At 56.9% G+C, this 61,974-nt stretch overlaps 2 protein-coding genes across 2 annotated transcripts; one reads left to right on the top strand and one right to left on the bottom strand.

Moving 5' to 3' along the window:
* Positions 1-19,596: 19,596 nt before the first annotated feature.
* LOC122235467 (PI-PLC X domain-containing protein 1-like) lies at positions 19,597-44,337 on the top strand. Its single transcript, XM_042975073.1, has 7 exons — positions 19,597-19,636; positions 24,100-24,237; positions 28,453-28,589; positions 31,751-31,879; positions 33,146-33,301; positions 35,975-36,158; positions 42,628-44,337. Exons 2-7 carry the CDS (start codon positions 24,120-24,122, stop codon positions 42,864-42,866), a joined length of 963 nt encoding a protein of 320 aa, XP_042831007.1. The 5' UTR covers positions 19,597-19,636; positions 24,100-24,119; the 3' UTR covers positions 42,867-44,337.
* A 3,866-nt stretch (positions 44,338-48,203) lies between these two features.
* LOC122235313 (putative GTP-binding protein 6) lies at positions 48,204-61,691 on the bottom strand. Its single transcript, XM_042973993.1, is given in 12 exon segments — positions 48,204-48,537; positions 48,908-49,060; positions 49,597-49,733; positions 51,375-51,583; positions 53,796-53,954; positions 54,882-54,949; positions 55,291-55,421; positions 55,580-55,650; positions 56,216-56,280; positions 56,282-56,333; positions 61,110-61,452; positions 61,551-61,691. Coding segments are annotated over 12 exon segments (1,665 nt in total). The 3' UTR covers positions 48,204-48,401.
* Between the last annotated feature and the right edge of the window lie 283 nt (positions 61,692-61,974).

Here is a 61,974-nt window from a genome sequence, read left to right as displayed (position 1 = left end):
CAGCTGAGAGCCTGACGCTGGGCTTGAACCCACGAGCGGTGAGATCATAACCTCAGCCAAAGTCGGTAACCAACAGAGCCACCCAGATGCCCCAAGGGAAGGTGTTTGCAAAGTAAGTTCTAAGAGTCAGGTTTTGCAAAGGGGCAGTCAGAGGGGGTGGGGAGGGGTGCAGAGGGCCAGGCCCACTCCCGCCAGCCCCCAGCCCCCAGGTGCGAACGGAACCAAAACCCTGCTGTGTGCTGTGTACGTGTTAGTGTCTCCCAGCCTGGGCGTGGGGCCGTGATGGCGGGCATTGGCAACTGTCCCTTGCTGAGCACAGGGCCGAAACGACTGTTGAGCAGACTTTTCAGGAACCACAGCGGGCGTCTCCTGCAGACCTCACGGCTGCAGTGTGGGTGCCGGGTCTCGCACTGGGTGAGACTCCAGTGAGCAGTGGCAGATTTTACTGGCGTGAGTGTCCCGGACCTGGAACCCTCAGGATCTCACTGCCCGGCCCCCCTTGTGCGCTGTGTCTGGGCTCCTGGGAGCGGGGCGACCAGCCGGGCCTCCACCACGGGTAGGCCTCCTTCGCAGCCTATGGCGTCCCTGAAGCCTGGGGCGTGGCCAGGGCGAAGCACAGGATGGGGGGTGTCCTGTGTGGGAAGAGACGACGAGGAACCGTGTGTCCGTGAACAGCGACGCCAGGACACGGGCCATGGGGCCCATTGTGGCCAACGTGCTGCTTCCAAAGCCCCGTCTTTTCTCCCCGTTTTAGCTCTCGGGCTCCAGCTAGCAGCACGTATGGCAGGAGCTGTGGCTCAGTGTGTTCCTTTGTGAGGCCTCAGCCACCCCATGGGGGCGTTACGTGGACCAGCCCTGGAACCCAGTGCCCTCCAGCAGCTGGGCCTAGGGCCGGCAAGTGGGAAGGGCCGTCCACACGGGGCAGAGGGGGCCAGGAGAGCTCACAAGCATGTTTTCCATGGCAGACGTGACCGCGTGGGGATACCGGAGCTGACTGCTGAGACCTCTGCTGTGGAAACCCAGTTGTTTCCTTAGGACATGGGGAAGGAAAGGACACCAGGCCTGGGGACCAACGAGTTCTGGATGGTTTGCATGTTCTTGGTGGGGGGTGGGGGGTGGGGTCATCGAGACAGTGGCTCAGCCTTCAAACACTGGAAATGCTCCCCAGACGGCAAGGGGTAGTGATTCCTGCATCTAGCAGAGAGAGGGGAGGCGTGCGGGGGTGCCCGAGGTCACACAACACCCGCCCTTCCCCCCACCCCCACCCCCGGCGGAGCCGTGCTGGCAGGATCCCAGGACTCGGTAGAGGGTTGCATGCGTGAGTCCGTGCACACCGCGGATGCGTGGCCGGATCCTACTTTGGGACCGGGAGGAATCCGGGTGCTGGTGCCCTAATGCTCCCTCCTTCCCCGGGGGTCTCACAGAGCCTGCCCCTCCCCCCGCAAGGAAGGGTGAAAGCACGTGGGCTTCCCCCCCTCAGAGACGCGAAGCCTGGGCTGGGGGCTGGTCACGTGGGCACGCCACTTGGCGCCCCCGTCTCCCGGCGCCCAGGAGGAACGCGGATGTCTGGCTGGAACGACAGGGTTCGGTTGCAAACAGTGTCAGCACAGCTTCTCCGCCGCCGGTTACAAGAGTTTCTGACTCCGATCTGGGTAGGGAGCCATCCCGGCTGGGTTAGCTTCCTGGGGGGACAAAGACCACACCTGGAGCCTGGGGGCGGGGGCGGGGGGCAGGAGGGGGCAACGTTGGGGAGGTGGGGGCGGGATGAGGCTGAGCCAGCATGGGGTCAGGGACCAGGTGGGGGTGGGGACTGAATGGGGGTCAGGGGCAGGTGGGAGTGGGGACTGAGCAGGGGGTCAGGGGCAGGTGGGGTGAGGGGCAGGGGGTGGGGGCTGGTGGGAGAACACCAGCTCCTGAGGCCGCTCTGTGGCCCGTTCGCTCCCAGGCACCTGCTCCGCGATGAACACTGGAGTCGTCCAGGAGGCTCACCTCTGCGTCTCCTTTTCCAGGCGTACACATCCTCTCAGGTGACATGGGCCTTACTTTGGGGCTGCCAGTGACAAAAGATGGGACTTTCCTGGCTCTCTGTACAGACACGCGGCAGGTGTGAAGGCCAAGCTGTTAGCCTGTGCTCTGGATAACAGTACGGAAGGCTCAGGCTCTTTTCTTCCGTTTTTCGTCTTCCTTCTGCGGTCAGTGGAGCTTTATCCCAGCCTAGTCTCCTCAGGGTCCCTAAGTGGCTGCTGCAGCTCCAGGCATCACACACGGTGGACAACACTGATGGTTGTTCAGTCTGTTTCCTCCTGTGAACCTTTTTTTCTTTCACACGATACAATATTTCTAAACCAGTGTCTGTGTTGGCCAACGTATTAATACATTGATATTTATATGTATTTCTGTGATAATACATCCGTGTGATAATCTATATTAGCAGCCTCATGTTGTAGCATAGCAAAGTCCGAACCTTCTGTGAATCTTAATTTCTCCGTGGAAACCCTTCCCGTGGGGGTCCCCGCAGAATGTCTCCACGCCAAGATGGCGGCCAAACCCAATTCTGGCACAGGAGCTAGAATTCCTAGGATCACCTGAGGCCGTGCTTCTCTACCCACCAGATTCTCTTCTTGCAAACAGCTTTATTGAGATGCATTCACACACCATGCAGACCACCCAGGGTACAAGACAGTGGTTGTCAGTGTGGTCACAACATCGGTAGAGTCGCAACCACCATCCCCAGGGTCCGTTTTAGAACATCGCCTTCACCCCAGAAGGAGACCTGTGCCCATTAAACAGCATCTCCCCATACCTCCTTCCCCCGGCCCTCGGCACCCACTGGTTTCCACTGTCGCTCTAGATTTTCCTGATCTGGACATTTTGTGTAAATGAATCATGTGACTTCCTCCATGGGAAGGGTCTCCATCTGGTGTCCTCATCTGGCTTGTCTCATCGAGCGCACTTTCAAGGTCCATCCACGTGGCACCAGGTGTCAACGCTTCACTCCCGTTTATGGCTGAGTGATATCCCAGTGTGCACACACCACATTCTGTTTGTTATCCATTCATCCGTTGATGGTCATGTGGGTGGTTTTCACTTTTTTGGTGCTTGTGAACCGTGATGCCGTGAACAAGCGGGCACGTATGAAGACTGGAATCGCTGGTCCACGGGGTGGCTCCCTGGTTGGTGTCTTGAGGGACTTCCAGACTGTTTTCCAAAATGGCTATACCATTTTGCATTCCCACCAGCCTTGTTTGAAGGTTCCATTTCGCACCTGGTTATTGCCTGTGTTTCCGATTCCTCGGTGGGCATGAAGCGGTGTCTCATTATGGGTCTGTCAACAGATTCGCACCCCCTTTATATCAAATATTTTGTAACCCTCCCCTCCCTTTCTGAAATCAAATGTAGAGGTAACATAGTGTCTCTGCATGTGTAATTCACTTATAATATGTGTCTATTATGTAGCTATAATTATACTATAAAGGAGAATGAAAGGTAAATACATTTTAATAAAATAACATGTAATTTAATATGTCAGAGCTTGCCCTCCACTACACTAAAGACATAACCAGTAATCAATCGCATGCTTAAATTTAAGAAAAGAGATAGGATTCAACTGGATTCAACATTTTTTTATGTTTATTTATCTGAGAGAGAGTGAGCCTACGAGCTGGGAAGGGGCAGAGAGAGAGAGAACCCCAAGCAGGCTCTATGCTGTCAGTGCAGAGCCCAAGTCAGGACTTGATCCCATGAACTGAGAGACCCTGACCTGAGCCGAAATCAAGAGTCAGACGCTCAACCAACTGAGCCACCCAGGTGCCCCATCAACCTTTATGATACTTTTAAACAAGGACAAATGGGCATGTCTGTATACAATCTAAATCACCATGGTTACAGCAATCCTGGTGCATTCACTGGCAATTCAAAACCTCTGAGCCACATAATCACTGGAGACATGATTTTCCAAAATGTTCTCAATAAGGTTCTGAATAAAAATGAGAACAACCGTTCCTAGAATCACACCGTAGTTACATACCTGCAAAATTAAGCGCATCTTAAAGCCGTTCAGAAATCATGTGTGTTCATCAGTAGATCAAAGTTAGATTGTTGCCCAGAATTGTGTGCTGGTCCTTCCCCAGGAAAGGTGAGCTTGACAGGGCTCTCGAGCACAGGGCTCTACCCCAGGATGCCTGGCAGCTCAGGGCACCAGCATGGTTCACGAGCAGAACACCCAACTTTGGTGTGGACCCAGAATCTACAATTCCATGTAGAGAACGCAGCTGGGACCAGAGGTCTCCAAACTGGGACTCACATGTCCTCTGTCCAAGGCGCAGGAGAGGGTAGTGGTTTGGAGGGAATCCCTGCGCAGACCCTCCAATTCTTGGGTGCTCCTGAAAGTGGCCTGCCTGGCAGCTGATTTGCAGAGCAAACCCCCCATGCAGCCCTCTTCCCTACAGACTTGAAGTCCTCAAGATGCCATAAATGCAAGATGTCTCTGCTTGGGCTGCACTATAACAAAGCCCCACACGCCGAGTGGCCAAGGAGACCCCGTCTTCTCCCTGTGTCCTCATGTGGCTGGCCCTCTGCGCATGTTTGTGTCCTGATCTGCTTATAAGGATGCTCTGTGTAGAACTTGTTCGTGTGACCCGTTATGCATTTCTGCCCAGAGCCGCCCACACACCCTCACGGGGGCTTAGTTGGCTTGTGCTCCATCTCTGGCCTCACAATCAGAACGGCCCTTCTGTTCCTGACACCAAGAGGCATTAAGTGACTCACGTTCCTCCTTGAGCCAGACCAGGCTGGCCCCCTGGGATGGATCAGGGAGGGGAGAGGACTGTGCAGACGCCCATCCCTAAGATCGTGAGTACCATTCGAGAGACAGAAAAACCAGCTCGCTAGGGACTGCACCGAGGCCGACTTAATGACTAACTGTGGATCACACAAGCTGGGTGTATGTGTTGCCCTGGCGGGAAGAGGTAGTGGGAGGCCTCATCCGAGGGGGGACAGTCTGCCAGGACGCCGAATCGGGACTCCAGCTGGCTGTTCACTGTGGGGCTTCCCCAGCCGAGAGGTTGGATGTCGTGAGCACCCGATTTGGTGGATTAACCCTTCTCTGTTCTTCTCGATACTCTCTCTCTTTACGTTTACTGTAATTGTTTCCTTCCGTGTGTTCCCGCTCCCTTATAATTAGTAAGAGAAATAATTCATCTTTTCTCCATGAGGCAGAAAGTGTGGTCATTGTGAATTATTCAGAACGAAGCACCCAAGTCATGTTGGGTTGGGGACCCCCTACTGACTATTTAAGCTAAGTTATCTCTTTCAAGGACCTTCTGGGGTCCTGGGGCTGAGGACTTGAACATACGGACATTCAGGGGACACAGTTCAGTCCATAAGAAAAGGTTTCCTGCCTTACCCAGCCTGGGCCAGTTTCTGTTAAGGTCTAGAGCAGAGAGACGTGTGGGGGGCTCAGCGATTTCGTGGTTTGTGAGTTTGAGCCCCACGTCAGGCTCTCGGCTGTCAGCGCAGAGCCTGCTTGGGACCCTGCGTCCCCTTTTCGCTCTTGCCCTGCCCCCTCGGGCACACTGTCTGTCTCTCTCTCTCTCAAAAATAAATAAACATTAAAACAAAAACGAGAGCAGGTGGTGTTCACGGTTCATCATGAACTCAGCTGTACGTGGGACCCAAGACGGCGTCCACCCTCCAGCAATGCCGGGAATCACTGCGTCCAGGCGAGACCCCACGTGAGCAGCACATCTGAAATGTGTCTTAGCCGTGCAGCATTTCACAGCCTTAAACACAGCGATTCTGTTCGGCTTCCCACACCACTCATCTTCGTGTGCTTCCTGAGCTGGAAGGAAGGAGCCTCGAGAGGGTCGGGACAGAAACGGGCTGTCAACGGTCACACCCACGGGGCTGCAGGTGGTGACAGAGTGACGGTGAGCTTGCTGTGCCCCTGGCCGACAGACCGGCTTTGTTAGGGCAGAGCTTCTCGGACCTACTCCTGCCCTAAAATGCCGATCCGGGTGTAGCTGTCCCTCACAGAATCTTGCAAAGTGTTCGTGCTTTTCCTATTAACACGGTGTAGGCACGTTTCCCGGTAAATACAGAATATTCTGTCTGCTGCTCCAGGCGGTCCCCGCCCTCACCCCCAGGGCACAGCTTCTGTTGCGTTAAAGGCTATGATAAACCCGGTGAAACCGTTTGTAATTGTTACGTGTTCTTATCACTTATCCTGGACTCTGAAAACCCAAGCTCCAGACACACTGGTAAGTGATATGCATTTACCAGATGCGCAGGCATGTGTGTGGGAGAAAGCAGTTGTCTGCAGATGAGCGAGGGCAGGGGCCGGAGGCTTGTCTTCGGATGAGGGGTAGGTCCTTATCTCGATGGCAGGAACCGTAACCCCGTGTGCGCACATTTCAACACGTATCAAGCCGCGGGCTTGAAGTGCGCTCGGAAGTTGCCGTTAAAGGAGTTTCAGTTAGTGAGGCAGCATTGCACATGCAGAGAGTTATTCTGATACTCGTTTTCTCCCCTTTGGATTCGCCGGCGGGCTTCTAGAAACTGCCCTGAAGGTCGCCTCTCTTGGTGCCGTGAGCTTGCCTTTGCCACAATAGCACACACTTTTCTTGCAGCGAAAACTGAAACGGGCCTGTGGCTGTCAGGGGGCCTGACCGGGCTGGTTGCAGGGGCTGGGAGGGAGGGGCGAATACACCGATTTTCCAGAAGCAGAATGACCCAGACACGTGGATCTCAGATCTCACCGGTAGGAGCCTTCATTAAAGTACCACAGGAGCAAAGGCAGAATAACCGTACCCCAATCTCCCGAGTCTTTTGAACACATCAGGAAACAAGCATTTCTAGGGGCTCCTGGCTGGTGACTCGATCTCAGGGTTGGGAGCTTGAGCCCCACCGTGGATGTAGAGATTATTTTTAAAGATCACACACACAAAAGAATGTCTAGGTCCTAGACTGGCTGGCAAAATCCAGCTTCTCAGTTGCTAAGCACTGAGGAAGCCCGCTGGCCGGCTTCCCAGACCCTCGGAAAGGGGACCCTTCTGGTGAGTGAATCCCACATCCTTTTGAAGGTTTGCCATTGTTTACTTTCAACACAACTGGCAGAGAAGCAGATCCCTCAGCGGACTGATTACCCAACCTTTTGTGTAACACTTGGGCTTGTCAGTAGGGCGGACTTGAAAGAGTGATACTTTTATAACAAAACTTCTACTCTCATGTAAACACAGCGGCTCAATGCTAATGGCTAAAAGTAGAAACTAGGGAGGCACCTGCGGCTCCGTGGACTTGCTTTCAGCTCAGGTCATGGTCCCACGGTTCCGTTCGTGAGATCCAGCCTGGCGTCGGGGTCCATGCTGGCATCGCATGGTCTGCTTGGGATTCTCTCTCCTTCCGTCTCTGCCCCTCCCCTGCGCGCTCTGTGTATGTCTGTCTCTCTCTCTCAAAATAAATAAAGTTTAAATAAATAAAAAGTATGAATATATCTATTATTGAATCTTTTCTGTTTTTTTCAAGTTTTTTTTTTTTTTTTTGAAAAGAGAGAGCGAGGGAGGGACAGAGGGAAAGAGAGAATCCCAAGCAGGCTGCATGCACACTGAGCATGGAACCCGGTGCGGGACTCGATCCCACAACCCCGGGATCGTGACCTGACCTGAAATCAAGAGTCAGATACTCAAGCGACTAAGCCACCTAGGCGCCCCGTGTTTTGTTTTGTTTTGTTTTTTTTTAAGTTTTATTTATTCATTGAAGAAATCTATACCCCCACGTGGGGCTTGAACTCACATACTTGACATCAGGAGTCACATGCTCCTGTGACTGAGCTAGCCAGGTGCCCCCACACCTTTTCTATTTCTAGCAATAAATTGTGGTCGTCCTTCATATACATGTGGGAAGAAAGGGCGCGTTTCATTCGTTCTATACAAAGATGCAGTTCAGATACATTTTATCTACTGGCATAAACAGTATATGACATACCAAAACATATTTACTACTATGTTAACATGTTGCAACTACTCATAATTATGATGCTAATTCAGGGGAAAAGGTAGCTCTTAGAGATTTATGGTTGTAATACATACAAGAAATGTTTAACCATTTGTAAGCATGGGGATGCTGGCGTGACCAATAAAAGACTTTTAGGCATAAAAGTCTGCAGGAAAAAGAGAGTATCTAACATTCTCTGAGCGGTGAGGAATGAAAATATAATTTCAAGTGGAAACAGAATAGGAGGAAACCACTCTGGAAGGCTGCCCCCCCCCCTTGTGGCCCCGGCAACATGACCCACTGTCAAATGCACAAATGACCATGGAAGGGACAGAGCTGTCATGGTGGGGCCAGGGTGGGAGGCAGAGAGCAGGCAGAACCGAGACCCTGCTCTGCTCTGTCCTGTGGTGGCAGAGTCCCGTCCTTGTAAATGTGTGTAAACCCACCAGGATGATCCCGCCTACACTGGGTGGAGTCCAGTTAATAACATTGTAGCAACATCACCTTATAGGGTGTAACAAAGGCTCTGCCCGATTGTGATGTTTGGGATCCTGGGACTGAGAAGGGGGCGGTTGGGAGGTCACTGGGACGGTTGGGGACCTCACAGGAACTCTGTGGGCTTCCTGTCCAATTTTTCTTCAAACCTAAAACTGCTATAAACAATAAAGGTGTTAATTGTATAACAGGGGGAGGGAGAGGCAGCATATTATTCATAAAAAGGAGGATCAAAGTGGACTTTTCCAGCTTCCTCTACGGAGAAATCAGCTCCACAGGAATTAAGTGCCGACAAGGTAGAGATTGGGTATACACACATACAATACAGAAATATATATGTATATATATATATATATATGTGTGTGTGTGTGTGTACATGCATTGTATATTGTATATACACACACGTACAATACAGAAATATATATATACATGCATTGTATATTGTATATACACACACATATAATTCAGAAATATATATATGTATACATACATTGTATATTGTATATACACACATGTACAATACAGAAATATATATACATGCATTGTATATTGTATATACACACATACAATGCAGAAATATATATATAGTATACACATACATTGTATATTGTATATTCACACACGTACAATACAGAAATATATATATATAATATAAAAATGAAGAAAATACAGGTCTCTATATTTTATACGTTGAGTGGAGAATTTTTTTTTAATCAGTTGTGTTTTAAGTTTATTTATGTATTTTGGGGGGGGGTGCGTGCACAAGCGGGGAAAGGGCAGAGAGACAATCCCAAGCAGGTTCCATGCTGCCAGTGCAGAGCCTGATGTGGGGCTCAACCTCACGAACCATGACATCATGACCTGAGCCGAAATCAAGAGTCAGTCACTTGACAGACTTAGCTACCCAAGAGCCCAGGAATTTTGTTTTGTTTTGTTTTGTTTTGTTTTTTGTAACATGGAGACCTGGCAGGCGGGTCGCATGGCGAGTGTGCCCCAGCCAGAGCGAATGCCCTGCTGATGCCTCACAATAAGGATGAATCTGAGGGGGCACCTGGGGGGCTCGGCTGGTTAAGCATCTGACTCTCGATTTTGAGTCAGGTCATGATCCCACAGTTCATGCAATCAAGCCCTTGGTCGAGCTCTGTGATGACAGTGTGGAGTCTGCTTGGGATTCTCTGCCTCCTTCTCTCTCTGCCCCTCCCCTCCTTGCTCTCTCTCTCTCTCAAAATAAATAAATAAACTTAAAAAAAAAAAAAGGATGAATCTTAGGAAGGCAACTTCAAGGGAAAAGTAAGTTCCAAAAGATTACATAAACCGTAAATCCTTTCACAAGTCACAGGAAGTAAAATACGCACCTTTTTAGGTGTTGAAGTGTCTTGAACAGTGACCCCACACCCCGAAATATGTGTGCACCTACTAATTCTGGAAGCTGTGGTTCAGGACCTTATTTGGAAAAGGGTCTTTGCAGATGGGATTAAGTTCCAGGTGAGTGACCATGATCCAGGTGGGTGACGTGATCAAGGCGAGGGACGTGATCCAGGCAGGTGACGTGACCCAGGCGGGTGACCATCTGACTGTGCACCCGGCGGTCCCTCAGAACGAGCCACAGAGCCTCGCTGTGATTTCCTGGGTGTTTGAATGGATGACACAGGGATGAGATCAGTGCGGTGAGGTTTGACGTGTGAAGGTCCATCCAGTACACGCAGAACGGCGGGACAGGCAGCACACTGGGGCCACTGGTCTGCAGGCGTCTCCAGCGTTAGGAGCAAAAGGGCTGGACCGCCTGGGTGGGGAGAGTGTGCTGTGCGCCCGACAGCTGGCCAGGGAACGTCTGTCCTTACCTATAGCCGGCTCTCCAGATGGGCCCACAGGAGGGCCGTCTGGGGGCTCAGGTGAATGCAGGCAAAGTCCAGAGGCCCAATGACAGGAGGCAAGCTGACAAGCACTTATCCTGAAGGATCACTGGGGACGGACACTTCAGCGGGCCACCGATGGGACGGAGGAGAGAAGCGGAGGGCCCAGCAGCGTTGTCTGAGGAAACAGCGTCTTCAGGGGTCTCATCTGAGTCTTTGAGGACAGTGGTGTGACTTCACTGAGGCTGCCAAAATTAATAAACACAAACAGGTAGCTGAAACATCAGAAATGTGTCTGTCGTCCCTCAGTTCCAGGGGCCAGGAGTCCCACATCAAGTCGTCGGCAGGGCCTGACTCCCTCTCAACGCTTTGTGGACATATTGGAGAGGAAAGACTTTCCTTCTGCCCTGTTATGTTCTGTCATGGAGGCCTGTGAATTAAAGTAAAAAAAAAAATAGATTAAGAGGAAAAAAATAACGCAATTTGTATGAATACTGACATGCAGAGAGGTCTCCACAGACGAGAACTGATACTCAAAGAAGTAGTTACACTCAGGGGTTTATGTATCCTTTTAACAAAGAAAACAGGGTTTGGGCTTTAAGGAGAGATAGATTGTGGGGACGTGACTAGGAAATGGGGAACTCAATGGCAGGTACAGGTTATTCTAGTGAGGTCCCTTCATGCAGTGTCCTCTCGGTGTCAGTGGCCCCTCTGTGTGATAAGGGTCTCTCTCCTCGTCCCAGCACAGGACAGGGTGCGGACGTCCACACCAACCTCACAAAGGGAAATGTGTACCCTGCTTTTAGGCAGATTAGGAGGACGGAGAACTGATGCCCAAGTGGTGGCCTGTTCTGGGGTTGCAAGTCTGGGTCCCCTTTGAACGGTTGGCTCCAGGCGTCTGTCCCAGCTTTTGGAACTTGGCTTGTGGCCATTCCAGTCACGGGTGTCCTCCCTTCGGGGAGACAACTGCACTGCTGTGGGTTCAGTCAAATCTTCACACGACGTTCTATGTGTGTCTGAGTGTGTGTGTGCGTGCGAATTCCCTTTCTATAGGGACACCAGTGCTGTTGAATTATGGTCCAACCTAATGACCTCACTTCACGTGATTGCCTCTGTGCAGACCCTGTCTCCATGTAAGGTCACAGTGCAAAGTCCTGGGTTTTCAGACTCCAGCGTCCTTTCCACCCACAGTAAAGATGTTTTCTGGAGATTTCTTTTTTTTTCTTTTATGAATATAATTTATTGTCAAATTGGTTTCCATACAACACCCAGGGCTCATCCCAGCAGGTGCCCTCTTCCATGCCCATCACCTACCCTCTCCTCTAACCCTCCATCAACCCTCAGTTTATTCTCAGTCTTTAAGAATCTCTTATGGTTTGGCTCCCTCCCTCTCTAACCTTTTTTTTTCTTCCCCTCCCCCATGGTCTTCTGTTAAGTTTCTCAGGATCCACATAAGAGTGAAAACATTGGTATTTGTCTTTCTCTGTATGACTTATTTCACTTAGCATAACACTGTCCAGTTCCATCCACGTTGCTACAAAAGGCCGTATTTCATTCTTTCTCATTGCCAAGTAGTATTCCATTGTGTATATAAACCACAATTTCTTTATCCATTCGTCAGTTAATGGACATTTAGGCTCTTTCCACAGTTTGGCTATTGTTGAAAGTGCTTCTATAAACATTGGGGTACAAGTGCCCCTATGCATCAGCACTCCTGTATCCCTTGGGTGAATTCATAGCAGTGCTACTGCTGGGTCATAGGGTAAATCTATTTTTAATTTTTTGAGGAACCTCCACACTGTTTTCCAGAGTGGCTGCACCAGTTTGCACTCCCACCAACAGTGCAGGAGGGTTCCCGTTTCTCCACATCCTCTCCAGCTTCTATAGTCTCCTGATTTGTTCATTTTAGCCACTCTGACTGGCATGAGGTGGTATCTCAGTGTGGTTTTGATTTGCATTTCCCTGATGAGGAGCGATGTTGAGCATCTTTTCATGTGCCTGATGGCCATCTGGATGTCTTCTTTAGAGAAGTGTCTATTCATGTCTTCTGCCCATTTCGTCACTGGATTATTTGTTTTTCGGGTGTGGAGTTTGGTGAGCTCTTTATAGATTTTGGATACTAGCCCTTTGTCCGATATATCATTAGCAAATATCTTTTCCCATTCCGTTGGTTGCCTTTGAGTTTTGTTGATTGTTTCCTTTGCAGTGCAGAAGCTTTTTCTCTTCATGAGGTCCCAATAGTTCATTTTTGCTTTTAATTCCCTTGCCTTTGGGGATGTGTCGAGTAAGAAATTGCTGCAGCTGAGGTCAAAGAGGTTTTTTCCTGCTTTCTCCTCTAGGGTTTGGATGGTTTCCTGTCTTCATTCAGGTCTTTCACCTGCAGATTTGTTTAATCACTGTGGTTTCCCAGGAGCACAGGCTGAGGTGACATCCCACACTGCTGGGGTGCTCGTGGCTTCTGCCCCAAGCCTGTTCCCTCTCTGCTCAACTCTTGCAGTCCCAGAGTTCTGGGTTTGGATCACAGGTGGTGCTGGAGGGCTGCCATCCCTGCAGACTGGGGTCCGTCTGGATCTGAAGACCCGGGATCATGACCCAGGAGTGGGGGATGGGGTGTGAGTCCTGTTCCTGGTTGTGCACCTGTAGGAGCATGTGCCAGAGACAGAGAGATACAGATGAGACAGAGACACACAGAAAGAAGAGAGACAGAGACAGACACCAACAGGGAGAGACCTGTGGGCACCCATCCATCCGGGCAGCGAGGAGACAGGATGAGGCAGGCTCTGCCCTCGGTGGGGAGGACAATTCCTGGGGCAGGTGGCTGGAGTTGGACCGGTCTCGAGCACAAGGAGAGACAAGGTTGTGCTGCAGAGTCTGAAATATGCATACCTTGAGCCCCCATATGCTCTGTGAGGAGGGGTTAAAGTAACTGGTCTCGGGGCGCCTAGGGACTCAGCCGCTGGAGTGTCCGACTTCGGTTCCAGTCACGATCTCAAGGTTCGTGGGGTCAACCCCTGCATCAGGCTCTGTGCTGACAGCTCAGAGCCTGGAGCCTGCTTTGGATTCTGTGTCTCCCTCGCTCTCTGCCCCTCCCCTGCTCACTCTCTGTCTCTCTCAAAAAGAAACAAACATTAAAAAATTTTTAAAATAAACTAATTGGTTTCTAAAAAAATAAAAAATACTGGTGCACCTGAATTGCTCAATGGGTTAAGTGTCTGACTCTTGATTTCAGCTCAAGTCATAATCTCAAGGTTCATGAGTGCAGGCTTTGAGCTCACTGTGGAGCCTGCTTGGAATTCTCTCTCTCTGTCCCTCCCCCACTCACGACCTCTATCTCTCTTAAAAAAAAATGATGAAAACAAACAAACAAACAAATTAAACGGGGCGCCTGGGTGGCTCAGTCTGTCAAACGTCTGACTTTGGCTCAGGGCATGATCTCGCGGTTCATGGGTTCGAGCCCCACGTGGGGCTCTGTGCTGACCGCTTGGAGCCTGGAGCCTGCTTGGGATTCTGCGTCTCCCTCTCTCTTTGCCCCTCCCCCACTCATTCTCTCTCCCTCCCTCTCTCTCTCTCCCTCTCTGTCTCTCTCAAAAGTAAACAATAAATATTAAAACAATAAATTAGTGATTGGATCTCAGATATTTTGCATGAGGCCATTTCGAAACCAAGCAAACTGATCTCACTGTTCTTTGTCCAGAATCTGGGAGCCCATCCGGGTGTGGGAACCACAGCAGCCTGGCCCCAGCAGGGCTGGTTGGGGGTCGCCGTGTGAGATCCACACATGGGAGAACAGCAACCACAGCGAGCCCCAGGATGGACAGTGATACACTCTGTCATCAGGCTCCTAGGGGACTCAGCTCTCGGTCTCGGTGCTCTGCTGAGCCCAAGACACAAACAGATGAGGACCCAGACCCGGGACAGGAGCACAAGCACGGGGTGACTGAAGTTCTCACTGCACAGGCAGATGAACGACATTGATGGCCGGAAGAAGTGACCTGAGCAGGAGGCTTTAATATGACAGACAGATGACACACTGAAAAGGTGTGGAGGAAAGGTAGCAATATGGGACAGTGACTAGGAGACACAGGAGGGCAAGGGGACGGATCCCAGAGAGCAGGGGGACAGAGCCCAAAGAGAGGGGTGCCAGGGGACAGACCCTGGAGACAGGGGGACAGGGACAGACCCCAGAGCGGGGAGGACAGGGCACAGACCCCATAGGGGGGAGGACAGGGGACAGACCCCAAAGAGATGGGGGCCAGGGGACAGACCCCAGAGAGAGGGGGACAGGGACAGACCCCAGAGAAAGGGGGAGAGGGACAGACCCTAGAGCGGGGAGGACAGGGGACAGACCCCATAGGGGGGAGGACAGGGGACAGACCCCAAAGAGAGGGGGCCAGGGGACAGACCCCAGAGAGAGGGGGACAGGGACAGACCCCAGAGAAAGGGGGAGAGGGACAGACCCCAGAGTGGGGAGGACAGGGCACAGACCCCATAGGGGGAAGGACAGGGGACAGAGCCTGGAGAGACGGGGACAGGGAACAGACCCCAGACAGAGGGGGACAGGGACAGACCCCAGAACAGGGAAGACAGGGGACAGACCCCAAAGAGAGGGGGACAGGGACAGACCCCAGAGAGAGGGGAACAGGGACAGACCCCAGAGCAGGGAGGACAGGGGACAGACCCCATAGGGGGGAGGACAGGGGACAGACCCCAAAGAGATGGGGGCCAGGGGACAGACCCCATAGGGGGGAGGACAGGGGACAGACCCCATAGGGGGGAGGACAGGGGACAGACCCCAAAGAGATGGGGGCCAGGGGACAGACCCCATAGGGGGGAGGACAGGGGATAGACCCCAGAGAGAGGGAGACAGGGACAGACCCCAGAGTGGGGAGGAGAGGGGACAGACCCCAAAGAGAGGGGCACAGGGACAGATCCCAGAGAAAGGGGAACAGGGACAGACCCCAGAGTGGGGAGGACAAGGGACAGACCCCATAGGGGGGAGGACAGGGGACAGACCCCATAGGGGGGAGGGCAGGGGACAGACCCCAAAGAGATGGGGGCCAGGGGAGAGACCCCACAGGGGGGAGCACAGGGGACAGACCCCATAGGGGGAAGGACAGGGGACAGAGCCTGGAGAGAGGGGGACAGGGGACAGACCCCAGAGAGAGGGAGACAGGGACAGACCCCAGAGTGGGAAGGAGAGGGGACACACCCCAAAGAGAGAGGGATAGGGACAGACCCCAGAGCAGGGAGGACAGAGCAGGGAGGACAAGGGACAGACCCCATAGGGGGGAGGACTGGGGACAGACCCCAGAGAGCATTGGGGTGGGGGGGGACAGGGGACAGGAGGCAGGGTGAGGAGGTCATGAGGAACTTCCTGTACCTCCCGGTGGACAGTCTGGAATTCCTGAAATACTGGGAACGGGGCCCCTGCCATTGGGCAGACGTCCTGGAACACAGCCCGTGAGTGTCATTTGCAAGGATTCAAGAATAAGTTGTTACCTGAAGGATTAGTATGGAAGAATGCCGAGAAATCTGTCAAATGAGCAAATACCGGTTTACAAGTGTTGTAACTTGTGTCTTTACTGTATGTTCTTGCTAGAAAGTGTGTGTGCGTCAGGAAAAGTACCCGAGGAAAAAGATTACGGTGACCTGGCGCCAGAGACGCGTCTTATATCCATTGGTTTAACCCCTGGGAAGGTTGGCTATGTGCACAACATGGTCTTTATGAAAATCCTACCCACAGAGCAGACGGAGGGGGAGAGCGGTTACAGCGCTGGGGGCTGGGGTCTCAGGATGGGGGGAGATGTCCCACGATGGGGCGCATCGGGCCGGGGGTATCATGAGGCTGGGGGTCATTGAGTGGGGGTTATGGGGCAGAGGTCACATGGTGGATGTCATGGGGCTGGGGGTGATGTCATGGGGTGGGGTCACTGGGTGAGGGTCTCAGTATGGAGGTGACATTACAAGGTGGGGGGCACAGGGCTGGGGGGGATGTCACAAGGTCAGGGGCACAGGGCTGGGAGTGTCATGAGGCTGGGGGTCATTCAGTGGGGGTTAGGGGGTAGAGGTCACATGGTGGATGTCATGGGCTGGGGGTTACAGGGTGGAGGTCACATGGTGGGTGTCACAGAGTTGGGGGTGATGTCATGGGCTGGGGGTCACAGGGTGGGTGTCACAGGGTGTCACAGGGCTAGCTGGGGGTTGCAGGTTGGAGGTCACATGGTAGGTGTCACAGGGCTGGGGGTGATGTCATGGGCTGGGGGTCACAGGGTGGGTGTCACAGGGCTGGGTCACAAAGGGCTGGGGGTCATGGGGCTGGGGGGTCACGGAACTGGGGAGATGGGCAGGGACACTGATGTGTGGGGTGTCCCCTGGTGACTGAGAACGTTCTGGAACTGCACAGGTGGTCACTGCACAACAATGAATGTGTAAATGTCACTGATGGTAAATTTTAGGTTGTGTGTATTTTGCTAACATGTGAAAATTCCAGTTGTGGTCAAACAGGAGGTAGAAACTGAAATGGGCATGAACGCATGTGTGTGCGCAAGCGCATGTGAACACGTGTGTGTGTGTGTGTGTGTGTGTGTGCACAACAGTGGGAGAAGGGAGTCCGGACAGGTTCTGCTACTGTCACTTTCAGGTGTTCTGCTGTTTCCTGTGGGGACAGGTGGTCAGTGCTGGTGCCCCAGAGGCTGTCCAGCAGGAGCTCCTTGCAGGGAACACCTGAGCCTCCCCCCCCCCCGCCCCCGCCCCATGCACACACGGCCACTGTAGACGGGGTGTGGCCCACGCTGCCGTCCTCTGCGTCTGGAGGTGGACGGGGCTGCACACGAGGACCCTGTGGCCACCAGCCCACAGCAGCTGCCCCAGCACATACTCTGTTCTTCACCTTGTGGCAGATGTGGGTCCCAGACATTGTTTGAGGGTCTTAGGGAGGGTGCAGACACAGGGGACGGGGACTGCAGGTCCTGGCTGAGCACAGGTGTGAGGGTGGGGGTGGCCTCTGGGGGAGGGGGTGACCCCAACCTGGCTGAGCACAGGTGTGTGTGGGGGGTGGCCTCTGGGGGAGGGGGTGACCCCAACCTGGCTGAGCACAGGTGTGAGGGTGGGGGTGGCCTCTGGGGGAGGGGGTGACCCCAACTTGACAGAGCACAAGGTGCTGCATCCCCAATGGGTAGCACTCTTGGGGTGGCCCTGCCTGTGTCCCCTCCAAGGGGCCTTGGTGCATCTACCCATAGTCTTGGCTGAGACCCAGCCCAGCATCACTCCCCTCTGCTCTTGTGTTGCGAGCACACCCTCCCCTAGTACGCCTCTTGCTGGCAGTGTCCCCACAGAGACGTGGCCGTATCCTGACCCCCAGAGTCTGTGGAAGGGATCTTTTTGGACATAGGGACGTGGGGAGGGGGGCGCCTATTTCAGTGATGAATGTCCCCCTGGCCTGTCTGGCTATAGGACATCAAGGTGCAGGGACGTCCAAGTGGGGGGGGGGGGAACTCGGGACCGGGGCGCAGGGATGTCCACAGTGGGGTCCAGGCTCAGATAGTAGGCACGTCCACACTGGGGTGCGAATGCGCCCGTGTTGGGTTCCCTTGCGCCCCCCCCTCCCCACTTCGGCAAAGCCAGTGGAGTGCTTGTCAAGGGTCCTGCCCAGTCCTGGGCCCGCGGGCCCAGCACAGCGCCTGGGACTGCGCGCACACCCGCCCCCTGCTTTGAGCTCAGCTGTGCAGAGACCTGGAGTCCCGTCTGCAGTGGAGCCTGACAGTCACAGGTTCTGGGGATCTGGACAACTTCGGGGCCCTGGGTCTCCCCACCTGAGGCAGGAAGGCGAGTGGAGGCCAGCCTCAGGAAGCCCGGACAGACGGGGAGGCAGGGTCTGTTCCGCAGGCAGCGGGGAACCCCAGTGGCGGCCGCTGCCCAGGCCCCAGGAGCTCAGAGCCCCATTTCACGGGCTGTACGGGGGGGCCCCCCGGGCTGTGGAGGGCGGGGCACAGGGGGCCAGTCAGGGAGCTGCCGGCAAGGAGCAGGGTCTCCAAGGAGGGAGGAAGGGAGAAAGTGGAGGAGGGGAAGGGAGGGGGAGGGGAGAGGAGAGAGAGGAAGGAAGTGGGGAAGAAAGGAGGAGGGACGAGAAGGAGGGGGGGGAAGATGAGGGAGGCGAAGGGAGGGAGGGGGAGGGAGGGGGAGGGAGGGGGAGGGAGGGGGAGGGAGGGGAGGGGAGAAGAGAGGGCGGAGGGAGGAGGGGAAAGAAGGGGGAGGGTGGCAGGAGGAGGAGGCAGGGACCGCGGGGAGAGGGCGCGGAAAGAGACGCCGCTGGGCTGCTGGGCGGAGAGCCCCTGAGGCAGCGCCCTGCCTCCTGGCCCCAGTAGCCGGACTGCGCTGCGGGCGGAGGGCGCAGGGGGCAGTCGCGCGGGGTTCCGCTGCACACGTTGGGCTGTCCTGTGCGCGCTCTGGGTCCCGGCTGGTCTCGGGCAGGCAGGGCAGAGCCCGCACAAGGCGCACGTGCGGAGCGCCCCGCGCCCAGGAGCCGACGGGACGAGGCTCCGGGTCACCGGGGTCAGCGTCAGGGTGGGTGGGTCTGCAGGTGTGCACGTGCCCTGGAATGCGCCTCCGCTGACGCGGACGGAGGCCACACGCCCTGGCCCGGCCGGGACCGGGACCAGAGCCACTCAGGCCAGAGGGCCACACACTTCAGTAAAGGACGCGGTCGGTTTGTAGGCCAACGTCCTCAGAGATCACAGGCGCCGAGGACATGAGACCATTCAAGCTCTGATGAAAGTCCTGTTTGCTCTGGGCCTGGGGTCCAGAGTGACAGGAACAGACCGCAGCCAAAGCACGGCCAGGCTCTCAGGATGTCCTCCCATCCTGTCTCCTGACCCTGACCCCGTGGTCACACCCAAGATGCCTTCAGGGCGCCCTCCCTCCTAGTACTGACCCGGTGGTCATACTCAGGACACCCTCCTGTCCCTGACCACTGACCGCTGACCCCGCGGGTCCCCTCAGGACACCTTCCCGTCCTCTGGGAGGGTCTGGACCCTGCAGGTGGGGCTGCCCGGGACGTGTGGGGCACTCCCCCCTCCCACCACGCCGTGCTCTCCCCGCACGGGTCCTGCTGGGACGTGGGGGCTGCAGCCTGGGGCCCGTGTGGGGTTGGGCGTGACTGTCTGGAGGCGGCCCCTCCTCCTCGCGGGGGCGGGGGTTCCCGGCGTCCAATGGCGAGGCCAGAGCATTTTAGGAAGTGCTTGACTCCGCGGCTGGGGGAGGGCGCCTCGCCGGAAAGTCCGCTGGCGAGTCTGCGGCGCGCGGTGAGTGCCTCCGGGCGAGTCGCGGGTCCCTGCGGGGACAGTGGGGACAGGTGGGGACGGGAGCGGGGGGTCCCGGCCTGGGGCTCGGGCGGGGCGCGTCCTGGGCTCAGGCCTCGCCGGAAAGTCCGCTGGAGAGTCTGCGGCGCGCGGTGAGCGCCTCCGGGCGGGTCGCGGTTCCTGCGGGGACAGTGGGGACAGGTGGGGACAGCGGGGGTGGGGTCCCGGCCTGGGGCGGGGGAGGGGCACGGCACGTCCTCCGGACCGGACGGGAAGGGTTAGCAGGAGGGGCCGCCACAGGCTCGACTCCGGGCTCCGCGGCCGCGGGAACTCGCCGTGGTCAGCGCTGACCCGCTCCGGGGTGGTGAGGGCGGCAGATGCCGGTGCGTCCTCAGACCCTGCTCTGCCGCTGGCGCAGGACTTAGCGCCCCAGGTGTCATCGCGGGTCCTTGGGGCTGGGGCAGAGCCTGCGTGCGCGCAGGCGGGTCGGGGAGCGTTGGGGACCCGTGAACGGGACAGAATGTCACGCGGGTTTGCCGGCGGCACATCCGTCCTTTTATTCACCTAAGAGCTATTTCCTGAGTGTGACTGTCGCCAGCCACCACTTCCGGATGCGCCGCGTGGACACGGAGCCACCTCCCCGAAGGCTCACGAGTGGGAGGCTGCTGTGTCTCACCTGCTTGGGCCGGGAGCCTGCAAACCTGCCCTCACCCGGGTTTTGTGCAATCACCCCCGTCCTTCCCAGGGCACCCCTGAGCCGTGCCTTGATGTGATCAGAGAGGATGGAGGCCGTCCAGCTGTCGAGGGGCTGGGCTCGGGAGAGGACACGGGGTGCTGATGCTCCCAGGACCTCTCCCAGGGGCTGGGCTCAGCGGAGGGGACCTGGGGTGTTGGTGCTCCCAGACCTCTCCCAGGGGCTGGGCTCGGCAGAGGGGACTCGGAGTGCTGGTGCTCCCAGGACCTTTCCAGGGGCTGGGCTCGGCTGAGGGGACTCAGGGTGCTGGGGATCCAAGACCTCTCCCAGGGGCTGGGCTCAGCAGAGGGGACTCGGGGTGCTGGGGCACCCAGGAGCTCTCCCAGGGGCTGGGCTCTGGAGAGGACTCGGGGTGCCGGGGTGCCCAAGATCTCTCCCAGGAGCTGGGCTCGGCAGAGGGGACTCGGGGTGCTGGGGATCCCAGACCTCTCCCAGGGGCTGGGCTCAGCGGAGGGGACTTGGGTTACTCGTGCTCCCAGACCCCTCCCAGGGGCTGGGCTTGGCCGAGGGGACTTGGAGTGCTGGTGCTCCCAGGACCTTCCCAGGGGCTGGGCTCTGGAGAGGACTCGGGGTGCCGGGGTGCCCAGGATCTCTCCCAGGGGCTGGGGTCGGCGGAGGGGACTCAGGGTGCTGAGGCGCCCAGGAGCTCTCCCAGGGGCTGGGGTCGACATAGGGGACTCGGGGTGCTGGTGCTCCCAAACATCTCCCAGGGGCTGGGCTCGGCAGAGGGGACTCAGGGTGCTGGAGCCCCCAGGAGCTCTCCCAGGGGCTAGGCTCGGCGGAGAGGACTTGGGGTGCTGATGTTCCCAAACCTCTCCCAGGGGCTGGGCTTGGCAGAGGGGACTTGGGGTGCTGATGCTCCCAGACTTCTCCCAGGGGCTGGGGTCGGTGGAGGGGACTCGGGGTGCTGGGGCTCCCAGGATGTCTCCCAGGGGCTGGGCTTAGCGGAGGGGGCTCGGGGTGCTGGTGCTCCCAGGACCACTTGCAGGGGCTAGGCTTAGCGGAGGGGACTGGGAGTTCTGGTGCTCCCAGGACCTTCCCCTGGGGCTGGGCTCCAGAGAGGACTTGGGGTGCTGGTGCTCCCACGACCTTCCCCAGGGGCTGGGCTCGGAGGAGGGGACTTGGGGGGCTGGGGCACTGAGGAGCTCTCCCAGGTGCGGGGGCAGAGGCATCTCTTCAGGTGGACATTTCACGTCTACATGGAAACTGACTTCACGCAGACAAACTAGTGCCCCGTTGGGCAGTTTCTCTGGGGTCTGCTGCTCCCACCAGCTGGTAGGAACCCTAATGCCCCAGGGGCACATTCTGGGGGTGTGTTTCGTTACCTGCCAGCTGAAACTCACAGAGTGGTTTTCCTTGGAAGCAAATTGGTGAGCCCCTGGCAGATCTCAGGGTTCACCCAAGGCGCCTCTTCCTGGGGCCATTGAGACGTGGGCCCTGCTGGGATGGGACTGGGGAGGGCTCAGTTGGGTGTGATGAGGCCCCCTGGGTGGCAGCTGGGAGAGGCATAGCCACAGCCCCTGCTCTGTGTGTCCTAGCTGGGGCTGACCACACTCCCAGATGAGGTCCATCCAACACATATAGGGGTTCCTGAGGCTGGGGCTACATGGTCCCTGATCTGCCCACTTTCCAGACACCTGCATGGCCGGAGGGCAGGCGGTGGCCCATCTGCCCCTGGATGGCACAGTGCCTTGAGGAATGTCTCCTGTGTGCATAGGCCAGCCCCAGACCACCTGGATGCTTGCTGCCCCCTCAGGAGGGCCGGGGTCCCACACTCACTCCTGCAGGGACACTGATGGACTGGGTGTGAGCTGGGAGAGCCCTGGGACACACCATGAGGGAAGATGGATGGCAGGGGTGCTAGCTCTAGGACCCTCTTATGGACGGGGGTAGGGTTAGGGTTAGGGATCGGGCTTTTGTCTGCCGAGGCAGAATGAGAATCAATACTCTACTGTTGGCTGTTGGTGCACTCAACACAGTGTAGACAAGGAACAAATTTTTTCTAACCTCTTAGATTCTGGGACCAAGACCTGCAAATTAAAATGACAAAGAGGGGGGCGCCTGGGTGGCTCAGTCAGTTAAGCATCCGACTTCAGCTCAGGTCATGATCTCACAGTCTGTGAGTTCAAGCCCCGCATCAGGCTCTGTGCTGACAGCTCAGAGCCTGGAGCTTGCTTCAGATTCTGTGTCTCCCTCTCTCTCTGCCCCTCCCCTGCTCATGCTCTGTCTCTCTCTGTATCAAAAATAAATAAAAACTTAAAAAAATATATTTTAAAATGGCAAAGAGGGGCCCCTATGTGGCTCAGTCGATTGAGCATCAGCTTATGTCACAATTTCCTGGTTTGTGAGTTTGAGCCTCGCATCAGGCTCTGCGCTAACAGTGTGAATCCTGCTTGTGATTCTCTCTCTCAAAATAAATAAATTAAATTAAGTTAAAAATAAAATTAGATAAGATGACAACAGAGGGGAGCATCTGGCTGGCTCAGTCAGTGGAGCATGCCCTCTGGACCCCGGAGTCATTGGTTCAAGCCCCATGTCGGGTGCACAGCTTACGTTATAAATAAATAAATAAGTGAAATGACAGAAGACAGATGGACAGGGGGCAGGGTTTATTCTGAATGTTTGTAGAGGCCTTCCCAGAAGAGGAGTGGACCCAGGGAGACAGTTGGACGTTAGGCCTTATCTGCCATTTCACCAAAGGTTGATGAATTTGTGTGGAATTGACAAGCCAGAGTGAAAGGGCTGGGGGTTGTAGGGACCCTAAGTCCCGAGAAGGTAGCCGGCTGGGGGAGGCTAAGGGCAGGGTCAGTGTTACTCCTTGAGGCTAGTTGTGCAGACCTAAGGGGGGTGCCCTCCCCTTCCGGGTACAGGGGATGGAAGGGGACAGCTGCACAGAGGGAAATTTATACCTGCTTGCAGGTGAAGGTTAGGGTTAGGGTTAGGGTTAGGGTTAGGGTTAGGGTTAGACGAGGAGGGAGGAGAGTTTTTCTTGTTTCTGCTTTTCTTCAGTCTCCTTCCACTCAAAATAACCCTTAGGGTGAAGTGGCTTATTTCCAGGGAAGCCAAGTCTGACCCCCTCACTGTACATACAGAGTTTCCACGGCTGGAGACGTGCTGGGGGAAGGGGCCACGTGGGAATCTGGATGGGCTCAACCCATCCAGGGTGGGCTCAACCCAGGATGGGCTCCTGTCTTTGGGGCTCCTTTTCTGGGCAGGCAATGTCCTGTGCCCACCTCATCGGCTTATCCTGAGAGTAAATTACACCCCATGCGTGTTCCTCACCTGGCAGATGCTGGGAAGACAGTGGCCAGGGCCGTAGGTTAAGGACCAGGAGATACCCCCTCCTCTCCCCTAGCCCCAGACGTCTCCCCATTGCTTTCTAAGGGAGCGCTGGCTTCCGTGGGAACAGATCTCAGATTCCCTGCACCACAGCCCAGCACCCCAACCCAGGGAGGCAGAGGGCAGGGTGCTGACCTGGTCCCCCAAGGCACCACCACCCCCAGGATTGAAGCCCTGCAGCCACAGACCTGGCCGACTGGCGACTGGCGTGTGAGCCCCTCTGCGCAGCGGGGGTGGCGGGGTGGAGGGATTAGCACAAGACTGGAGCAGGGGGCACCAGCAGGGAGTAGGATGCACGCTTCGCCAGCGCCCCCCAGGAGAGTGGCTCTGGGCCCTTTGGTTTACGTCAGCAAAACTTTGTTTCCTTCCTCAGGTCGCACCAAGTGGCTCCTGATGGGTGGACAGGTAAGTGCTTCTGGCAACTTCCAGAGCTGCGGCATAAATGCAGACTGGATGTCGGCGCTGTGCCCCCTGCTCTGGGATGTGCCTCTGCACCACCTGTCCATCCCAGGTGAGGGCTTCTGCGTCCCCCAGGGGCGCGGCCGGCCATGGGGTCGGGCCTGAGTGCACGGAAACCGCAGGAACCATGCACCCATGCACGCAATATAGGCACACACACGCACGCACACAACACAGACACTCATGCATGAACACACATGCACACAGTACAGGCATGCACACAATATAGCACACATGCACGCACACATGTATGGACACAAGATAGACACATACACATGCACACAGAAACAGGCACGCGTGTGCACACATGCACACGCATGTACACAGACACACACATGCACACAATATGGACACACATGCGTGCACACACACGCAGACAGTACAGGCACACGCATGCATGAACATGATGCAGACACACATGCGTGCACACATGCACATAAGACAGACACATGTGTACACATGCATGCACACAGTACAGGCACACACATATGCACACAATATGGACACACATGCATGCACACAATACAGGCACACACGTGCACACAATATAGGCACACACACGCACACAATACAGGCACGCATGTGTACACACACGCACACAATGCAGTCACACATATACACACACGTGCATACAATACAGGCACACACACGCATGGATGCGATACAGACACACCCACGTACACATGATACAGGCACACATACACATACACACATGTACACACAGACACACATGCACACACACACCACATGCACACACATGCACCAAATGACCGTCTTCCCTTCTCTATCTCCTTCATTCTGATGTGGCCCAGCAGGCACGTGCACAGTCCCAGGGAGTGTGGCTGAGGGGAGATGTGATGGCATAGGGATTTGGGGTACTGCTCCCCCGCCAGTCTGTCCCTCTGTGTAGGGAACTCGCTAGCCCTTCAGCTGTAAGGACTGAGCACTGCATTCCTGCGGGGCACCTCGAGCTGCCAGCTGGCCGTGAGCCATCCCTATCACAGGACCTGTGGGACCCTAGGTCTGGTGCAGCCAGCGCAGCTGGCTGGCAGGTCAGGCCCAGTTGAAGAGGGCTGGGAGTGCAGGGGAGGGAGAGAGGGGCTGAGGGCAGAGGAGCAGCAGGGACAGAACCCCCCCTCTGGGGACAGAACCCTCCCCTCTGAGAACAGAATCCCCCCTCTGGGGACAGAACCCCCTCCCTGGGGACAGAACCCTCCCCTTTAGGAACAGAACCCTCCCTCTGGGGATAGAACCACCCCTCTGGGAACAGAACTCCCCCTCTGGGAACAGAACCCCCCTCTGGGGACAGAGCCCCCCCTCTGGGGACAGAGCCCCCCCCCTCTGGGAACAGAACCCCCCCTCTGGGGACAGAACCCCCCCTCCTGGGGACAGAACCCCTCTCTCCGGGACACCTGCCAGGCCTGCGCGGGGCACTACCTGGTGGCCCTGAGTCCTGCTGGGCTCCGTCTGGGCCCTTGCGGCTCCAGTGGCCCTGGAACCAGTGGCCGCCGCTCCCCACTGATGAGCATGTGGGCATTACCAGCCTTTCGTTTTTGCAAAAACGAAGGGCTGTAGTGGACCCACTCCGTGTCTCCACGTCCGTGCACGTGCGGTATCTGGAGATCCTCCCTCAAAAATAAGCAGGTTTCTCACCTGGGTACATTTTTGTAGTTTTTCAGATTGAGCCACGTTTTCACCCTGTCCTAGTGCTTTCCTTTGGGATTTTACGAAGACTTCTCAAAAATGTTTAAATCCTTGATTCGAATGCAGTTTCTCTTGATGGGGCAGGACCCAGTCTGGTTATTTCCCAGATGGCTGTCTGTTGTTTGTCAGCTGGACTCCCACAGTGGCCCGAGTCCCAACACCCGAATGACTTCACAGACGAGAGAGAGAGTCCCTGGGCGTCAGGCTGTGTCCCCGCTGGGCCCGAGGGGTGACCACACAAACCCGATTCTAGGCACTGACCAGTGCCTACAAATTCACATCCCGCATAGCCTCAGAACGGGGCCTTATGTGGAAATAGGGTGTTTGCCGATGTGAGTAAGTGAAGGCTCTGAGATGAGCCCATCCTGGGTCAGGGTGGCCCTGAATCCCATGGCAGGTGTCCTTGTAGGAGACAGAAGGGGAGACACAGACACAGAGGAGAAGCCATGTGAAGACAGAGGCAGAGATGAGGAGGACGGGCCCACGAGCCCAGGGACCCCTGGAGCCCCAGAAGCTGGAAGAGGCAGGAAGGACCGTCTGCTGGAGCCTCTGGAGGGACTTTGGTCCTGCCCCCTTGGATCTCAGTGGTCCTGCCCTGCCTGGATATCAGACTTCTGGCCGCCAGAGCTGGGATACAATTAATTTTTGTTCTTTGAAGCCTCCCACTTTGTTAAGGGAGCCACAAAAAACTCATATAGCCAATACATAATAATTGCAGACAAATGCAAACGTGTAAGTTAAAAAAAATTACATTGTCTGTGACGTATATAGATTTGCCTGCAGTTTATAGTTCTATATTATAATATATATGTGAATCCATTTACAGTTCTATATTATAATATATATGTGAATCCATTTACATATAGGGATAATCCATTTTTATATATAAAGATATATACTATAAATGAAAAGAAGGCCCAACTGTACAATTTTTGATGTACGTTTTCACTTAGCATAATATTGTCTGCATTTTCTGTATCAGCAAATATGGAGCCACAGTATCGTCTTACTGGCTATGTGCCCTCCGCTGACATTCGTATAGGAGTGTATGTAAGTGAGGACTGTCACTGGGCTTGGGGACCGTCCACTTCCCCATCGCAAGCTTCTCCAGGCGCATCCTGAGTCTTGGACTCTTGACCAGGTGGTGGGAGGGGAGCCCTCCCACTGCCCTCTGCCTTCATGTCATGCCCTATGGCCATGCCCCCATCATCAGTGTCAGGAACCCCTGGCCACACCCACGTGCCCGAGGAGAGAGGTGTCACTGTGCTCTTACTCCCTGGTGATCCGAATTACAGGGTTTCCAGTTTGCCCTGGGGCCATTTTCCTTGTGGGAGGCGGTTTCCTGGTGGTTCCAGGGGATCTGCAGGAAACTCTTCTGGGATGAACAGCCACCAAGAGCCCAGGGCATGCCCTTCTTCAGGCCCGTCCCCTCCCCTCCGTGCCCCGCAGAAGCAGGTGGCCTCTGGGGAGCGTGTGGGAGAGTAGCTCCCTTAGAGGTCAGATCCGGAGAGCGGGGGGCAGCTGTGGGCGGTAGGGGACGCCCCAGCACCACAGGGGAAAGGGCCCCTAGTCCCCAAGGCGCCATCTCCAGGTGGCTGTGAAAGTGTCCTGGGGCCGCTGTAACAAAGGGCCACAATCTGTGTGGTTCCAAACAGCTGTGTGAACTCACAGCTCTGGGGCCAGAAATCTGCACGGGTGTGACCTTTCAGTGCCCACAGGCCCGGCTCCTTCTGGAAGCCCCAGGGGGAATCCCTTTCTCTTTTCTCTGCTGCCTCCAGCCTCCGTCTTCTCCTTTCATACGTTTGCGTTCGGGATTGTCCTCAGAAAGATTTCCTGGCACATTCCGACAGAGCAGGACGGCTTCGTTTTTCCAGCTAAGCCTGTAAACATCATGGGTTCCGCTGGATGGGACACAGGGCCCAGGAATCTCTCCCGATCTCGGTGCTCACTGACTTTGTCCAGCGAGCAGAACGCCTCCGTTATAACACCTTAGATGCGCAAAACTGCGTCCGTCTTTGAAGTCAGCGCTCTGATGCGTTGATCTGTGGAATCGGCAGCACCGGGTCTCAGCGATTCTGGCAGCTTCGCTTATTTATACGTATTTGTGCTTATTTATATGGACGTCCCTGTACAACATGCGAACGTTCGCACCCAGTAAACGTGCCCCTTTCTTCTTCAAGAGTTTCTGGAAAACCTTCACGGACGTCAGTGCAGACGGACATGGGGGTGTTTCTCCAGGTCAGGGGGGCACGTTGGTGGCTCTGCTGGATGAGGATCGCTTGGCACGGGAAGGTCCCCGAAACCAGGGGCGGTGTTCCCCGCGAGGAACTGCGTGGTGTCATGTGGCATCTCCTCTGTGTCTGTGTCTCTCCTCTTGTGTCCCTTAAAAGGACACCCAGGTTTAGGGCCACCCTGGTCCTGGACGACCCTGTCCCATCGGCACGGTGGGCACGAGTTTGGAGCAGTACCCACCGCCAGGCACGGGGCGCCTGGTGGAGGGGGCTCCCGGGGCGCCCGGCGGAGGGGGCTCCCGGGTGCAAAGTCCCCTCGGGTTTGCTTGCAGGGAGTCACGACACCATGACGTACTGCTTGGACAAGAAGTCGCCCATTGCACAGAGCCAGTCCCGGCTGCTGCAGCTGCTGGGCAAGGTCCTTCCCTGCATCACACGCCCCTTCGTGCTCAAGTGGTCCACCACCCAGGTGAGGGGCGCGGGGCCCTGGGGCCGGCCGATCAGTGCCATCTGCCGGGTGGGTGCCCTCCCTGGCAGGGGAAACACTATTGAAAACAGACGTCTGGCCAACCCAGCCCAGCAGCCACAAACAACGCACGTCCCCGTGTCTTTGTGAGGTGTTTTGCCGGCTGGAGGCAGGCCCGCACGGGATCCCACTTCAGAGCCCCCAGTCCTGGGGAACCTCCTCTGGGCCGTGCCGTCGTCCAGAGGCCTGTTTAGAGACGTGCACATGTTTGAAAAGGAGGAGAAAGAACCCACAATGACAGGTTTCTGCCCTGAATGCTCAGGGAGGGACAGGGCGGGGCCGGATCCCCACGTCCTGGGAGGGGTCAGTCTCTCCTGTCTGATTGGGGTTTGCTCAAACTCCCTGCCGAGGCCTCTGTTCCTGAGAGTCCGAGGGCATTGTGAGCACTGGGGTGGGGGGGTCGTCCTGGGGTAGGGTGTACATGGAAAGGAAGGTCCGGGTGATGTGCAGTCTGAGGGTGACCTGGGGCGTCCTGGTGGGGGGTGGGGTGACCCGGAGGGTCCCGGTGGAGGGTGGGGAGAGCAGACCCAGGGTGACCCGTGGCGTCCTGGTGGGTGATGGGGAGAGCAGACTCAGGGAGACCCAGGGCATCCTGGTGGGGGGTGGGGTGATCCAGAGGGTCCTCGTGGAGGGTGGGGAGAGCAGACCCAGAGTGACCTGGGGCATCCTGGTGGGGCGTAGGGAGAGCAGACTCAGGGAGACCCAGGGCATCCTGGTGGGGGGTGGGGTGACCCGGAGGGTCCCAGCGGAGGAGTCGGGAGAGCAGACCCAGGGTGACCTGGAGGTTCCTGGTGGGGGGTGCAGAGAGCAGACCCAGGGTGACCTGGAGGTTCCCAGTGGGGGGTGGGGAGAGCAGACCCAGGGTGACCCGGGGCGTCCTGCTGGGGAATGGGGAGAGCAGACTCAGGGAGACCCAGGGCATCCTGGTGGGGGGTGGGGTGACCCGGAGGGTCCCGGTGGGGGGTTGGGGAGAGCAGACCCAGGGTGACCTGGGGCATCCCGGTGGGGGAGGGGCAGGCAGCTGGCCGTATGGCCATCACCGCACAGTGTCAGTGAGGGAGGAGAGGCACGTGATGGTTCCAGGTTCTGGCAGCAACGCAGGACCCACCTAGGGAGCAGCCCAGCCCCCCACCGCCGCTTGTGGGGGGCTCAGGGGTCTGAATTCTCTGCTCCCTGGACGTGTGCATTGGAAACTCCGGGTTCCCGGAGGCCCCAGTCCCGGGCTCTGTGCTTTGTAATCGCTGCGCAGCAGGAATTCAAGTCACGAGGACAGCAGGAATCCCTCTGGGGACCTGCCTGTCTGGAATGTGGAGAAAACAGATTCCCTACTTGTGTGAGGTGCTTGCACTGGCCAGCCTGAAATGTCACCACAGAGCCCTGCAGGAGGGGTCAGCGGGTTCACTGCCATCCCGGAGATGGGGTCCCCCGGTGCTGGGGTCCCAAGATGCTGGGGTCCCACCGAGCTGGGTCCCCGCGGTGCTGGGGTCCTGGGTGGTTCTGGGTCCCATGGTGCTGGGGGCCTGTGATGCTGGAGTCCTGAGTGGTGATGGGTCCCAGCAGTGCTGGGGTCCTGGACGGTGCTGGGGTCCCACAGTGCTGGGTTCCCACAGTGCTGGGTCTGTCAGTGCTGGGGTCTCCTTGTGCTGGGCCTTACAGTGCTGAGGTCACGTGGTGCTGGGTCCCCGTCGTGCTGGGGTCTCATGGTGCTGGGGGCCATGAGGAGGTCTGGGTGGGGGGTATGCTGTTGTAAAGTCTGGGTGCCTCCAGGGAATCGGTTGAGGAAATAACCAGAACTGCTGGTTCATAAGCACCAGCCACAGGAAAGCATATGGGGTGCATCCACAGCCGGGAAGGTGTGCACACCCTGAGTTTCTGCAGAACGCCCCAGGTCACACGGTGTCATCGCTAATGCACACCGTTCAGGGAAGAAGCACCGGGGAGGGCATCATGTTAAGTTTGTAGTTCACATACTGAGGGGAAGGGGCAGGAACGCCCCATCCAGCTCCAGGGAGGTTCTCGGCCCCAGCCTCCGTGTTGCGTCCCCAGGTGTAGGCAGGGATCCGCCCTGGGCGGTCAGACCGCACGTGCGTCCTGTGACGACCTCCTCAGATCCCACGGCTTTACTAATACTGACACCACGAGCACCTAGTTTACGTTCTGAAAAGACACCATATGCGTGTGAAGGGGTGTTTTACGGGAGAAAATGTTCACTTCTCAGTCCTGTCCATCCACGACCTCAGCCCACCTGAGGCACAAGCCTGTGCCCTGGGGAGTAGCCAGCTGGGTGCTTTCCTCTCCCCGGAGTCTGCTCCTGCAGAGAGCTTGGGGTCCCTGAGCGAGGGCCGACCTGGGCGTCAAGGCCCCTTGCAGGTGGTTCTGCACGGTGTGGGGAGAGGGGGGCGCACCTGGCTGGACCTTGCCCCCCCACACACACACACAGTAGGGGACACGAAAGCCTCTAGGTAGCCTCCTGAACCTGAGTGCTGCATGTTTCCACAGGGGGGCTCACAGGAGGGACCCTGGCTCCCTGCAGGGCCGCAAGGATGTACAAATTACTTTCACGTTAACTCTCGCTTTTTCCATTGTCACGTTGTGTGGGAGGGTACGGCCTTTCCCTCCTTTACCCTCTCTGGATTGGATTCCTTCCTGCCTGTCCTCCTGCTGTTTGTGGCGTGGGGACGGTGCCCACCTCCGCTGACCCTCCTCCGCGCATCCTGACCGCCAAGGGTGCAGGTGTGGCCCTGGGGGCCTGGCTCAGGGCTGCTGAGGCCCAGAGAGCGTTCCTTCCCGGTGCCCGCCCCGGGCCGAGGGGGAGGCGGGACCCTGCAGGGCAGCGCCGAGGGGGCGTGGACGGCAGGACAGGGCCTCCCCAGGCTCCGTCTGTGGCTCACCGTGGCCAGTGTCACCCGAAAGCATGTGCCCGAGTGCCAGGCGTGCGCGGCTTCCGGACCGCAGCCGGCACCTAGAACAGCTCTTGATTCGACCTCAGACAGCGTGGCCCAGAGCGGGGCATTTCCGGCCGGACCGTGAGCCCTGGACGGGGGCGGTGAGCCGAGGCGGGAGCCCCACGGCCCCCAGCAGCGACGACGGAGCTCTGTCCGCAGGTGCTGGGTGTCACGGAGCAGCTGGACGCTGGGGTGCGGTACCTGGACCTGCGGGTCGCGCACATGCCGGAAGGTTCGGAGAAGAACCTGCACTTTGTGCACATGGTGTACACGACTGCGCTGGTGGAGGTGCGGGGGGAGGGGGGGGAGGCGGGGGGGAGGTGCAGGGGAGATGGGGGGCGCGGGGGGGGGGGAGGTGCGGGGGAGGGGGATGGTGTACACGACTGCGCTGGGGGAGGTGCAGGGGGGGGCAGATGGGGAGGGGAGGTGGGGGGCGGGGGGCAGGTGCAGGGGGGGAGGTGGGTGCGGGGGGGATGGTGTACATGACTGCGCTGGTGGAGGTGTGGGGGGGCGGAGGGGGAGGGGGAGGTGCGGGGGGGGGCAGAGGGGGAGGGGAGGTGGGGGCGGGGGGGAAGTGCAGGGGGGATGGTGTACAGGACTGCACTGGTAGAGGGGCGGGGGGGGGGGGGGGGGGAGGGAGAGGTGCGGGGGGGGGTGCGGTCCAGTGGGGATGGTGGGTATGGGGCGGGGGTGGGGGGGGATGGTGTACTTGACTGCGCTGTTGGAGGTGTGGGGGGTGCAGGGGTCACGGGGTTGAGGGGGGGGCGCGGGGGAAGGGGGAGGAGGAGGAATGAGAGGTCGCGGAGTGGGGGCGGGGCGGCTGGCGCAGGGAGGGGCTGGGGTGCTGGAGGGCTACGGCAGGGAGGACTGCACGCGGTGATGCTCATCCTTATGGGGTCCAGCAGTCCAGAGGTTAGGACTCTTGACCTCCTGGGTTTTGCAAACCTGGGGCCGCTTGTCTTCCTGCCTTTGGTTGGGGACTGGGGCGTCTTGCACTGTCTCCTCCGCCACAACCTGAGTGGCTCTGAAGTCCGAATATGAGGAGTCACCGTCCCGCTCAGCCTGACTCCCCCCTGCCATCCAGGACGCCTGGGCCCGGGTGACACCATTCCGGGGACCTCACTCCACATGCCACTTGCCGGGTTTTGCATGTTCCCTGCACTTGCAGACTTCACACCGTTGCACACACGGTGCCCTGTGCAGTGAGGGTGTACACAGGTGGTCACACACACACACACCCCTCCCTGTTCAGTGAGCATGCACACACGTGGCCACACACACACACACGCAGACACACACACTCCTGTGCAGTGAGAGTGCACACACGTGGCCACACACACACACACACACGCAGGCGTATGCTTCTCCCTGAGCATAATGGCTGGCGGCCCAACGGTTGTTGGTGAGGCTGCATTGGCTATTTGTTGGCCCAGGACCCAGGCCCGTTTGCCCAGTGGGTTCTGTTTGCGGAAGGCCCTTGGGCCTGTGGGAGTGTCCTCAGCTTCCTGGCCCCTCTCAGGACGGTCCGACTGAGCTCCTCTCTCTCCTGCGCAGGACACCCTTAAGGAGATCTCAGAGTGGCTGGAGAGCCACCCCCAGGAGGTGGTCATCCTGGCCTGCAGGGACTTCGATGGCCTGATGGACAACCTGCATGAGTACCTAGTGGCCTGTATCAACAACATCTTTGGGGACATGCTGTGTCCCCGAGGGGTAGGAAGGGCCCCTTTGGCGCAGGTGGGGGGCAGGAGTATGATTCATCAACAACATCCTTGGGGACACGAAGGACCCCTTTGGCGCAGGTGGGGGGCAGGAGTATGATTGTAGACTCCCCTGCCTGCTTGGTTCTGCTGTGCATGATGGTGAGATAATTCCGGTGCTGGGGGTGGGGGCGCTGCTGGAGTGCTCTCTGTGATGCGCCCAAGGAGAAAGACCACTGCCCACCCCCCGCCCACAGAGTGCCCCTGGCACCACTGTGCCACATACACAACCTGGGAGTGTGAGGTCCAGGCGGGGACGAGGCTGGGAGTCTGAGGTCCTGGCAGGGCTGAGGCCTGTCTCCTGGGCACGTAAACCCGTCTTCCCCCTGTGTCCTCACGTGGTCGTCCCTCTGTGCATGTCTGTGTCTTCATCCGCCCTTCTCCAGTCCTATTGGATCAGGGCTCATCCTAATGATCTGATTTTACCTTCATTATCTACTTCAAGACCCCACCTCCAAATACAGTCATGTTCTGGGGTATCGGGATAAGGACTTCAGCTTAAGAATTCAGAGGGGACACAGTTGAGCCCACAACACACCTGGTCTTTGTGATCCAGATAATTGGTGCCATTTGCTGGCGATGGCTGGAGTGACCCTCCCTGGGTCTCCGGGAAGCTAAAAAGTTAACTCCATATCCATTTGGGGTCCATTTTACATCACTCTGTTGGGCGTTTCTCCAAGTTCGTCCTATGAGCCTGGTCTGGGGCCAAAACAAGACGGTGGGGCTGCTGTGACCCAGGGCACCCAGGTGCTTGGGGCTTCTGAGGGAAGGTGGCAGGAGCAGCTGTTAGGGGACAGACCGCCAGGCTGAGTCTCCAGAGGGAACGTCACGGAGGGGAGACGGAAGAGGGTGGGAGGTCCACGTGCAAAATCACTGGTCCTTCGAGCCCTGGTCCTTGTAGTAACACGTGCTTGACCTTCCTGACACACCTGGCTATTTGACGGGCGGGGCCTCTGGGGGGTCAGCGTGAGCTCAGGGTGCTGTTGGTAACACTTCTGTCTGGGTCCCCAGTATTCCAGAGGCCAAGGAGCAGTTGTAGATGCTGCCTGCCCCCCCTCATGTCCCTACTACAGGCACCCCAATGATGCCACATCCCTGCGTCTCTCAGACACGCTGATAACCGACCACCGTTGCTCTCAGACACCCCGATCCTCCACCATCAGTGTCTCTCACACTCCCCGATACTCCACCATCAGTCTCTCTCACCCCGGTCTCCACCATGAGTCTCTCACACACCTTGATCCTCCACCATCAGTCTCTCACCTTCATCCTCCACCATCAGTCTGTCTCAGACACCCGATCCTCCACCATCAGTCTCTCTCACCGCAGTCTCCACCATGAGTCTCTCACACACCTTGATCCTCCACCATCAGTCTCTCTCAGACACCCGATCCTCCACCATCAGTCTCTCACCTTCATCCTCCACCATCAGTCTCTCTCACCCCAGTCTCCACCATGAGTCTCTCACACACCTTGATCCTCCACCATCAGTCTCTCTCAGACACCCGATCCTCCACCATCAGTCTCTCACCTTCATCCTCCACCATCAGTCTGTCTCAGACACCCGATCCTCCACCATCAGTCTCTCTCACCGCAGTCTCCACCATGAGTCTCTCACACACCTTGATCCTCCACCATCAGTCTCTCACCCACCCCGATCCTCCACCATCAGTCTCTCTCACCCCGGGCTCCACCATGAGTCTCTCACACACCTTGATCCTCCACCATCAGTCTCTCACCCTCATCCTCCACCGTCAGTCTCTCACCCTCATCCTCCACCATCAGTCTTTCTCACCCTCTCTCCACCATCAGTCTCTCTCAGACACCCTCATCCTCCACCATCAGTCTCTCACCCCCATCCTCCACCACCAGTCTGTTTCACTCCCCAATCCTCCACCATCAGTCTCTCACACTCCCCCATCCTCCACCATCAGTCTCTCACCCCCATCTTCCACCATCAGTCTTTCTCACCCTCTCTCCACCATCAGTCTCTCTCAGACACCCTCATCCTCCACCATCAGTCTCTCACCCCCATCCTCCACCATCAGGTCTCTCTCACACACCCGATCCTCCACCATCAGTCTCTCACCCTCATCCTCCACCATCAGTCTCTCACCCCCATCCTCCACCATCAGTCTCTCACCCTCATCCTCCACCACCAGTCTGTTTCACTCCCCAATCCTCCACCATCAGTCTCTCACACTCCCCAATCCTCCACCATCAGTCTCTCACCCTCATCCTCCACCATCAGTCTCTCACCCTCATCCTCCACCATCAGTCTCTCACCCTCATCCTTCACCATCAGTCTCTCTCACCCCACTCTCCACCATCAGGTCTCTCTCACACACCCGATCCTCCACCATCAGTCTCTCACCCCCATCCTCCACCATCAGTCTCTTACCCCCATCTTCCACCGTCAGTCTTTCTCACCCTCTCTCCACCATCAGTCTCTCTCAGACACCCTCATCTTCCACCATCAGTCTCTCACCCCCATCCTCCACCATCAGGTCTCTCTCACACACCCGATCCTCCACCATCAGTCTCTCACCCCCATCCTCCACCATCAGTCTCTCACACTCCCCGACCAGTCTCTCTCAGGTGCCCGCTACTCCTCCTTCCTCTCCAGGAGGTGCCGACATTGAACCAGCTGTGGACACGCGGCCAGCAGGTCATTCTGTCCTACGAGGAGGCGAGTGTCGTGAGCCGGCACAGGGAGCTGTGGCCTGGGATCCCCTACTGGTGGGGGGACCAGGTGAAACCCCAGGAGCTCATCCACTACCTGGAGCACATGAAGAGGTGTGGCCGCCCAGGTGAGCATTGTGGGTCGGTCACACATGGCACCTGCAGGGCTCACACACACGTTATCACTCACAGGTTTGCTTTCGGCTCTTAGGGAAGAACTTTAGAAGTCATGTAGCGTGTGTGTGTGTGTGTGTGTGCGCGTAACATATATGGACACGTGTGTGGCTGTGTGCGCACGTGTCTGTACGTGGGTACGTGTACATGTGTGCACAGATGCACAGAGGTACAGATAAGTCCATACACACGATGCGGTTTGAAGTGTTGGGGTTCTGAGCCGACGGCCAAGAAAGAGGATTGTTGCGCTGTCTTGGGTGCAAACAGGTGCTTTTATTACAGCGGGGGACAGGACTGTGGGCAGAATGGGGTTGTGAGGAGTGACTGATACTTGGGAGGTGGGGGAGGTGAAGGGAAGGAAGTTCCAGAAGGACTTTCCTATGCTAACGAGGACTCCGGAGGCTGGAGGCCTGGCTATTGTCAAGCTAAGGTCATTTCCCCTCTAACAACGCATGAACTTTAAGAGGGTAGGGAGTTGCTGGAGAGATGTTTCACCCTGAGGGTGTCAAGAGTTCGCCAATGGCCGCAGGTTATAAGGACATTTAATAGGCATCTCTGCCTTTGTTTCCCACATCTTTCCCCCCTGAACAATGTTGACATTTAAATCTTTGGGTTTTTTAAAAAATTTTTTAAATGTTTGTTTATTCTTGAGACCGAGAGAGACAGAACATGAATGGGGCAGGGTCAGAAGGAGGGAGACACAGAATCCAAAACAGACTCCAGGCTCTGAGCTGTCAGCACGGAGCCCGAAGCGGGGCTCAAACTCACGGACCGCGAGATCATGACCTGAACCGAAGTCTGACGCTTAACCGACTGAGCCACCCAGGGGCCCTGACACTTAAATCTTTAAGGTCGCTGAGGCAGGAAGGTCTCCTTTCTGTAACTTCTTCCTGCTGGGTAGGGGCATAGAGATGTCCCCACTTGTGGATCCGCATTGGTCAGCTGGGGTATTTATGTTAGGAGTTACAAAGGCAGGGCAGCCGGTCCACGGCAGACAACATAGGCGAACCTCCTTGAGTACAAGGGGATCCTCTGTTGGCTGGAAGTTATGGCAGTGATGGAGTCTTGGCACCAGGCAGGGAGCCAGCGGAAAAGACAACAAAATACTTTACTCTTATTATGAGAAAAACAGGCCCAATAAGAACAGCCTTCGAGGGGTGCCTGGGTGGCTCAGTTGAGCGTCCAACTCTTGATTTCAGCTCAGGTTTGTAAGATTGAGACCCGTGTTGGGATTCTCAGTCTCTCTCCCTGTGCCCCCTCCCCCAACTCTCTCTATCTAGAGGTAAAAATAAAAACAAACAAAACCCCCAAAAAACTAAAAAAATAAAAAGTAGTATCTACAAAGACGTGTTGTTGAAACATAATTTTTCCCTACAATTACCCTCATTTGGAGAAGTAGCCAAGTCAAGACTCATCTGTTTGTAAACCGAATCCAGTGCTAATAAACTTGGCCTAATTATTTACATCACCTCAGCAGGAATAGTGATAAGCCATACAGATTTTTCAAAATTTGCTTGGCGAATTTCGTAAGCAATCTCTCAACTGAACCAAGCATAGCTTCTCCAGGCCAGAAGCCAAGCCAAGTACTTCCGTCAGACCTGCCTGCTGTACCTGTAGAATGGGGCCAACTCCTCGTCACGAGGTCCCCAAATATCCTGAGGTTCCTGCACCTGCCAGGAAGTGACCTGTACTCGCCTGGTGAGGCTGCTGGGAGCTCTGTGAGCAGGTACCCAGCCAACGTTTCCAAGGGGCTTGATGGCTCCGTGTTTCATAAAGTCAACCTTAGTTCCTTAGAGCTGTCTGGTCCTACGTGAGTCTACACAGGTCACTCGCAAATAGGACATTCTTGTCAAAGCCTTGGTAAAATAACCAATGGTCCCAATGGTGTCCTGTGACAAGAACGGGTTCTTATTGAACTTATGTAAATGATTCTAATTGCCAGGAAAGAAAGAAGACTCACTGAGGGTATGTGAATTTCAGAGGATTCAGGGAGAGAGAAAAGTTAGAAGCTTTAGTCTGTTCACAAATTAAAACTTTATCATATTCCTGTAAGTCATAGATCTCTCAAGAGAAAGTTTCCTTAATCTGGAAAAGCAAACATTTTTGGTTAGTTGTGGGAATTTTTACCAATTTCAGTTTTAGGATTTTACCCATGTCAAAACCTGTATTTGTCAAAAGCCTTTTTACGAATTCCCTTGCAGATGAAACCCATTGTCACAAGAGAATAACGATAAATGAGGAAAGACTCAGAAATGGACACGGTTAAAGATCTGGTGAGAGATTACAACGTAGCTGGCAGGGAAATTCGGCTATTTCTGTGACACAGAACACGTCAGTAATCAGAATATCAAGCGATGGCCTCATAACAAAACGTTAAAACTTTAGGAATTTTGGGGCGCCTAGGTGGCTAAGTCATTTCGGTCGGATGAATGTCAACTCTTGATTTCGACCCTCCCCTGCTCAAGCTCGCTGGTGCAAAAAGAAAATAAACTTAAAAAAAAAAAAAACACAACACATTAGGAATTGCGTAGTCTCCAGAATAGTTCTAGCATTTGCCCTAAGACTTATTATTTGTTTAATGATGCTTCCTGAGTCACCTAACGTACCAAAGAAGCAAATCTAATTGGTCAAAAAGACTATTTACAATTTAAATCTTGGGGAAGTTTGTTTAAAAAGCCTTAAAGAAGTTACAAAGCACAGGCCTTAATAGGATTACCTAGCATCACAAAGTTATTTATTTAACCAAGGAGGCAATAAAAGATTCCAAAGGCAAGTGTGTAGGGTTATGCAGTTATTAGCAAAACTTAGCTCTTTTAACACTGAGATTTAAGTAATCAAAGACCTGATAAACAGAAAATGTAGAAACTGGCTTTCTTAGCAGGTAACACAGAAAAAAAAACCCTTTGTTTACATGTTCTTATCAAAAGCAGGCTAACAATCCAAAAAAAGTCCTTTTTTATAACAGAGAAATCAGAATTTCAAACTTATACCAGTGTACTTTTAAAATCCACTCATTATGGGGCACCTGGGTGGCTCAGTTGGTTGAGAATCCAACTCTTGGTTTCAACTCAGGTCATGATCTCACAGTTTGTGAGTTTGAGCCCCACATCGGGCTCTGCGCTGACAGTGTAGAGCGTCTGTCTGTCTCTCTCTCTCTCTCTCTCTCTCTAGATAAACATAAAAAAATCCATTCATTTCAACTTTAGTCCTGACCACATACAAAATTCCTTTCCAAAGATTTCCCTTCATAAACCTTCTACACCTTTTTTTTCATCCAGTGTTGTTTCCCTTATTTCCATCAGGGTTAATTACATTTAGCAGCATTTTCAAAAATGTTTATTTATTTTTGAGAAGGACTGTGAGTGGGGGGAGGGACAGAGAGAGAGGAAGATAGAGGATGTGAAGCCGGCTCCAGGCTCTGTGCTGAGAGCTGTGAGCCCGATGTGGGGCTTGAACCCACGAACCACGCGATCATGACCTGAGCGGAAGCCAGACGCTTAACCGACTAAGCCACCCGGGTGCCCCATTTAGCAGAATTTTTCGTGTTAGAAACCTTAGTCTCCAGTGGAAATTAACTGGTAACCAATTGTAAACTGTTAAGCCAGAAGTCTCTAGATGGCAGATTTATGAATCTAAAATTTAAAGCACAAATTAAATGAAAAAATTTAAGCACAAAGCATGTTTTCCAGCAGATTTAAATGCCCTTAGTTCCTCTGCAATAAAAAGCCAAAAAACCACAAACCTACGTTCAGTAATCAATCCATGCTTCAGTGCCACGTCCTATTAGGGAAAGGTCTGGATGTCCAAGGAATTCAGTCCAATTTGTCATCGCAGCAAAGCTTTAAAGGTCTCAGGTCACTACAGACTTTGAAAGCTATCTTAACAAGCACGCGTGAAAACTGAGACAAAAATCAAGCATCATTTTAAGTCGTCTTTTTGCTGACCAGTTGCGACAGAGAGAACTCGACCTGACCTCACCTTTAGTGAGCCCGAATAGAATAGCAGTGTGGTATTTAAGGCTCATGAGTCTAAAGACAGGTGCATCTTAAGTAAACCGACAAATTTAAATTAGTTTAAATACCGAATTATATTCCGTTTGTGTCCATTTGAAAGTCAATCAGCTTGTTCCCCACTGTCAGTTTTTCCAGGACGCGGGCAGGGATCTCTGAAGTGGGCGCTGTGAGTCCGGGGCTGGTGTTTGCTCCTTGCGGGGAGGGGAGGGGGAGCCCGGGCTCAGTGGTGGGCCAGGAACTGGACCGCCCATGGTGGTGCAGAATAAGGAGCAGAGGCAAAAGAGGAGAGACGCCCCAGAAGGCAGGGAAAGGGGTTCCCGATGGACTCTAAGCCTCGTAGGCTCGGACAGATGAGCAGACCCCGTGGGGTTTTCCACCACAGTGGACGCGTGCTGTTTTCACAGCTGCTTGGGAACATTCCACAAAGTCCCTGTCCCTAGGCAGACTAACCACAGCTGGCTCCGATGATCGCGGCCGTTATCCCGGGAAATGACTTCGGGAGAAGCCGCTGCGTCTATTTGACGAGGATCAGACAGGGTCAGCGTCCCCTTTGCTAGGACGGCCTGGGTGCCATCGGGAGGACGCCTGTCTACATAATTATCGCAAGGGAGTTTGCTGGCCTGGGCCAGACACATCCTGCCAGGGCCGCTTAGGTCTGGGCTGATGTGGAAAATGTTGGGGCTCGGAGCCAGCAGCCCAGCAAGCATTCTCGAGACGTTTTTGGTGCAACAGGTGGCTTTATTAAAGTGCAAGGGCCGGTCCGTGGGTGGGAAGTGCTGCTCTGGGATTGAGGAGAGGCTGGTTATACACTCGTGAGCCGGGGCGGTGAGGTCAAGGGAAGCGCCCAGAAGGACTTTCGTATGCTAAGGAAGATCAGGGATCCTCAGGGATCCTAGAGGCCCGGCTGGCGGCGTCAGGCTACCGGTGTTTTTCCCTCTAGCGAAGTCTGAACGTTAGGACAGAGGAAGTTCCCGGAGAAATCCCGGACTCGGCGAGCGCTGTCCAGTGATCGTCAGTGGGCTGCAGGTTGTAAGAAATTCCATTGTGTCTGCGTTTCCTTTTTGCTTTAATTCCCCACATCACGTACACACGCACGACGCACGTACGCACATCCACGAGACATCTATGTGTGTGTACGTACGTGTACACACACCTGTGGTATCGGTAGCGAGGTGCGGAGACTCGGGTCTACAGCCTGCCCCAGCTCTGCTCTGCAGCTGTGCGACACGCGTCATGGGCAGTGTGCTGTGCTCGCGCCCACACGCGCGGTACAGACTCCCACACGTGCTGCACACGCGCCCACGCGGGCGGTGCCCGACCCACATGCGCTCCACAAGCATCCACACGCACTCACACGCTCTACGTGCACCCCACGAGGTCTACACGCACCCACACGCGCTCCACACGCACCCAAACGCGCTCCACACGCACCCACACGTGCTCCACACGCACCCACACGTGCTCCACACGCACCCACACACGCTCTACACGCGCCCACGCGCTCCACACACACCCACACGCCCTCCACACACATCCACACGCCCTCCACACACACCCACACGCGCTCCCCACACACCCACACACTCCAAGCATGCCTCCTGCCCACACTGTCACGCCTCTGTGTGCTCACAAACCTGTTTCAGAAGCCATGTTGTAACCCAAGAGACGAACATAAGGCCCCGCGCCAAGGCCACCCGAGAAGCAGGTTGTGACGTAGTATCTCGCGCTCTCGTGTTTCTCTGGTTGACAAGCGTGCGCTCTGAGGGTTAGAAGGAAAACCGTCGGCGGAGACACCGAACGTCTGACCGTGGCCGCCTGCCAACTCGCCTGTGGTGGGGGTGGGGGGCTCCCACACCTTTGTCCAGGGGTTCCCACCCACACAGGGGCTGAGCCCCTCCCAGAGATTCTGCGATGTGTCTGAGGATTCTGGGCCACCCCCCCCCCCGAAATCTACTGGCTGACACGCGGTGTGTGAGTGTCCATTTGCCGCTGTGACAAATAGTGGTTATTGTGTCCACCACACGGGTGGGACATGCACGTCGCTGGGGACATTATTCCGTCCAGCACGTGGGACATCTCTGGGGACATTCGTGTGTCCGCCGCTCAGGGTCAAGGGGTGGACGTCTGTGGGGACATTAGTGTGTCCGTCATGTGGGGGGTCGGGGCATGGTCATCTCTGGGGACGTTATTCCGTCCACCACACGGGAATCAAGACATGCACGTCCCTGCGGACGTTATCTGTCCCCATGCTGGGTGGCAGGAGTCTGGCACTGATGTGGACACGTGTGTCCCTGCCGTCGGAACCCTAATCTGCACGCGGCTCTGAGAGTCTGTGCTCAGAAGTGTGTGGACATGAGGGCTGGGGGAGCCTGACTGCCGTGGCACCAGCTTCCTCTCCTTCCTGTTTCAGGCGGGCTGTTCGTGGCGGGCATCAACCTGACAGAGAACCTGACGTACATCCTGGTGCACCCGTCCGAGTCCTTGGAGAAGATGACGCTCCCCAACCTGCCGTACCTGCGCGTGTGGGTGCGTGAGCAGTGCCCTGGGCCGGGCGTGCGGTGCACCAACATCATCGCGGGGGACTTCATCGGGGCGGACACGTTTGTCAGCGACGTCATCAGGCTCAATGACAAGCTGCTGCGATGCTGACACGGAGCACGGGCGCAGGTGGGGGGGGCGTGAGGGGCAGGGTCCACCTTCCCCCATCCACGGAGCGCCCCCCGCGGGTGACACCCAGCCTCACGGCTCCTGGGGGCAGGAGTGGAAAGAACACGCTGGTGATCAGAGACGTGTGCTCGAATCCTCAAAGGAAGAAGGACCCGGAACCTGGGATCTGTTTCTTCAGGTTTAGCTGCAGTGTGGCTGCCGTCGGTGGGTGCCGTGGCTGCCATGGGGCATCCCCTCGCCTGGGGCTGTGGCGGCAGCAGGATGACGTATGACACTTTCCTGGAGCTGCATAAAACCCGAAAGTACCGCGTCTGTGGGGTAGGACTGGGCATGTCCGATCCACGGAAAAAACCACTAAAACGGGGAAGAGATACTGTTGTTTCCGATGAAACCACCGCACGTTTGCTTGTCCCCAGGCCACGGTTCCTGGGGCTGCTTCTACTCTGGCTTTTCCGACAGGGATGGAAGGAGCAGAGGGCCCTCGAAGGAGGTGTTTGGCACTCACTCCCTCACTTTCCAGACGCCTCCCTGGCACTCTCTTTGAGCCAGTGTGGGCCCGCACGCATGACGGGCAGCTGGGTGTCCACCCTGGGTGCTGCCATGGCATCCTGGGGCCCGCTGGGAGGCCACCTTCAGGCATCCCCGGAAATTAGGCCAAGTGGTGCTGGGGTTTCCCCTCTCTGGCACACGTGCCATTCTTCTCCCAGGACCACGTTGGGCAGTGGTCAGTTTTCCAACATCCTTGTTCTGTGGTTTCTTAGGGTCTGTCCGTCTGTCTCTATTTGCCCAAGATGCGAACTCTATTTTGTTCTTTTCTCTGTTCGTGGCACTCTGGAGTCTGGGGGCCTTGCGGCTCCCCCACTCAGGGCTAGCGGATTCCTAATCAGAGACGGCAACCACGGGCTCGGGAGCACACGCTATATGCGAGCAAAGCAACGCCATCATCCAGCCTGCGCTCGCCAAGCCCACATGCATAGGCTTCGAGCTGACCCCTGAGCCGACACGGGCACGCGCTGGAGATACTGTGGGTTTCGGTCCAGCGAAACTGCAATAAAGTGCGTCAGATGAATTTTTTGGTTTCCCGGGACATACAAAATTTGTGTGTTGACGCTGTAGTCTATTAACCACGCACCGATCGCGTGGTGTCCAGAAAAACAGTGCTCGTGCCTTAACTGAAACATACCGTATCCCTCAAAAAAAAAAAAAAAAAATGCTAACCATCCCCTGAGCTGTCAGTGAGTCCCCGCCACCGGGCAGAGATCACCTTAACCGACACGGTCATAACGAAAACGTGGGAAACACGGCGAGAATGACCAACCTGGGGCGCAGACACAGGACGTGAGGGGATGTGGTTGGAAAAGTGGGGCCGGCAGCCTGGCAGGGCACTTTAGGTTTGTGCAGCATGCGGTGTCTAGGAAGAACCACGGGGGGCGGGGGGAGGGCGCCGGTGTCCCGCTGACACGTCTGCCTTTCCCACAGAAACTGCGTGGCCTCATGCAAATTTCTGCCCCAAACGGGTTTTCCTTGCGGCCCAGGGGCAGCACACCCCACCCCCTGGGGCAACGTGCTTAGTAAATTCTCCTGGCGGCTGGCCGCCTCCGGGAGTGAAAACCCCGAGGGTGTGCATGAGGCCGTGCTCCCCGTGAGGGGCAGGACAGCATTGCTCCGCTTCCCCGGTACCCAGGGATCCAGCCGCGTGGACGCAACGTCACAAGTCCCGCGTTGCGCACACAACCTTGACGGTGCTGGCCCTTTCAGCTTCTCAGCCCAACGGTGAACCCCGATACTGTGTGGGTGTTCCTTTCCCCTACGAAGGGCTCCCTGGGGTTCCTGTGTGTCTCGTGTTCTGGAGCATTCTGCCTCCGATGGAGGAGGACATTAGGCTTTCTCAGGGTAGTCTTGAAGACGACGCTTTCCTCCGTGTTGGAGTGTGTTCTCTTCAGGTCCAAGGGGTCATTTTCCAGAACATCTGCTTATGTTTTCGGTATGCGGATGCCATCATTCCAGGAGCAGCCCGAGGCCCAGGAACTGGAAGCTCGAAGCCCGCAGGGGACGGCTCCGGACATGATGCTGCGTCCTTGGAACGCCCCGTGACCATAGTTCCTGGCCACGTCCGGCCCACAAGTACCTTCCATTTGTATCCGGAACGCTCCTCGCAACTGTTCAATCCCACGAAATCCGCCTCGTTCGTGGATTTCTGTTTCTGTCATTCAAGTGACGGACACATCTGGGCAACACGGTGTGGAGGGCCCGGTGTTGAAGGAGCGGGTTCCCCGGGTCACGGGGATGTTTCTTCACCTGCCTCGCTGGGCCGCACTTTATTGTTGCTTTATAACTTAAAATCCTGGGTCAAACCTTTCAGTTTTCTGGTATTTTAAGTCTCTTCATGTGGACATGAAGCAAAGGTTCTGTACTTTATTCATTTTTTTTAATGTTTTATTTATTTTTCAGAGAGACAGCAAGAGACACAGTGCCAGCAGGGGAGGGGCAGAGGCAGAGGGAGACACAGAATCTGAAGCAGGTTCCAGGCTCTGAGCTGTCAGCACAGAGCCTGACATGGGGCTCGAACTCACGAACCGTGAGATCATGACCCCAGCTGAAGTCAGCTGCTTAACCGACTGAGCCACCCAGGCGTCCCTATTTAATTTTAATTTAATTTAATTTAACTTCATTTAATTTTATTTTACTTCATTTTGTTATTTTTTATTTTATTTATTTTGTTCTACAGTCTTTAAAAAATTTTTTTCTTTACATTTATTTATTTTTGAGAGAGAGAGAGCGTGAGCGGGGGAGAGGCAGAGAGAGAGGGAGACACAGAATCCCAAGCAGGCTCCAGGCTCCGAGAGCTGTCATCACAGAACCCGACGAGGGGCTCCAACTCAGGAACCATGAGATCATGACCTGAGCCCAAATCGGACGCTCAACAGACTAAGTCACCCAGGCACCCCTCGTACTTTATTTTTTTTTTAAAGATGTTATTTTGGGGCTCCTGGGTGGCTCAGTTAAGCATCAGACTTTTGATTTTGGCTCAGGTCATGATCCCAGGGTTGTGGGACTGACCTTGTGTTGGTCTCTGCACGGAGAGTGGACCCTGCTTAAGATTCTCTCTCTGCCCCCTCCTCAGCTTGTGTTCTCCCTCTCTCTCTCCCTCTCTCTCAGAAAGAAAGGAAGAGAGAGAGAGAAAGAGAGAGAGAAAGAAAGAAGAAAGAAAGAAAGAAAGAAAGAAAGAAAAAAGAAAGAGAGAGAGAAAGAAAGACACGGAAGGGTGAAAGTAAATAGAAAATACTAACCCAAAGAAAGCTGGTGGGTCTCTATAAATAACAAACAAAAGGGGCGCCTGGGTGGCTCAGTTGGTTAAGCGTCCGACTCTTGAGTTTCCCTCAGGTCATGATCTTGCACTGAGACGCGAAGCCTGGTTTGGATTCTTTCTTTCTCTTTGCCCCTCCCCCGCTCGCTTTCTCTCTCAAAATGAATAAACTTAAAATAAATTTAAAAAATAAAACTGTTATTTTTGAATGATCTCTACAGACCACATGGGGCTTGAACCTAGGAACCCGAGATCAACAGTTGCATGGTCCATCCACAGCCAGCCAGATGCCCCCCTCCCCACCCATACTTAATTTTAGTTTATTTAAATTCATTTAAAATTTTTAATGTTTGTTTTGAGTGAGAGACAGAGTGCAAGTGGGGGAGGGGCAGAGAGAGAGGGAGTCACAGAATCTGAAACAGGCTCCAGGCTCCGAGCTGCCAGCACAGAGCCCGACGTGGGGCTCGAACTCAAAAACCACGAGATCATGACCTGAGCCGAAGTTGGACACTGAACCGAATGAGCCACCCAGGGCCTGCCCCTAATTTATTTAAATTTTTTAAAATGCTTATTTATCCAAAGCAGGCTCCAGGCTCCAAGCTGTCAGCAGAGCTGACCTGGGGCTCGAACCCACGAGTCGTGGGATCATGACCTAAGCCAAAGTCGGATACGTGACTGAGCCACGGAGGTGTCCCCTGCCCATACTTAAAGGTGAGTGTCTGAGCCTTGTGTATTTGAGGGACGCACTCTGTCAGAAGGATGTGCCTGGCAGGTGCTGTGGTGGCTCCGTGTGTGGACCACGAGCCCACGGGAAAGGAGGCCGTGTGGTTCGGGTGTGAGCACTGCCCTGGGGCTGCTGAATAAACGTTGGCGGAGTGAAGTACCATCAGGTGACAGTGTCTCTGGGTCACTCAAACCCATACTTGGCCCTTCCTATGTCAGAATCGGGGTGTGGGCACCTCGGGGGTCGGCCGTGCCCGGGCCCCCTTCTTGGGGTGACTGCCTGCTTCCCAGCACATGGGCGTGTTCTCAGGGCCCGGCTGCTCGCGGCACAGTGGACTGGGCCTTGAGAGGGGAGAGGCCCATCCGTGGACAGAGGGGTCCTGGGGAAGCCTGGGTGCTCGTGGGGCGGGGGGGGGGGGTGGTCTTGTACCTGGTCCCCTCAGTGGGAAGACCGATGCCCTCTGTCCGGGGTCCCTCCCCCCATGTCCCTGATCCTCCCTCCTGGGCCCCCAAGCCCCTCCCCCAACCCTCCCATGCAGGCCCCCCTGAGTGCCAGCCACCTCCTCATCATGCTTGTAAGCATGCAGTTGGGTGTCAGGACCCTGTGGCTCTGGGCCTTGGGGTGGGGCCTCTGGGACACTGGGGTGTGGACACTGGGGTGGGTGGCTGTGAGCAGTGAGGGACCAGAGGTCTGACCCACCCGCACCCCTTCCTTGTGTCTCCTGCACGGGGAGGTGCTGCAGTGGTGAGAACAGAGTTGGGGGCTGGAAGAGGGCGGCCCTGGTGTGGGTCCCAGGCAGAGAGCCAGGCTGCGGGGCCTCAGGGAAGAGTGGGCACACACCGGGGGCAAGCAGACCGGGCGGGACCTTGGGGGCTGGGGGCGGCCCACGCAGCACACTCCCCTGCCCACTGTGGTCTTTTTGGGGTCCCCGTACAAGCGAATCCCCGGGGTTGGCCAGTCTCCTGGATTCAGGATGGGCTGGGCTGCCCTGTCCACACCTTGTCCCGTCTACACTGCCCCATCATCCACACTGCCCCATCCCCTTGTTTCTCCTTGACCTGTGTGTGCCCTTGGAGGCCTCAGGGTCGTTGGGAGACAGTCCTTGTTGCCAGGACACTGCGGTGGGGAACAGGAAGGTCTGGCAGCCCTGAGTTTATGGGGACCAGCACCCGGGAAGCCCCAAGTGGCTCCTCCCACACCCGCCACACTGGCAGGACTGTGTGCCTGGTGGCCGGCCCTTGGAAGACTCAGAAAGCCTGGTTTACAGACACAATAGCAGAGCTTTTAATATCCTGTAGCTGGAACAGCGTGGAAGGGAACCCACGCTCAGGTCACAAGCACGTCCCCGCGGAGTCACCCTGAGACCTGACCTTTGACTTCTGGCCGCAAGGGGGCGGCCACCAGCGGGCCCAGCAGGGAGCAAGGCACCTGAGGGGGCAGCCAGGACGCCCCAAGGTGGTGCTGAGGCCACACAGCCTCCCTTCCCTCACTGGCTGGCTGACTCCAGGAAGAGCTTCCGGAACTTGCTGTAGGCAGAGCTGCTGATGACGACCCTGACATTGGCCGCCCCTGCCTCAGGGATCACGTCCACGTCCTGCACTGTCGCCTCCTGGTGCAGCCAGCTGAGGAAGTGAGCAATGGACACGTCTGTGAGGCGGGCAAGGACCCCAAAGGGCTATGTTCCCAGGAACTGGTCCCAGGCAGAGCGCCGTCCCACAGAACGCTACCTCTGGAGCCCCGTCCCCTGTCCCCAAAGAGTCCCATCCCCGCAGAGCCCTGTCCCCCAACCGCACACCGCCTTGATGTCACTGGTGGGGGACCTACTGCAACGAACCACCCCCCTGCATGCCTGTCAGCTCAAGGAGGCCGCTTGCCCCGCAGGCCAAGTCATTAACCCAGGTTCGCTGCAGGCGCGTCAGACACGTGGCACCTGCCCCGTGTGCTGGTGCTCTGCCCGACCCTTCGTACACCTGCTTGGCCAGCCCCACGCACCTCAGCTGTGCCCCCGCCAGCCGGACTCGGAGCGTGAGGACCTGTCTCCCTGTGGCTCTCAGGACGGCGTCCTCCAGCCGGGCTCTCAGCTCCGGGAGCCCGTGTCCCAGGAGGGCGGACACGGCCACGACCTGAGATCCTGACGGGCTGTACCTGCGTCGGGGCGGCGGGCAGACCCCACTCAGCCCGGGGAACACCAGCGGGGGTCCCCAAGAACCCCCCCCCCCCGCCCACGGGTCTGAACTGTGACTGTGTCAGACGGTCCCAGGAGAGGGCGCGACCCCGCTGGACAGGGACACAGGGACGGAGAAAACCATAAGGCTGCGGTGACACGGGGGGGGGGGGGGGGGGCTGTGGGGTTCAGAACATGCGACCCCAGAACACGGCTGCGGTGACACAGGGGGCCTGTGAGGGTGAGGGGTTCGGAACACGCCGCCCCTCCGATGGCATCGCGATTGTCTTGAGTTCAGGCACCTGAGGGAAGGCAGCCGGGACAAGGGCGCTGGGACCGCCCCTTTCCCTCCTGGGACCAGCAGGGGGCGCTCCGTGGAAAGCCGGCGGGGAGGGGCGGGGGGCGGTGAGAGGCGGGGTCGGTGAGGGGCGGTGGACGCCACAGGTCACCGGGCCACGTCACCAGTACCTGCGGGAATGAGGTCCGGGGGGAGGGGGGCAGGCGGGGGTCCACTCACCCGACCTTGTTATGAACTTCCAGCACGGAGTCCAGCAGCGAGGCGGGCAGGCGCAGGCCCCGCAGGGCGGCCAGGACGCTGGGTTTCTGCAGCTCCGTCTCGGGGCGGCTCACGTGTCTCACGTGCACGACCAGATCCTGGGGAGCAGACGGGCCCCGTACCGGGGACGGGGTTCCGGGGGGCACACAGGAGGACCCGCGCCGGCCGGGGGCTCTCACGGGCACCGCACGGTGGGGTGGGAGTGGGAGCCGGCCCGGCCCCCTCGCGGTCCCCCTGCCCTGGTTGCGGTGGAAGGGGGCGGGGCGGGGGCTCCCTGAGACCAGAGCTGGCCCGGGGCCCACGCAGTGTCCTTTGATCGGGGGTCCAGCCGTGGCCAGGCCGCCGCCCTCCATGTGGTCGGGGGCCCTGGGCGTCTCCCGCACGAAGACAGCTGGCACGTACCTGCGGGCTCAGGTAGGCCCCCGACCCCCCACCGGGTGCCTTGTTCATCATCCGCAGAAGCCTGAGTCTGCGTTACTCCAAATTTTAAAGGACGCCTCTTCCTACATTTAAGTATCTTACAGGTAGGTGACCGATGCAGAATTGGGAAAACGCGGGCATCTGACTGGTGCAGCTGGTTCGGCTCAGGTCATGACCTCATGGTTGGTGGGTTCAAGCCGACAGCGTGGAGCCCGCTTGGGATCCTCTCTCTCCCTCTCTCCCAAGAGAAATAAAAAAGAATTTGGAAAATGCAGCACAGAAGAAAGAGCTGCCTGTAATTCTGCCCCTGGGAACAGGCACCGCCCACATTCCAGAATGTTCACTTCCAGGTTTTAGATGCGCTTAAAATAAAAAAAAAAAATGTTTTACTTCAGAAATGTTCTAGATTTTCTGGAAATATGGCAGAGTGGACACGTGGCCCTCACCTTGCTGCCACAGCCAACATTAGTCACGGCGTGTGCCACAAGCCGGGGGTGACCCCGGGGTGCACTTGTGACGACATTCCAGGCTCTGTCCCGAGTCACTGGCCTCTCCCTTTCCGTTCTGGACACCACCCAGGACACTTGTCACATTGCCGGTCACCTGTCCTTAGCCCCTCTGAGCCCTGACCACGTTGAGCACCGTGCAGGCATTTTGTGGGACACCCTGTAGCTGAGGTCGGCCTGGTTCATTCTCCTGTTTACACCATGGTTCGGGGTTTAGGGGCAAGACCACAGAGAGCGTGCCCTGAGTCCTCGCGGCCACAGCTGTGCACACAGATGACCTGAGGGCTGAGGGGCAGGCGCCTGATCGCCCTGGACAGCGGTTCCACCTCCTTCTGTGAATTAGTCTTCACAGGGGTCACCGGACAGGGCTCAGTCTCAGGGTGGCTTAGGCACCACCTTCCTGAGGGTGTGTGTGTCCAGAGACCCGGCCCCCGGGTTGTGTCATGTGTGAGGGGACCTGGCCCCCATGTTGTGTCGTGTGAGGGGACCCAGCCCCCACGTTGTGTCGTGTGTGATGGCACCCAGTCCCAAGGTTGTGTCACATGTGAGGGGATCTGGCCCCCAAGTTGTGTCATGCTTGAGGGACTTTGCCCCCATGTTGTATTGTGCATGAGGGAATCCTGCCCCCCAAGTTGTGTCATGTATGAAGGGACCTGCTACCCAGGGTTATGTCGTGTGTGAAGGTACCAGATCCCTATGTTGTGTCACGTGTGAGGGGACCCGGTCCCCAAGGCTGTGTCATGTGAGGGGACCGGGCCCCACGTTACACAGGTGTTTTAGGTAATTTGGCCTCTGGGATCATCCCACACTCACTGAATGAGCCACATCTTCCAGGGTGGCAGAGAAGGACTCAATCAGGCTGTGGGGCAGCTGGGAGAGGAAGCCGATGGTGTCCATGTAGATGATGGCCACGTGGGAGGGCAGCCACCCCGCGTGGGCTGTGACGTCCAGGGTCGCAAACAGCCGATCCTGGGGCTGGATGGTGTTATCACCCGTCAGGGCCTTGATCAGTGTGGTTTTTCCTGGAAGGTGGGTCACAGTGGACGCATTGTGTGAGGCCCCCTCACACGTGTCCCACCTCGGTAGCAGTCGAACCCACGTGCATCTGGCCAAGGGGGCGGCCATGCATTGTGAGATCTCTGAGCTCCTAGTCTCCACCCTGTGTGGTCAGAGAACCTGCTGTTCTCCGTCACGCTTGCAGCCCAGAGGGCCAGGGCCCAGGGTACGAGTGCCTGTATGCAGGACAGTGGTGGTGCGGACGGGGTGGTGATGGCTGAGGGGGTGAGGGCACCCGTGCACATGAGGATAGTATAGACACAGCGGTCACATTTGTACACGTGTGGGTGACACGTGATTGGCATCCACGTAGACGAGGCAGGTTCTCTGCATGTCTGAGATGCAGTAGGTATCTGCATGGCGGAAAGGTGATGGTGTAGACAGGGGCCGTGGTGCCTATGGGGCATGTGTGTTGTCTGTGAGGTGGGCTGGGTGTCTGTGTAGACAGAGTGCTGGTGGTAGAATTGAGGTATGTGTATAAGGTGCACCGGACGTCTGTGTAGACGGAGTGATGATGGAGTGGGGTGGGTACACCGTGTGTGAGGTAGGCTGGGCGTCTGTGTAGACGGAGTGATGATGGAGTGGGGCAGGTACACTGTGTGTGAGATAGGCTGGGCGGCTGTGTAGACAGGGGTGTTAGTGGAGTTGGGGTATAACGTGGACTGGGCATCTGTGTAGATGGAGTGATGATGGAGTGGTTTGGGTACACTGTGTGTGTGAGGGGGGCTGAGTGTCCATACATGGGGGTGATGGTGGAGTTGGGGTACGTGTATAAGGCGGACTGGACGTCTGTGTAGATGGAGTGATGATGGAGTGGGGCAGGTACACTGTGTGTGACGTAGGCTGGGCGTCTGTGTAGACAGGGGTGTTGGTGGAGTTGGGGTATATGTATAACGTGGACTGGGCGTCTGTGTAGATGGAGTGGGGCAGGTACACTGTGTGAGGTAGGCTGGGCATCTGTGTAGACGGGGGTGTTGGCGGAGTTGGAGTTGTATAAGTTGGACTGGACATCTGTATAGATGGGGTGGTGGTGAAATCGGTGTGTGTGTGGGGGGGGGGTGGACGGGGGTGACAGCGTTAATGGAGTGTGGCGGTGTAGACAGGCAGGAGCTGTGTGTGTCTGCAATGGCCCCAGAGGACGTCCCCTCCACTCAGCCTTCCTGCAAGAATGCGCCCGTGTGTGCGCCTGGCCCCCGTGTTCGGGGCCACGCCAGCACCACGCCAGCTCGTGGACATTACTGGTGGCCACTGGCTTCAGCCCGCCCCACAGGTGAATGAGGAGATGACCCGGTAGGGCGGCCCCACCTGGACACACAGGTGCCCTCACCACACACGTCCCGGGGCACGGACTCCTCTGTGCTGGTGAGCCACGGGCTGCGGGCGTAACCTAGCAGTACTGAGTTCGGTTGCCTCGGCGGAGCTCCAGAAGCTCGGTACTGATGCCGCCGTGCGGGCGCACTCGCCATTTCCCACAAGGTGAGAGCCTGTATCTACCCAAGCGGGATTCTCTGCAGCTGCGGTGCCCCCGCACTTTCCGTTCCAGGTTTTGTGGGAAGTTCCCTCCCTCCTTGAGGACAGGGAGCTGGTGGCGTGAGGCTGGTGGGGACCTCACGCTGGCAGGGGACTGGACCTCGCGCAGCCCGGCACCCGCTGGCGGACCGGACCCCGACGGTGAGGAAGTCGCACCTGCCGTTGTCTCCCTTTACCGAGCACAGCCGTGAACTCAGGGCTTCGGGACGAAGGAGACCCGAGGTTCCGTGTCCTGCAGATGATCGCGCTGAGCGCACACGTTAAGCTAAACCACGAGCCCTGTGGTGAGGTCCTACTGCGCACAGTCTGAACCGCTTTTATCCTTCTACGGGCCTGCCCACCATGAATGAATGGTCTTAACACCGTCACCCTTCTGTCTCTGAGTCTCAACACACCTGTAAGAGAGGGGAGTGCAGTCCGCTGTCCAGCACTCGATGACCACGCTGCTGACCTGACGGGGCACCCGCCGTGGGCCCTGCAAATGCCCCGGGCACATGAGCCACGCTTTCCACCTGTTCTCATCATCCGTCGGCCCTCTGAATCCCAGGGCCTTGTTGCGTTTACGAGCGGTTTCTCCCCAAATGCACTAGCAGGGTGGTGGGGGGATGGTGGACCCCCCCCCCCAGGAGCCCCCAGAACTTCTCTCACCGCAGTTTGTATATCCCACCATGGAGACCACAGGAAACTCCCGCGGTCTGCGCTGCCTTCCCAGGAGACGTCTTTTGTCCCAAAGTCTGTCCAGGGCCTTCCGAATCTTCAGCTCCTCGTCCTTCAGCAGGCGCCGTTGCACCTGCACGAGCGATTCTCCTACACACACCCAACACGGCGAGTCGGTGAGCACACTCACAAAGACGTAAGAGCAGAGTGAGCCACGCGGGTCCCTGTGTGCGTTGTGGACAGGCATTCTGCCGCTGGGACCCCCCCCCCCCGCCCCCCCGCCGGCCTGCTCTTCTATACTGCCCCAGCACCTTCCTGTCTGACAGATGGCTTCACCCAGTGGAGGGTGGCCTCGCCTCCGGACTTCTGCCCTCTGAGGTCACCTGGGCTCCCCTTTATTTGGGAGTAAGGGAAAGCCTCACAAGGACAGCCCCCATGATATCCAGAGCCACCTGAGCGGTGCCCCAAAGACACATCTACATCCTGACCCCTGGGACCTGTGAATGGGAACTCATTTTGGAATATGGTCTGGGCGCATATAACTGGTGAGGGATCTGAGGGGGTCATCCTGGATCAGTGTGCCCTAAATCCAAAGACAAATGTCTGCATAACAGAAGAGAAGACAGAGGAGAAGCCGTGTGAAGATGTGAAGACCCATGTGGGAGGGACGCAGCCACGAGCTCAGGGACGCCTGGAGCCCCAGAAACTGCAAGAGGCAGGAAGGACCCTCCCCTGGAGCCTCTGGAGGGAGCACAGCCCTGCCCACTTGGATCTCAGTGTCTCTGCCCTCCCCCGACCCGATCTCAGCGGCCCTGCCCCCACCCCACCCCCCAGATCTCAGACTTCTGGTCTCCAGAGCTGAGAGAGTAGATTCCTGAGGTTTTAAGGCTCTGGCTTGTGGTCCTTCATTGCAGCCACCCCAGCAGACCACGTAGATATCCTAGTTTGTGTGAATGGGACCATGTACGGGGTCACATGCAGCCCCACTGGGATCTTTTAGAGCTGCTGTCCCCTTCCTAAGGGTGGCTGCCGTGGCATACCCCCTTCTGAGCACGCGGTGACAAGACCTCACATTACCTGACCCCATGATGTAGCGTGAGCCTCCTCCCCGTCCATCCAGGCGGGTGGTGCTGCTCAGGTGGGACCTGCCGTGGAAAGGGGGCATCTCAGTAGACAGGGTGAGACGTCCGTGCCCATCTAGGGGGAGCGCACCAGGTGACAGCACACAGACACGAGGGTGAGATGAGAACTCTGGGTGGAGAGAGCGAGGCAGGGGGCCGTTCCTCCTGCCTGGATCTTCACCGTCACCGAAGGGGGGGCCCCACAGCAGGGTGACCTGTCCGGGTAGGCACGCTGCTTGGACAGGAGCCTGACAGGCCTCGTCCGGGAGGGCACGGCCAGCCCTGCCTTCCGTCTTCACCGCACCCCAGGCAAAGGGTCGGACACACGACTACGCGAGCCGCGAGAGCTGGGGTGTGCCCCGAACCTGAGAAGGGGGAGCTCAGCCAGTGCCACCTGCAGCTGGGCCTCCTTCGTCCGGGCGTTGCAGCGGAAAATGGAAAGAACAACGGTGAATCGGTCAAACACCTGCACGCCCCAGGCGGCCTCGAGTTCTTTCTGGAAACGGAGGGAGGGAGCGAGGGCATCTGCAGCGGTGTCTCGGGTGAAGGGGGCCGCCGAGATGGCGTCGTTGGTCCCGGGGCCTCCTCGGTCCGACCCGACTCCCTCGGCCCCGGGGCCCGGAGCGTGGGAAGCGCCCCGAGACTCCCAAGTACCTTGGTGGGCGGGGCCATCCTGTCCACATTCAGAAAGACCGCGGTGACTTCTGGCAACGCTCTGATTTTCTCTGAGGAAAAGAGAAGGTTCGGTCGGACGTCAGGGCTCCATGGGGTCTGTCGTGGGGCTGACCCTGGGCTCAGGCTGGCTGTGGTCACCGGGTACCCCTCGACTCCCTGAGTGCGTATTTGGGAAGTCGGGTGTGTGAGGCAGGGGAGGGGAGGACCGGGGTCCCTTCGGGGGTCGTGGGTCTTGCACACGCAGGTGACACGACCCCACGGGGTCTGAATGGCTCCATGACCTGCGGTGACAGAGCCGGGCGGTGAGCACCCCCTCAGCGTATCCGCAGGGCTCGCCGCGCTGAAGTGTGATACCCCCGGGGGTCCCTGGAAGGCAGGGTTCACACACAGAACCCTGTCTGCGGGGAGGGCCGGGCTGGGGTCCCGGGGCCGGTTTCCACCCGACTCTGAATTGCCCCGACGGCCCCACTGGGCACAGTTGAGGTTGCGATCGGGGCACGGAGGCGTTTTGGACGTCTGATTCAAGTTCCCGTGAGGACGCCTCTACTCGGCCCAGACGGCGAGAGCCCCACCGTTCCTGCTCCAGGAGGAAGAGAGCCAAGGAGCAGGGCCCACCTGTCAGGTGCCGCAAGGTCCCTCTGCCGAACGTGACCTTCCCGTCGGGTGTTCTGGCGGGCACCCCAGCGGTCCAGCGTGTGGACCAGAGATTCCGCCTCCGCCACCTGCCGTTCAGCTTCGGGGAGACACAGGGCCAGGGTGAGGGACACACCCCTGCGAGGTCGGCCCCGGGGCCCCGTGCTCCCCAGCTCGGATGGCTGCCCGCACGGCAGCACAGAGGTCCGGACGTGGCACCCAGGTAGGCACCTGTTCCAAAACACAGCTGTGTGCCTCCAGACCCAGACCGTTGCAGCCTCCGCTCGCGCTGGACGCCGGGGGCTGGGCAGATAACGGGACGTGTGCTCGGTGAGGCCCCCGCGGTCAGTCGTGACCCAGTGGACAGCGGGTCTCCTGACGGAGCCCAGGAACTGGCTACCTTCATTGCCTGCAGGGTGGGCTGTGAGCCCCCGCTTAGGCAGGGAGTGGGGCGCTGGTGCCGGTGGGTCCTGGGGCTTGGAGTCCTGACTGCTGCCGACAGGGCCGAGGGGGGCTCAGGGCTCTGTGACACGGAGGCCAGCGTGCTGGGTCCCACCCCTGTGACACTTGTACTAAGCGCCCGCTGTGCCCCAGTGCGGTCCGCCCTCTCCCGGCGGCCGCCTTGGAGCACAGTGTCCTCAGGTTCTCCTGAGGGACCTCGCTGGTCCTCCTCACTTCTGCCCCTCTGGGTGGGGCCCCCTGACTTCCCTCCTTAACCATCACACTTGGGGCATCAGCAACCCCCACAGACACGGTCTTTCCTGACCTCCGTGGGGGGCCACATCCCCACTCAACCGTGGATCACCGTGCAGCTTTCCACAACCCCCCTGGCGGTCCTGCTCCTGTGGCCACTCCCACAGCCACCGGCCTGGGGGTCTGGTTGAAGTGCCACGTGGGACCCCCAAAGCTAATGCTCAGGGATCCACCAGGTGGGGATGAAACCTCAGGACAGTTATGTATTCACAGTTCACATGCACGGGCTCACTCACAACTGGGCCCTGCTCGCAGGACTACGGAAGGCTTCCCCCACCCCTCACCTCCCCACCCCCGCACCACAACTCCCTACCCCTGCACCACAGCTCCCCACCCCTGCCCCACACCTCCCCTCCCTGCCCCACACCTCCCCTCCCCTGCCTCACACCTCGGCACCACACCACTGAAGACCAGTTGACACCACTTCCTTGTACCCCATCTATCACATCTGGCCATTAGGAGAAAATTACAGGGTATACTGACAGGTGACAAACATGATGTAAAGACACAGAGCAGCGTCAGAGCCAGTGGAATATGGCAGGAATGCTGGAATTATCGGACCAGGAACTTACAACAACTGTGATTCATATGCTAAGGGCTCTGACAGATAAAGGAGCCGGCACGCAAGGACAGATGGGCAATTTGAAGAAAGAGCCAAACAGAAATGCTGGCTGTCACAAACACTCCAACGAAAAGGAAGAATCCGCTAATAGGCTTATGAGTGGGCCGGGCAAGGCCAAGGAATGAATCTCTAAGCTTGAAGACAGGACAAGAGTCGTGATGAAGAAATTCCGACTGTGAATGACGTAGAGAAACTGAAAAGTCAAGCCACAAACTAGAAGAAAATATTTGTAAAAAACATCTGAGAAAGGGCTGTTATCCAGAAGAACCCTTAAAACTTAGCAATAAAAGAAGAACTTGAGGGGCGCCTGAGGGCTCAGTCGGTCGAGCGTCCGACCTTGGCTCAGGTCATGATCTCGCGGTTCGTGAGTTCGAGCCCCACGTCGGGCTCTGTGCTGACAGCTCAGAGCCCGGAGCCTGCTTCGGATTCTGTGTCTCTCTCTCCTTCTGCCCTTGCCCTGCTGGCACTCTGTCTCTGTCTCTCAAAAAGTGAATAAACATTAAAAAATGTATTTTAAGGGGCCCCTGGGTGGCTCAGTGGGTTGAGTGTCCAACTTCGGCTCAGGGCATGATCTTGCTGCTCATGAGTTCGAGCCCCGCATCGGGCTCTGTGCTGAGAGCTCAGAGCCTGGAGCCTGCTTTGGATTCTGTGTCTCTCTCTCTCTGCCCCTTCCCTGCTCATGCTCTGTCTCTGTCTCTCAAAGATGAATAAATGTTTAAAAAAATTAAAAAAAAAAAAAACTTGATCAAAAGCTGGGCCAAACGGGATGCCTCAGTGGCTCGGTCGGTTGAGGGTCTGACTTTGGCTCAGGTCACAATCTTATGGTTTGTGAGATCGAGCTCTGCGCGGGGCTGTCAGTGGGAGCTGGCTTGGGACCCTCTGCCCCCTCTCTCTTCACCTCTCCTGCTCCCGCTCTCTGAGAAATAAACTTTAAAAAAATTTATAATAAAAATATAAAAAAAAACAAAAGCTGGGCTGAAGACCTAACACACACCTGACCACAGAAGCTGGGGAGAGACGCTCTACACCATATGTGGTCGGGGAAATGAATGCACGTTACCTCAAGAGCCACGCACACCTGTGAAGCTGGCCCAGATGCAGAACACGGACAACACCTGACACTGGTGACACGGGTGCAGCAAGAACCCTCCTTCGTCACTGATGGGAACCCAAAGTGGTGCAGCCGCTGGCAAAGCAGTTTGGTGCTTTCTTATAAAACCAAATGGGGGTGCCTGGGTGGCTCAGTCGGTTGAGCGTCCGACTTCGGCTCAGGTCATGATCTCACAGTCTGTGAGTTCGAGCCCCGCATGGGTCTCTGTGCTGATGGCTCAGAGCCTGGAGCCTGCTTCGGATTCTGTGTCTCCCTCTCTCTCTGACCCTCCCCCGCTCATGCTCTGTCTCTCTCTCTCTCTGTCAAAAATAAATAAAACATTAAAAACAATTTAAAAATAAATAAATAAATAAATAAAACCAAATGTGCTCTTACCAGAGGGTCCAGCAGAATGCTCCCTGGTATTTACCCAAGTGAACAGAAACTTAGGTCCACACAAAGCTGCACGTGGATGTTTACAGCAGCTTGGCAGCAACCTTGATGTCCCTCAGCAGGTGGATGAATAAATACACTGGGGGCCATCCAGACAATAGGGTCTTAGCACCACCAGAAACAAATGAGCTGTATGGCCACAGAAACTCACGCAGGAGCCTTAGATGCATGTGATTGAGCAACAGGAGCCGGTCTGAAAAGGCTGCGTGGTGGATGGTTCTAACCCTATGATGTTCTGGAAAAGGCAGAACGAGGCACATAGTAAAAACATCTGCAGTTGCCAGGAAGGGGGTGGGGTGAAGCATGAACAGGAGGGGCAGTGAAACCCTCTGCAGAATCCTGTAATGATGGATCCGTAACATTGTACATTGTCTAGACCCACAGAGCGTGAAACACTGAGAGTGAATCGTACTGTAAACCATGGACTCTGGGTGATTCCATGTTCACGTAGGTTCCTGGATCGTAATCCGTGTCCTGCTCTGATGGGGATGCTGGTAACACACGAGGCTAACCCGGTGGGATAGGAGGTATAGGGAACCCTCTGTACTGTCTTCTCAAGTTTCCTGTACAACTAACACTACTCTAAAAGGATTTAAAAGAGAAAACAAGGAACATAGCACTGAGATGGAATGTTCTTGAACAGGAAAGTTCACAGGAACAGAGAGCAGATTCGTGGCTGTGAGGGACTGGATGGGGATGCGATGCAAAGTGGCTGGTATTAAGGGGACAGGGCCTCCTGTGGTGATATGAACCACACAGAGGGGCTGGCTGCAATGTGCTAAATGCTACTGAACTGTGCCCAGCAGAAGGCTAATTGTACGAATGACATGTTAATAAAGGTCTAAGGGGAAGAGGGGAATTAAAAGAACCCACTGTATCAGGTCACCCTCCTGCTCAATGCAGAGTACTCATGACAACCCCAGCACTTACAGCCCACATCAGTGTGTGTTAGACACCCAGGGACTCCACTGTAAGTGCCCCCACCTCCCCACAGCCACCCAGTCAGCCTGCCGGGGGTCACAGGCCGTGCTCCCTGGAGGACCCCTCTCTGGAGACTGTCCTCACATCTCTGTGCCTGCCCCTTTCCACTGTGGGGTCTGGTCTTCCCAAGCCATCCAGGATCGCCCTGCTGAGACCCTCGAACCACGTTTTCGCCCACCCGAAGCATGTGGGCCCAGGAGGTGGCTCTCTGCCGTGAGTGCATGCTGTGCCCCGAGCCTCCATCAGCACAGGCACAGCACTGGCTGTTAGCTACTGGGGGGAACGGTGGTGGTCCCAGGCAGCTGCCCTGGAGAGGGCAGGCAGACAAGAGTTTGCGGTTCCGGGTATAAAGTGCATGTACTATAACCGTCTCCTTGCGCAATCTTTAGTATTCAATGGTTACATAAATGAAAATGCTGCACAGTAAGGTACTTAAGGATCCGTCTCACACACACACACACTCACAAACACACATAGACGGGGCACACTGGCTCTAGAGTTTTGTTAGATTCTTTACAAAAGAACGGGTAGGACACAACACACAATGCAAGGGAGAGGAGGGCTTAACCAGGAAGCAGGCAGCAAGGGGATAGGGCCAGGCAGCAGGGAGCTGGTTCAGCCTCCAGCAGGTTTAGGGGGATGGGTGCTGGCATTTCAGTGCTGCGCTTGGCGCCCCGCCCCCTCAGCCCAAGCCCTCCGAGTCTCCGCCCCCCGATGCCCCGCCCCTCCCAATCTCCGCCCCCAGAGCGCCAGCCCTGAGCTCTGGCATTGGAAGCCCCGCCCATCCGAATCTCCGCCCCCAGCGCCAGCCCTGAAAGCCCCGCCCCCAGCCTCCACTCCAGAGTTCAAGCGCCTACAACCACGCCCCCCCAGCCCCGACCCCACACTGAGCTCCAGCCCTATTCTCCCGAGTCTCCGCCCCCTGGAAGCCCCGCCTCTGAATCCCCGGCTCCGCCCGCGGCGCAGTTCCTGCGCACCTCGGGTCAGCTGCGGCTTCCCGGGTCCCCACTTGACCTCAGGGTGAACCAGGCACACACGCTGGGTCCCCACCGGCAGCAAAGGGTCCCTCCTCAGCAGCTCCTCCTCCTCTTCTTCCTCGTCCTCGGCATCTTCTGGTTCCTCCACCTCTCCCGTTCGGCTTCTCGGGCCATCAGCCGGTGGGCCCCGTCCTCCGCACCCTCGCTCCTTGAGGCCCCCAGGCCCGAAGGTGGCGAGCGCGCGCTCAGGGCAGAACAGCAGCGGCGACGCGGGTCTCAGAGCCTGGTGGCCAAGAACCACGCGAGACAGCCAGGCCCCCGGGCGGATGGCGGCCCGCAGGGTCTACTTCCCGCGCTCGCCGGAACGCTATGGGGCGGGGCTTCGGGCGGGACGTGTTCCCATGCGAACTCCCCGTTGGCCGCCGGACTTCACGTGCTCGCCGCCGCTTGATTGGCGCGAGTGGTCCTGGGCAGGCAAAATTTGGGACTACGCCGCCCGCGGGGATTAGCTTCGCTTCCGCGGATCCTGCTCAGGGTGTATGCCCGCATCGGTAGCGCCACCAGCGGGTCAGGCGCGGGCATCCGACCCTGGGCGGGCGCTTCCCCACACCCATCCCTATCCGGCTTCTGAGCGGGATCGGTGGTTTGGTCCTGGAGGCCTGACTGCTCCTCCAGAGGTCCCACATACTGCCAGGAGGTACGAGGCTGCCCCGGGGGTGGGGGTGCCTCCAGATCCTGCCTTGGGGGTCCGAATGAAGCAGCAGGGGTCCCACATCTTGCCTTGGGGGTCCGAGTGAGGCCGCGGGGGTCCACATCCAGCCTTAGGGTTAGAGGAGCTCCCTCGGGGGTCCCACATCCAGCCTTG

The sequence above is a fragment of the Panthera tigris genome, chromosome X (genome assembly GCF_018350195.1).
Source record: "Panthera tigris isolate Pti1 chromosome X, P.tigris_Pti1_mat1.1, whole genome shotgun sequence".
In the NCBI taxonomy this organism is placed as follows: Eukaryota; Metazoa; Chordata; class Mammalia; order Carnivora; family Felidae; genus Panthera; species Panthera tigris.
This window is presented reverse-complemented; position numbering and strand designations above follow the sequence as displayed.

Bases quoted from the DNA above. Each gene is read 5' to 3' on its own strand.
- LOC122235467 (XM_042975073.1), top strand. From the start codon at position 24,120: ATGGGTGGACAGGTAAGTGCTTCTGGCAACTTCCAGAGCTGCGGCATA. The intron at 24,238-28,452 runs GTGAGGGCTTCT...GTTTGCTTGCAG, and splicing joins GCACCACCTGTCCATCCCAG to GGAGTCACGACACCATGACG. The intron at 31,880-33,145 runs GTGCGGGGGGAG...TCTCCTGCGCAG, and splicing joins ACACGACTGCGCTGGTGGAG to GACACCCTTAAGGAGATCTC.